At 39.1% G+C, this 72,089-nt stretch overlaps 6 protein-coding genes across 6 annotated transcripts; 2 read left to right on the top strand and 4 right to left on the bottom strand.

Moving 5' to 3' along the window:
- The first annotated feature begins 452 nt into the window (after window positions 1-452).
- On the top strand, window positions 453-1,388 carry LOC143391829 (olfactory receptor 9Q1-like). The gene has a single exon (XM_076844583.1). The coding sequence runs from the start codon at window positions 453-455 to the stop codon at window positions 1,386-1,388; it is 936 nt and encodes a 311-aa protein (XP_076700698.1).
- Window positions 1,389-11,747: 10,359 nt separating this feature from the next.
- On the top strand, window positions 11,748-12,692 carry LOC143391830 (olfactory receptor 9Q2). Its single transcript, XM_076844584.1, has one exon. The coding sequence runs from the start codon at window positions 11,748-11,750 to the stop codon at window positions 12,690-12,692; it is 945 nt and encodes a 314-aa protein (XP_076700699.1).
- A 7,644-nt stretch (window positions 12,693-20,336) lies between these two features.
- LOC143391831 (olfactory receptor 1S1-like) lies at window positions 20,337-21,338 on the bottom strand. The gene has a single exon (XM_076844586.2). The coding sequence runs from the start codon at window positions 21,336-21,338 to the stop codon at window positions 20,337-20,339; it is 1,002 nt and encodes a 333-aa protein (XP_076700701.2).
- A 9,391-nt stretch (window positions 21,339-30,729) lies between these two features.
- On the bottom strand, window positions 30,730-31,689 carry Or10q1 (olfactory receptor family 10 subfamily Q member 1). The gene has a single exon (XM_076842892.2). The coding sequence runs from the start codon at window positions 31,687-31,689 to the stop codon at window positions 30,730-30,732; it is 960 nt and encodes a 319-aa protein (XP_076699007.2).
- Window positions 31,690-51,254: 19,565 nt separating this feature from the next.
- Window positions 51,255-52,199, bottom strand: LOC143390516 (olfactory receptor 10W1-like). The gene has a single exon (XM_076842893.2). It carries the CDS (start codon window positions 52,197-52,199, stop codon window positions 51,255-51,257), a length of 945 nt encoding a protein of 314 aa, XP_076699008.2.
- A 17,162-nt stretch (window positions 52,200-69,361) lies between these two features.
- LOC143390517 (olfactory receptor 10W1-like) lies at window positions 69,362-70,306 on the bottom strand. The gene has a single exon (XM_076842894.2). It carries the CDS (start codon window positions 70,304-70,306, stop codon window positions 69,362-69,364), a length of 945 nt encoding a protein of 314 aa, XP_076699009.1.
- Between the last annotated feature and the right edge of the window lie 1,783 nt (window positions 70,307-72,089).

Genomic DNA, 72,089 nt, shown 5'->3' on the forward strand with positions numbered 1-72,089 from the left:
GAACAGTCAGTTCCATGGCTGTTGTTAATGCAGACAAAAGATGAAGAGGATTGGAAATAAAGGAAGACCTGCAGTCATGGAGGAAAAGGGTGGCCTCAGGGTAGGTGAGAGATGATCAGTCTGCTCCTGTTGGAGCCATAGGCAAATTTTGGCTCAGAGTGATTATCTGACTCCCAGAGCTCACACAGCTCTTTGGCAGTGGAAGTGGGAGAATATGCACCCCTATTCTGGAAATGTATACCTATATCTTTCTTTCTTGATATGCTCAGATGACTCTAGGCCACGGAACTTGCTTGAAGGCTGGAGTTCAGATAGGTCATTTCTGAAACCCCTCATAGCACCTGCCATGATCTGTCCACGGTGCATGTTTGGTAAAGTAGACATGCAGGGAAATCCTATTTGCAGCTTCCTAACTTGCTTTTCATGCTCATCCCCTCAGGCACCATTGGCTCATGGCAGAGACCAATCTCACCTTAGTGACCGAATTCCTCCTGATCGCATTCACCGAATATCCTGAACGGGCATTCCCTCTTTTCCTCTTGTTTTTGTGCATCTATCTCATCACTCTGTCGGGGAACCTGGGGATGATCATTCTCATCCGCATGGACCGCCGACTCCACACCCCGATGTATTTCCTTCTGCGTCACCTCTCTTTCATGGACATCTGTTACTCGTCTGTCACTGTTCCCCAGACAATGGCCGTGCTGTTGGAGCACGGGGCAGCCTTATCCCACACACGCTGTGCCGCTCAGTTCTTCCTCTTCACCTTCTTTGGTTCCATTGACTGCTACCTCCTGGCCATCATGGCCTACGACCGCTATGTGGCCGTGTGCCAACCGCTGCTCTATGTCACCATCATGACGCAGAAGGCCCAGCTGGGTTTTGTGTCCGGGGCTTACGTGGCTGGTCTCTTCAGTGCCTTGGTGCGGACCATCTCAGCCTTCACTCTCTCCTTCTGCGGGAACGGTGAGATCGACTTCATTTTCTGTGACCTCCCTCCTCTGTTGAAGCTGACCTGTGGGGACAGCTACACCCAGGAAGTGGTCATTATCGTGTTCGCCATTTTTGTCCTCCCCGCTTGCATGGTGGTCATCTTGGTGTCCTACCTGTTCATCATCGTGGCCATCATGAGGATCCCTTCAGCTGGAGGCCGGGCCAAGACCTTCTCTACCTGTGCCTCCCACCTCACTGCAGTGTCCCTCTTCTTTGGCACCCTCATCTTCATGTACCTGAGGGATAACTCTGGCCAGTCCTCGGAAAAAGACAGGGTGGTGTCTGTGTTCTACACGACCGTGATTCCCATGTTGAACCCCCTCATCTACAGCCTGAGGAACAAGGAAGTGAAGGAGGCACTCAGGAATATTCTCAGCAGGATCCGGCTGTCCTAACCTTGGAGAAGTCTTGGGGTCACCCGCTCTGTAGGGCCAGTTATAGCAGGTAAAATGGTCGAGTGAGGCCCTCACGGTGCAAAGCATAAAGAGAACCAGGACTTTCAGCGCCAGGAAGAGGAAGGACGAGAAGGAAAAGCTGGGCTGAGAAGAGAGTGGAACAAGAACTATGACTCCCAGGACAAGTGGCAACAGAATCTGAAATTAAGTCCAGGGTCATCCAGATATGGCACACCTCACTGGTCTGTGATTGTAGAATAAGATTATATTTACTTTGCAAAATTCTCTATGGGAGATTTCCACTGTATAGAGAAGTTAAAAATAATACACAGTAAGCTCCTAATACTTAGTACTTGGATTCTGTAATTGCTAATATTTGGCTCTATTTACTTCATCCCTTATGGATAATCCACCCATTAATTCATCTATCCATCAATTCATCCATCAACCAGCCTTGTTGTTTGAATAATTTCAAGGTGAGTTGCGGACATTGGCATTGTCCTTCATCCTTATGCACCTCAGAGTCAATGCCATCAATTAGGATTTGATATTTAGATTCTATTTATTTTTAATGACTGAGTTAAGGTAGTTTGGTGGCCCAGTTACTAAAGCTGACCCTGCTGAATGAATCCTTCAGATCCTGGTTGTGGTTCCCAGGAATGCTTCACACGAATCTCTAGATGACAGCCACCCGTGATAACCTGCCTGTCAGTTGCTCTCAGCACTGGAAACACACCCTATTATTTCTTCTATCCCACCTCTCCCAGCTCCCTGGTCATGTTGCAGACCTGAGAAGCCACTTGGTGAATTCCCACTGCCCATAATGGTATCACATGCATGGGCTCTGTGTTCTCAGAGCTTCGGTTCACAGGGAGGCAGAGCATTGCTGCATTCCCTGGAGGGGTGGTGGGGTGGCATCCCAGCCTGTCCTACTTTTGTGTATGCTGCACCACCTCAGGATGCACCCAAAGCCTCCTAAAGGGTATTGGTTCTTGATCTTCACTTCTCCAAACACAGGTACCTTGCCTCAGTCAGTTTCCAGTTGCACAGGAAACTGACTCAGTCTCATCTACTCATTTTTTGCTCATTTTCTTTGATTATTCATTTCCAAAACTCAAACTCCTTCTCTCCCTGCCACCTGGAATACCAAATAAACAAGATCTCGGTTGAACAAACGATGTGCAGAATTCTGGGAGGTGGAGGATGACAGTATCTAAGAAACAGATGATTCAAAACTCAGCTCCACAGAATAGTAATAGGATTTCAAAGTGGAAGAAGCAGATTTTATGAAAGGTGGAAGATTCAGAGTACACAGCCCCAGGGATACTCAATTTGATATCACATAGTAAAATAAAACACATAGAAATCCTCGAAGACATTATGTTTCTCTTTAGAGGAAAGGATATTTTAAGACAAATATTATAATTTTTATAAGAAACATTTTAAAATTTTAATAGAGTATTAATTTTAAAATTTTAATGAGTATTAATGCTTAGACTGCAAATGCATAGCTCCATCAAAGGGCATGATTAACATATAATTCAAGTGTCCGTGTGTTACAGTGGTAGACAACCTTAAGCAAGAAGTTGGAGATCTTGAGTTAGTCATAGGAATTTCCCTTCTTGTTATGGTTTTTACATGAAATGTCCCCAAGAAGCTTATGTGTGAGACAATGTAAGAAAACTTAGGGGTGAAATGATTCAGTTAGGAGAGCCTTAACCACATCAGTGTGATAATCCTGATAGGGATTAACCTGGTGGTGACTGCAGGCAGGTAGGGTGTGGCTGGAAGAGGTGGGTCACTGGGGATGTGCCCTTTGGTGTTTATATTTTGTCTGTGGTGAGGAGAGCTCTTTCTCCTCGTTGGTGGCGATGTCCTGAACTGCTTTCTTATACCAGTTCATCCACCATTATGTTCTGCCTCACCTTGGGCCCAGAGCAAATGAAACTGGCCGTCTGTGGACTGAGAACTCTGATGCTGTGAGCATCAAAACAAACATTTCCTCCTTTAATTGTTCTCGTCAGGTCTTTTGGTCACAGCAGTGTAAAAGTTGACCCAAATACTCTTGCTTTAAAAAGGCAATATTGAGTCTGGAAAAAAACAGTACACTGAAGAGTTATTTGCTCCCTTAGAATCTACCAGAAGGCAGGGGGGACATGATGAATGGAAAGGGAGTACCAAGAGAATGAGTTGTCAGGTCCAAGGATACACTTCACTGCTGCCTTCTGCTTAAATTATAAGCAGGCACTTAAAGACTTCTATTCAAGATCAAAGGGTTAAGTGAGAAGGTTGTAGGAACTTATGAAACTCCAAGTTGTAGGTAAGACTCCATTTACTTTTTTTTTTTTTTTTACTACGAAAAGTGCTTAGCAAAAGTTGAAAAATGCATTCTATTTATGTATGAAAGGGGACATGAGGCTCAGTTAGGAATAAATTAAGAGTAGTTGATAATAGGGAGGTCAGTGGGTCAGTATGGTGTTAGTATTTCTGTCCATCTTTCTGCACATTGGGCTGAACTTATTTAAACAATCTGTGATTGTTTTTATTCAGTTATTTTGATTCTAAAAGTTCTGCTTTAATAGAAAATGCATGATTTCTGGTAACTCATTAAAAACTTGCTTTTGAATTACAAATAGAATCATAACAGGATCCAGCAATGCCAGTTCTGGATATATATTTAATAGAATTGAAATCACCATCTCCAACATCTGTCCACCCCTGTCCCCATGTTCATTGCAGCCAAGAGGTAGAGGCAATCCAAATGTCCATTGATAGATGAATGGATAAAGAAAAGGTGATATATATGTACAAGGGATACTATTCAGCCCCATGAAAAAAGGAAATCCTACCATTTGTGACAACATGGATGAACATAGAGGACAATATGCTCAATGATTTAAGCAAGCCACAAAAAGACAAATACTGCAGAACTCCACATACATGAAGTATTGAACCTGGTCACACTCATAGAAGAAGAGAGTAGGATGGTGGTTACTAGGGTCAGGAGGAAAGGGGGAATTGTTTTATGGGTATAATTACAGTAAGACAAATAAGCAAGACAAATAAGTTCTAGAGATCTCTTGTACAACATAGTACCTACAGCTAATGATATGATAGTGTACCCTTTATACTATATTAAGAACAAAGAAGAAAAGTCTTATCTTAAATGTTCTTACACCAGAAATCAACCAATCAACCAACAAAAACAAAACAAAATACAACACAACAATAACAACAAACAACCCAGAATACAACAAAAAAAGAAAATCCAAAAAAGAACATGAGAAAAAATTTGCACCTTGATCGTAGTATTATGAGTATATTTATATGTCCAAACTCAGTAAAATGTTTACATCAAGTAAATGCAATGTTTTTGTGTACCTATTATAACTCGATAAAGTTTAAATTCTGCTTTTGGATATACATGCTTAGGGAAAACCAGGCCATTCAGATCAGGAAACACCATCTACTGGGAAGTTTTGAATGTGGCTATAATATCTAAAAGGAGACAAAAAAGATCTTCTGACGTGAAAGCATGGAAATCCAGCTCAATGAGGGGATGAGGGACATAGTGCTGCACCTGCACCCTGCCTGTCTCATGCCTGGCCCTCCTGTGGCTCCTCACATCACCTTCCTCAGGTTCCTGCCAAGGAGAGCTTCACTTTTAGGTTCAGATCCTTTGGAAGCTGTCAAAGAAGGGGTTTGTTGGTGTCAGGTAGAGTCTTAGAAGACCCTCCCACCATTTTTTACCCACACGAATGAGATGTTCTGAGGACCACAGTGGAAGAAAAAAAGCCACGGTCCTTCCAGGGAAGTGCAAATCAGCAGATTTTATTTTATTTTGGTGGCAGAAGATGTGAGCAATGTGACATGATTCCGAGGTTCCAAGAAAGGGCCTAGTTCCTTTTTTTTTGTTTTCAAATTCTGTGCTTGAAATTTGCCTGCTTGGCCTTTCCTGGAGAATGCAGGATATGGTGGAAAGAGGGCTGAGTGGTGACCGCTACCAACCAGCTGTGTGTCCTTCCACAAAGGAATCCCCTTATTCTGTATTTCATTTTCTCCGTCTGCAAAATAAGGCAGAAAGTTGAATAAGGGAATTCTAAGGATCCTTCTGAGGCCTGAGAGTTCACATATCTCTTGGGGGTTTCTATTTCACCAGCACTGGGGTTCAGACCTATATGAGAGGCAAACACTATCAATGAGCTACATCCCCAGCCCTCTGTGGGTTTTAACTTTGATGACATTTAAGTTACTTGAGAAGGGACCCTTTTGCCAGCCACAAAAGGACTGTCTCAGAACTCTTTCCAGGGATGGGTTTGGATGGAGAGAGAGCATTTGAGAACCAGGCAATTAAGCACAGGAATGGGGGCCAAGTCCAAGGAAGGGATGTCCAGAGACAAAATTTCTATGTTTTATTCACTCCAGAAGGTCAAGCAGAAAACTTAAAGAAACCCCCAAGCATCAGCGGTCTTTCCAATGCCTTGTTGATGGCAGATAGGATGTGAACGTGAACTTTTAAAGCACCCACCAGTGGCAGACCTTTCAGTTCTGCCACCTGTCACCTCTCTCAATCTCTGTGCAGCCACCAGCTCTGTGGGATTCCTAAAGCACAGGGCAGTGGCAATTGCTCTGATCCTTCCTGCCATTTTGTGGTGAAGACCTATTCTTTTATGTTCTCAGAGAAGCATCTTTCTAATATTGGAAATGCCCCTTCCTTAATTCTAACCAAGTGGTTCACAGGAGTACTTCCATCTCCCTGTAAATACCATCCTTCTAGTCTTCACTGGTTGGCCAACATTGGCCAATCCCTGTCTCCCATTTCTTGGCCTTCTGCCATCTGAAAGGATTTTTTTTTTGTTTTAATTTTGCCCTATAATAACTGATTTTCATCTTCTTTGTGGTATGTAAAGTATGGGAACAGCCAGAGGGATTTTCTCCCTCCATAATTTGTGGGAGAAGTAGGTTTAGGAAGAAAATAAAGCTGATATTCAAGAGAAAATTACAGACAAAAGAGAAATTGCTCAATTCAGGAGTTGCTGGTCTCAGTTGTACCCCAGGCTTAGCTGCATCCTGGCCCATCCTCTAAATGATGTTGAGAAATTTCTGGTGTACACTTGAAGAATTCAGGATATTCCGGTAAATTCTATGTGTTCAAGTTATACTAGGTTCTGGGCTTCTGTCATTTGAAACTAAGATCTCATTAAGAAACCCAAGGGCTGTAGGTCATTCTCCCTCATGGGTCTCATTCTCCATGCCCATAAAGTGGAGGGTTGGACTGGATTCCTGAGTTCCTTCTGACTCCACCCTTTTGTGAGGTTCAATGTGGAGACTCTGACAAAACTTTGAGAAACCTTATAATGAAACAATTGAAGAAACTCATCTTGGGACTATTTTCCTCTGGGAGCGTTTGGGGGCTAGGGGGCAGATATGCATAGAATTGCATCAAGATGAATTAACATGATTATCTGGTCATTTTTATTTGGGGCATCTTCTTTGTTTGTGAGCAATAAGGGCCCACTGGGTAAAGTGCTGGATTATCAGTCATGGATGACAATCAACTTAATTGAGCCAACCACTAACAATCTTCCTATTTGGTGGCCTGGAACAGTTTGCCTGTGAATCCTAAAGCCTGGGTCATTTGACCTCTAATATTCCTATTAGTTCTAATAGCTGTGAGAGACTATATCCTAAATCCTGCAGTTCTAGAATATATAAAGCTAAAGCAGGAATACCAATAATGAATTGAGAGAGAAGTTTTTGCGGCAGGATAAGTCCTTCCAAAGTCCTTCCAATGCAAATTTATTGTACAAGGTGTTCCTCAGTCTTAAATTGGCATGAGATCCACCCAAGTGTGGATGGGGCAAGATAGTGACCATGGATCAGAGAGTGAGAATTGAAGATATGTCCTTCTTATATCCTTCCTAGTATCCCCTCCAAGTCACAAGTCACAACTTCTGGGCTCTAGGGAACAGATATCCACTTGGAGCAGATCTTCTTTTTGGAAGAAGAGAGGGTTATTCTTTGCAACCAACTCAGATCAGGTCTTGGCCTTGTCTGATCTAGTATGTCTAGGAAGGTGAGACTACATGTGAATAGGTGGGTCTGAGTCCTTGCCATCAGCAGTGGTTGTGGTGATAGTCTGCAGAATAGAGCAGGGACCCAGGAAAGTACCCAAGAATTTCCTATCACTATCTACTCCCCTGTAGCTTCATGCCATCTCTAAGCCAAGACCCTTTCTTTCCAAAAGTCTAGAAGGAAAATACAGACATGCAAGAATCCCTCAACCATTTCCAATTGTGGAATTTAGAGACCATTTTGTGAGTGTTTGCAGTATGGCATAGGAGTTAAGAGTGCTCATTCTGAGCCGGACTGCAGGATTCAAACCTTTGGCTCTTTCTATGGGAATATTGGGTATCCACTTAAGCACTCATCTCCTATAAATGGGAGTAATAATAGTATGCAAGTCATGGGATCATTGTGTGGATTAAATGGGCTAGCGTATCAACCAATCCATCCATCCATCAATCATCTATTTTAGAAGAGTGAAGAGGCAGGCTATATAGATAGTAAGCAGTTAAAATAGTCTTTGCTATTATTATCTTGTGGGATTTTCCTTCAAAATTTGGTTCAGAGTTGTAGGTTTTAGGAAAAAATAATCTAAACTTCTTTTACTTTACTTTTATGGGTCCTAATACAATGTGTGAAAATGTGACGAAAACTCATTTTGGAGGTTCATTTTCTACAGCCCGCCACATGGTGGCTGAATCAGCTTAATAATCATTTTAGGTTGCTTTTATATTAAGCCATTTAAGTTCATTTCATTTAACAGACAAATGATAAGTGTATTTGTTTATGTGCATGATGTGATGTTTTGATCAAAATGAACATTGTGGAAAGACTCAATCAACCTAATTAAGAAGGTTGAAATCATTCAACTTAATTCAATGCTTCCTGAAAGCAGGGTTTCAGTGGCCTCTGCAGCCTGGGGAAGGGGTGGGTATGTCCAGTGTTGTTCAAGAAGTAGAACTGAGGGACTCAGCCATGGGACCCACCTCCTGATGGAAGAGGACACCTTTCTTAAAGGGCAAGGTGGTGTCACTTCTATAGCTCCTGGGGGATCTGTCTGGAAAGGTGTTCTTCCCCCAGATTCCCTCCCAATTCCTTTCCCAGGAGGAGCAATTGCTCTTGGGGGAACCAGTCTCACAGAGACTTTAAAGAGCCAGATCCTGAGATGAATCATTAGGAGACGTTGTTTCTTAGAATAATTGCTGCTTTGCTGCTTGGATTGGGACAGTTTCTGAGCTTCTTTAGAGTTTTACTAAAGAGCATCCATCCTTAGGAACTCTGGTTTTGTGGGATGCTAGTAAAAAAGAAGTTCTGTGACTAAATAATTTAGAGAAATCATGGTTTAGATACAGTTGATGAGGTTTCTTAATTATAGGACTTTACCTATCTTCAAATGTGCTGTAATTCAATATGACTCTCCATATAGGAATATAGCATAATGCAGTTTCCAAGCTCCAGATGTCCCAAGACACCTGGTGGTATGCAGGAGCCTTCTGATAGTAGTTCTAAACCTTGCTGCACTTTACAATCACCAGGGAATGGTGTCGGGCTCCTATACTCAGATACTCTGATTTAATTATTCAGGGGTACAACTGGGGCCTTGGGATTTTATTATTATTTTTAATTAAAAAGAATTTTTCTTGATACCAGAGATTGAACCCACAGGCACCTAACTACTGAGCCAGACCCCCAGCCCTTTTTATTTTTTATTTTGAGACAGGGTCTCACTAAGTTGCTGAGGGCCTCCCTAAATTGCTGAGGCTGGCTTTGAATTTCAATCCTCCTGCCTCAGACTCCTGAGCTGCTGGGATTACAGGAACTTGCCACTGCACCTGGCTGTGCCTTGGGATTTTAGAAACTCCCCAGGAGATTCTTATGTGCAGATAGCTTGAGAATTACTTCCCTGAAGTCGTCTTGTCTTGAGCAACTTCCGGATGGGCTTCGTTGACAGAGTGTTGGCCTGCTTTGAATTATTGTTTTGCCACCAAGAACCTTCCTGGTTATCTCTGTATCTAGGTTTTAAAATTTTTTCATAAGATGGAAAAACATCAAAACTCTCTCGGTTCTCCTACAAGGAAGAAAGACATCACTGGGACTTTGGAGCAATCAGGCTCTTCAAGAACATGTCTTTATTATTTTCATTTGGTTTATGACACAGGGTTCCTTTGCAGCCTGGGGAAGGGGTGGCAGAAGGTCAAGTGGGGCAAGAGCTCCCCAAAATGCTCTTCTAGGCACTGTCTCTAGATATAGTTTTTGAGGATTAATTCTATCAGGTCTCCTGGGGTCCCCATTAACAATGTAGCTTCCTGCTCCTCCATGAGAGATGTACTGTCCCCAAACCCATCGTGGGGGACACTGGTATTTACATGGTAGACAAATTCCCCGGGTAGCTCTTATGCCTACTGAGGTTTCAGAACCAGAGCCCTGGTGCAGAATGTGGTCATCATCAAGTGTGATCTGATTCTCTGAAGGAAGTCTGTTCACAGCTCACTCGCACCTGCCTCTGTCACATGCCATCTTGTGACGCCCCACTTGTACCATCCTCTGCTTCTGCCACATGTCAATGTTCAGTCACCAGTTCCAGCCGGTCCTGGTGATGGAGAGCAAAAATGCATGCTACTGAGACATTCCTGCTTTCCAATGACAAAGCAGGAAGAAGGCAAGACTAGAAATGAGCCCCATCAGACCCTGCTGAGGGATGGCAAGACACAGGAGGGGGCTTTGGGAGTTTGAAATGAAAGAGAAATCTTCAAAGGTATTAGAGCCCTTGTTAGGAAGTCACGAAATCACCTTCCCCTGGAGAGTCACCTCAGGAACCAATTAGAGGTACCATGCTGGGGCGGTGAATATAAGAAGCTCCACCAGCAGGGGTGAGGGCTGGAGAGGAAGCAGGGGGAGAAAGGCTGGTCTCTTAGCCCTGCTGACTTGGGATGGGTCTGCAAAACCTCCCAGGAAATGCTAGTGTCAGAGATGTATTGCTTTGTCAAGGGTGAGAGGAGAGATTCCAAGAAGTGAGACTAGGGGATAGAGGTACTAGAAATGACCGCATGTCAATCAGGTTGCTGTGACTGTGGACACAGGCTGCACCATTGCTTACTGACAGGGAACACAGGCAAGGTAATTAAGCCCAGAGAGGAAATGTGACTTGCCCAGGGCTTCACAATTGATGTGGATGAGCCAGAACCCAAGTGTCCTCTGGATTCCCAGGTTACAGGCAGAGGAAACAGCAAACAGAGGATGAAGACACCTGCAAAGTGGAATTTGGGTAAGGACAGTTCAAGCCCAGCTGATGGCCTGCAGGGCCAACCTCTTGTCTTTGTTATTATCCTTTTCAGGTGAGCTCAGCATTGGCCTGACTGCTGGTGCCAAGCTATTCCAACATGACCAAGGTGCTCCTGACAGCCTTGTGCTAGAACTCCATCAAGGACCCCCAAATCTATTAACCCAGACTCCTGTCCAATAGCAGTCCCACAACATCAGACTGCAAAAGCATTTCTGCTTCCTCCTGATTTCAAATTTGTATGCTGTTTATTATCAAGTTTTTTCCTTTATTAGAGTCTTTGAGAATAACTAAAAAATGCTTCTGGAGCTCTTTTAGGTGCCTAAAGGAGCTTATGTTTGCTGTTGTTTCCAGGGTTAATGCTAGTGTGTGTATATATTTATATAAAGCCTCAGTAAACCAGCCAGCTCTAATGAGGATAACAGCTGTTTGTTAAACATTCATGTTTGTAAACTGAGAATAGATTTATTCCTATAAGCAGAGCCCATTGCTGATTGCTAATGAATGTTTTTTTTTTTTTTTTTGGTTTGTGCTCTTTTGTTCATAGAATATTAATTTTCCTTAAAGTTTTCACTTAAAATTGCAAATAGCCAACATAGATCCGTAGAATGCTTTTCACTTTTCAATGTGCATTTACATCTGTTTTAATTTATGCATTAGCTCCTAAGCAGGGCAGATACTATGATCACCTTTTGGCAGAGGAAGAAATTGAGGTCGAGAGAGGTTAAGTGCCTTGGTAACATCAAACAGCTAATTGGAAAGCGAGTTGCAAATGCAAGATCTGACTTGTAACCTAGAGAATCACTTGCTTTCCATTCCCACTATAATAGAACCATTCATCACTTGTTATATCACCGCGAATTCTAAACTTGCTCATATCACCCCGAGCTGGCAAAGTGTGCTGAAGTCAAATGATGACATGTCAGACACTCAATTTAAGCTTTGTTACTTGAAATGACTTGAACTTCTCTGGAGGGGTCCCCTCCTCTGGCTCCTGGTGAAGCGTTAAGTGGATGGCTGAGGTGAATCACACTTTGGTGACTGAGTTCTTCCTCGTTGCCTTCTCTGAGCACCCCGAGTGGGGGCTTCCCCTCTACCTGGTATTTTTGAGTTTCTATCTCACCACTCTGCTGGGGAATGCTGGGATGATCCTCCTGATCCGCAAAGATCGCCGACTCCACACTCCCATGTACTTCTTCCTCAGCCACCTTGCTTTCGTGGACATCTGCTACTCCTCTGTCATCGTCCCTCAGATGCTGGTGGTGCTGTGGGAACACGGCCTGGCCATCTCCCAAGCTCGCTGTGCCGCTCAGTTCTTCCTCTTCACCTTCTTTGCTTCTATTGACTGCTACCTCCTGGCCATCATGGCCTATGACCGCTATGTGGCCGTGTGCCAACCGCTGCTCTACGTCACCATCATGACCGAGAAGGCCCGCGTGGGCTTGGTAGCTGGGGCTTATGTGGCCGGTTTTGCCAGTGGCTTCATTCGAACGGTGACAGCCTTCACTCTCTCCTTCTGCGGGAACAATGAGATTGACTTCATTTTCTGTGACCTCCCTCCTCTGCTAAAACTCACTTGTGGGGACAGCTCCACCCAGGAAGTGGTGATCATCGTGTTCGCCGTTTTCGTGATGCCCGCCTGCATCCTGGTCATCTTGGTGTCCTACCTGTTTATCATCGTGGCCGTCATGAGGATGCGCTCGGCTGGAGGCCGGGCCAAGACCTTCTCCACCTGCACCTCCCACCTCACTGCTGTCGCTCTCTTCTTTGGAACCCTCATCTTCATGTATCTGAGGGATAATTCAGGCCAGTCCTCGGAGGGCGACAGGGTGGTGTCTGTGCTCTACACGGTGGTGACTCCAATGCTGAACCCCCTCATCTATAGCCTGAGGAATAAGGAGGTAAAGGAGGCAGTTATGAAATTCTTGAGCAGATCACGGGTTTCCAGAAGGCCCTAGCCAGGCCCCTGTGAAATATGTCATTTCCCAGTTTCTCCATCCTTCCGGTCATTTCTCAAATGTCACCTTCTCAGAAAGGCTTTCCTGCACTATTCTAGTAAAAATCGCACCTAATTACACTCTGACTTATTATTCTATGTGATGTTTGTCATAATTGGACATACTAGATGTTTCATATGTTTGATATTGTCTAATACTCACAACTGGAAAGTAACTGACATGAGACAAACATGTTTTCATACCCAGGGCTTAGCAAAGAATGGAGCACGTAAAAAGCCCTCAATAAATATTTGTTGAATGAACGAAGCTTCAGTGTCTACCTTCAAATTCCATCTTCTTCAGTCCTTAGTTTCTTATCTGCCCTATGGGTTTACTTACTTAATAAGTCTTTTTTTTTTTTTTTTTTGAGCATCTTATGCACGAATGGGTAGGGACCATGTTTGTCTTTATTCACTAATATCTGCTGGCCCCAGTACATTCCCTGACACAGAAGTACATGATGAATTAGGAAAAAATATTTGGAAAAATCATGAAGCTGTCTACAAAGGAAACTTCTGTTTTATTCGAAGGGATTTTCCAAATCCCATTATTTCTTCTCCTTTTGTTTTCCTTCTTTCTCTGTGGCTTGAAATGATAATAATAAAGACTGTAATAATATTAATATATAGCAACTAACATTTATTCGATATTACCTTCCAGAAATAATAGGAGATTTGCTACAGGAATTACCTTATTTAATTTGTAAGATGTCCTTATAAGGCACCGTCTCTTATTATTCCTGCAGGTGGACGAAGCACTTAAGCTTAGAGAGGTTGAGCTGTTTTCCCAAGGTCAGCAAGCAAATGGTAGAGTGCCACTTCCACCCAGCCAGAGTCCAAGCTCTTAATTGCCATACCTCCTGTCTCTAGCTGTGATCTACTACCTGCTCTAAATCACTCAGCCCAGAATTTATTGTTATGGTACTTTTCTTTTTCCTTTTGTCTGGTGGAAAAAAGGTAAAAGTCCAATCTCTGGAAGTAGAAGGAAGTTGGCATCATTCATTTTATAGCCCAAGTGCTGGTGCTGTGTAATGTGACTGAGTGTGTGTGTGTGTGTGTGTGTGTGTGTGTATGTGTGCTCGCACGTGCACATATAGTTGGGCATGAGAAAGTGAGGTGCGTGGATTAAACAAATGGCAGCTTTCAAACTCTAAAAGGTAAAGATATAGGGGAAAAAAATTGTGCAGGTGGCCACAACATTGGAGTTCACCTGTCAGCTTTCGTGTCTTTGCATCAAACACCTAAAAACTGCTGAATGGGGTGAAAACTATCCAACGTTTGGCCTTTTTTCAAATATCAACTGCTATGTAAGTGTTCCCTCAACACACTGGCTTCCTGTGAGTGTTAGATGTGTTTATGTTGTAGAAAAGTCTTTGAATTTGGCATCATTGTATCCAGTTTATTACTTCTTAGCTGTATGGCTTCAGATTAGCTAGTGCCTTTTAACCTGCTTCTCATCTGTGGAATTTTACTTACAGAGCACTTACCCTGCGTGGGCTTTCCATGTATCATTTATTCTTAAAACCAACTGGATGCTTGTGGAATAGGAGTGTGCTGATTAAGCTCTATAACCATCCATATATGTTACTAAAATGATCGTCCAGGGTCCAGAACACAAAGAGCTGATCTGTGGGCCTTTTTATTTCAGAACTGTCTGGGATAGTCCCTCCTGGTCCCATGAGCTTTGGAGGTAGACACTTCTACAAGTGGAGAGTTCACGAACAATTTTTAAACTTAACTCTTAAGTTAATGCATCCTAAGCACATGCAAGGCACTATGCTAAAAGCTTTACATGAATCATTGATTTTAGTCCTAGCAACTGTAATGGAAAATAATTATTATTGACTCCACTTAGCAAAAGAAAAAAAAAAAAAAACCCCACTAAGACCAGAAAGGTAATGGGACTTAACTGACTGAACTGAAAGTATGTAGCAAGGAAGTGGCAGACGATGAAGGTTCTGCTCTGAGGCCTCTTACTCCAAAGTGCCTCCTCTTAACTGATATCTGCCTGCCCTGCCCTTTCTTTCTCCAAGGACCCACATTCTTGAGATTCTCTTCAGAGCTGTCCAGGTTTCAGTTGCACTCTTGTTCTCAATGTTCTGTCACTGCGGGCTGCAGTGGGGACATTTTTGAGACTGACATAAATGCAAAGTTCATGAGACTTACCTATGCACCTCCCATGAGACAATGTGGAAGGTCTAGGGGTATTTTCAGCTCCCTCAGAAAGAGCAGGATTGGTTCAGCTGAATTATGCCTACCAAAGCCTTCCCAGAAAGACCTGTTCTGTCAAAGCTTTTTCCAATAAACAGCTAATCAATATGGTTCCACCATGCAATCACCAACCTTGCCTTCAAATCTTCCTTTTTGGGCTTAAGGAATTGAGATTACTTTCCAAATATGATCATTGTTATTTCTTACTATTTAATACCATGTAAAAATGTGGAATTGAATATTTATGTATATATAATTCATTATTTTTGGTTCTATGGTCATCAACATAAGATATACTTGAAGGGTGTGTCTAAAATCCTTTCTGATTTGCTGACTTAAAAAATGGCTTTGTTGAGGTTTAACTGGCATGCAATAAATTGTATATTTAAACAATTTACTATTTGATATGTTTTAACAAATGAACATGCTCATGAAACTCTCACCATAATCAAGATAATAAATGTATGCATCATTCTTAAAAATTTTATTATGCCCTACTGTACTTCATCCCTTGTGGCCTTTCCTACTACTCTTTCTCCACATCCCAGAAAAACACTCATCTGCTTTTTGTCATTATACATGGATTTGAATTTCTTACAAAATCATATAAATTTGGTATAAAGGAATAATGTATAGTTTTTTTCAACTACCATGATTATTTCAAGGATCACTAACATTGTTGCATATGTTAACACTTTACTCCTTATTGCTCAAGTATTATTACATCATACAATATACCATGTTTGTTTATCTATGTATCTGTTTATGGACTTTTGGGTTGTTTCCGGTTTTTGGCTATTATAAATTGTCAATGGAAAACCTTTGACTGGAGATATACTTTCCTCTCTCTTAAGTATATACTAGGGGTAGAACGGTTGGGTCATAAAGTAGATGTGTGTATAACTTTCCAGGAATCTGCTGAAATTGTTTTCCAAAATAGTTGTATTACTTAACATTTACATCAGCAATGTTCGCAGTGCATAAGAATTCCACTTACTCCAAATTCTCATGGACACTTGGCATGACTAAACCTTTCTTAAAAATCATAGTAAGAAAAGATAACATAAAATCTACCCCTTAATCAATTTTAGAAAAAAAAAGGGGGGGGGAGGGGAACCAAAAAGTGGGGGAGGGGAATTCCATGAAAATAGAAGGGTGATCAGTGGAGCAGAGAAAGGGGATTGATAGGGGAGAAGGAGGGATGGAAAAAGCTCCCCCAGGGGATCAAGGACCCCACCAAAGAAGACAGTTGAGGCGAATTGCTGGGATAACTCAGGTCCCCAAAGCAGCACTCTCTGAAGTGGCTTCCAGGCACATTGCAAGCTGTCTCGTTCCTCTATGGTAGTGAGTGCACATTTTCCTTTCATCAACCGACTTTTGGATGGTGGCGTCATTGAATAAGAGGTTAAGTGTCATTTCATACCTGTTGGGCATTTGTGAATCTTTGGAGAAATGTCTGTTGCCCACTTAAAAACATTTGATGTAAATATTTAAGTGACAAATAAAGATGGTATGCATTTAAGGTGACAGTGGGATGACTTTCACTGAGTTCCCTTTGCATATCTGCCCCAAATCCGTTGTTCATGTATGTGGAGGCCTATTTCTGGACTCTATATTCCATTCCAATGATCTCTCTGTTTTTGTACCAATACCACATGTTGAATACTAATGTATCTCAATTTCAATTAGTGCTAGTCCTTAAACTTCACTATTCTCATGGCCATTTCAGGTATTCTATGCCCTTTGAACTTGCATATAATTTTTAAAACCAGTCTTTCAATCTTAAAAAAATAAGTTTATTGAAAATTTGATTGGAATTGCAATGTTGAATAGAAGTGGGGGGGCGATATAAATTCCTGTTCCTGATCTTAGAGGAAAACTTTCAATTCTTCACCATTCATTATGAGGATTTCTCATCAGATTAAGGGAGTTCTGTCTGATATCTAGTTTGTTGAGAGTTTTTTTTTTAATATCAGGAATGGATTTTTGGTTTTTTTTCATAGGATTTTATGCATCCATGAGATACCCTTTTGTTTTTTAAATTTTTGTTTGTTAATATGTTGAATACACTGTTTGCTTTTGGAATGTATAGTCATTCATGTATTTCTGGATAATCTATACTTGGTCAATAGTGTATTATTCTCTTTATTATGAGAGAAAAATATAAGACATTTTTGATCATTCTTGAGTAGTTAAAAGGGCCACAGATAATATTGCCTAAAGCTGTATTTAATTCCATTTATTTATTTTAAAAATTTCTGATTGACACATATTATTGCACACATTTGTACAGTGTGATATTTCCATGCTTGTATACAATATGTATATCAAATCAAGGTAATTAAAATTTCTGTTTCCTTATCACTACTTTGTGTTTTGAGACTGCAAGCTCCTCACTTCTGGTTATTCATAAAATATATAATAGGTTATTGTCAATTATAAAAGAGGTTTGTGTTCTGAGTTATTGACAGTCCTTTGTTAAAAGGAGAATAGAGCAAATGAAAGGAAGACATGTGAGATGTTTGTATCTCCTTACAAATCTGTTCTGCACAAGTCAGTGTCATTTTGATTTCATTGCTGAGGTTGAAAGATAGCTAGGGATGATAGCAAATTAGAAAGTATTTGTAACAGTGGATCTGAAACAGTTTTTCTCTTCTTGGAAAAATTCATTTGTCTTTCTGGGCATTATGTTATTCTGTTCTTAAAGATCAGAGTCTTCCAGGGCTTTGTCAGAATCTTTCTCTCTAGTCACAGGTGATTTCATTCAGCTGTATGTACCAAGCAGTCCTTCTATAAATACTTAATATAATATTCCTTGCCATGCCATGACCTACAAGACTCCACCTGGATGGGTTCCTAACCACCTGCATGGCTGTCTCTACTTCCTTCTCCTCCTCATTCTACCCTAGGGCTATCTTCTGCCTGTCCCTTGAGAAGCAACCCTGTCCCTATGTAGGTTATCTTTTAAATTCACTCTTCCCTTGTCTTGAAAGTGCCTCCAGATCTTCTCTTGGCTCACTCCTTTTTTAAATTCAGTTTTCTGCTCAAATGCCTAGTGGAGGTGTCCCCCAACTCCTAATCCTCCCTACCTAAAAGATGCTTTCTACCCTATTTCATTATCTTCCCCCAACCCTGCTTACTTCTTTCTGCCTTGTATTATAGTCACCATTTATTCATTTACAAGCTCACTGTCTCCTGAACTATGAGGTAAGAGTCAAGAAAGCAGAGACACTGCCCCTATTTCCTTCTGACTCCCACAGGTACTCAAAATTTTTGCTTAGTGAGTATTTGCAAGCTTTTTATACATATAGATTTTATAGATCACTCAATATCCAATATATAGATTTTTTTGGTCTTTATAGGCATCCATCTTACATTTGCATTACAGTTAGATGGCAGAGGTTTCTCTTAATTTATTGATCAAATCACAAATTGTCTATTCTCAGGCATGACTAGAGCAAGAATAATATAAAATTCATTTGACTGTGCTGGGCAAAAATCTTATGCTTCCTTAATGACATGAATTACTGGCCAAACATTGCCTTTGCTTAGCAAGTCTTAAAAATCATGTAAAATTATTTTTAATCTTTCTCTGGTTTGGTAGTGCTTGAGGTCATGCATGATGAGTCTTTTATTCTCTTAGTCCTGTGGTCAGACTCAGAGACTGGTAAATAGAAGGTTCTCAATAGATGTTTGTTGACGATGACAAATTGGGGTCTAAGGATTATGCAAGCATCTAGATACAAATCTAGACTTCTCCTCTGTGAAGATCTGTCAAGGTCCTCATCCGAGTTTGTGACTCTCTCTTCTTTCCCAGTTATCTTCTATGTTCTAATCCTAATTCTTATTCATGTTCTTGAGCAATTTCCCAATTTGCATATGAGTCTATTTCTGGCCAAATCAGCTTTCCTGTTCCTTACTTCCTGTCTTTCAGTCTCCTGTGGAACCTCAAATCCAAAGGCAAGAGACAGAATAGGTCATAGGGATAGAGACCAATTTAACCCAAATCTCTTGGGGTAGCCCTCTGTGTTTTCCAAATATGAGTTCCCGATTCCTTCACTTAGAGAGGCTGGGTCAGCATGTCCAGGGTGGGTTTGGGGATGAAAGTAGTAAAACATGGCTGTTAGCATTTCTTTTAACCTCAGAGAAGACTGAATGTTTGAACCTTGGTCAAAACCTTCTTGCAACTAATTTTTATAATTGATGAGTAATCTATATTTGCTGAGATGCAGTTGCACCAGCAAATGAGCATCAGTCACATGACTCTGAGGGTCTTTTGTGATTAACAGGGTATAATGCTTAAGGAGCTCTGGGCTTAATGTTTTCTAGAACTGTGGTGGCTCATATCACTCAGTGCTCTCTCTTGACCATTCATGGAACAACTGGGATATTTAAAAAGCATGCCTAGGAGTCAGGAGATCTCCACTGAACTGCTTTATGTGGCTGTGCTGATTCTTTTCTTAAAACTCAGTAAAATTGACTCAGGGGGAGTGAAAAAGCCTGAATCCACACTACTGCATCCGGGCCAAGGAAAAAAGGCATTGTAGGATCTAAAGATGTGAATTTTGGAAAAAATTTTCCCCAGTAACTCTGATGCACAAGCAGCCTAGACCAATCACCTTATTTTGTAGATAAGAAAATAGGCTCAAGAAGGTGAACTGGCATGCTTTAAGGTTAATAGCAACTTGGGGACAGAGTCAGGACCATCACTGATAACTTCTGTATATACACTTCCATGGTTTTCTATGGAAATAATTGAAGTCACCTGGAATCACATTTTTCAAAATGTATTCTGTGCAACACTAGTTCCACAAACCACTCTGAGATGAATTAGTTTCTGTATTATTGAATCAGTTCAGTTTTGAGAAGTGCTGCATACCACTTTACCCTTTAAATTAATATTAGCTGAAAACTCAGAGAAGTTGGCTAGTTCATAACATTTTGCCTCACTTAACTCCGAGTTGCCCCAAATTATTTGAAAGTGGGAATATTCCTTTTTACAACTATTAAACATCTCACTGAATAGAACTTTGGCAAACACACTTTGGGGAAAAACTACCTAGAGAACACATTAAATAAATGATTAATGATAACTGGCTTCAAAGCTGCAAAAACTAGACTCTAGGCATTACATGTACCAACTAGTGTCTAAGTTATTAAAATTTTACACCGGAGTTTGTAGATTGCAATCAAGATGTGTGTTGTTGTTGGGACAACAATATGTATGTGGGGGTGAAGGATCTTTTTTCAAGATCAGAACTATGTGGGAAACACCAACCCTTCAGAGTTTGGAATAGGAGGCAGCTATCTGGAAGTCCATCCAAAGTTGAACCATCCCATCTCTGTCACAAACTCTGGGCTCAATCATCCATCTGGCCATGAAGATCAAAGGAACTCAGATGCTCATGGTATCAAAGGAAGTAACCTTTTTTTTTTTTTTATTGATGAGCTTCCTCAGAGTTCCTTTCATATCCTTGTTCCTCAGGCTATAGATGAAGGGGTTCATCATGGGTGTCACCACAGTGAACAGGACTGCCCCAATCTTATCTGTGTCCTCAGGGTGAGTGGACGAAGGGAAAAAGTAAACCCCCACAATGGTCCCATAGAAGAGCAGTACCACAGTCAGGTGAGAGCTGCAGGTGGAGAAGGCTTTCCACTTCCCCTCTGCGGATGAGATTCTCAGGACAGCCTTGACGATGCAGGCATAGGAAAAGAAGATGAGGGCAAAGGGGAAGCTGATAACTGATAAGCCCACGATAAATAACACAAGCTCGTTGACCATGGTGTCTGTGCAGGACAGTTTGAGCAGAGGGGCCAAGTCACAGAAGAAGTGTGGGAGAGCGTTGCTGTCACAGAAGACCAGTCGAGTGAGCAGAAGGGTGTGCGTCAGGGCTACCATATTACTGAGGAACCAGGGGATGACAGTGAGCAAAACACAGAGCCTGGAATGCATGATGGTCGTGTAGGTCAGAGGGTGGCAGATAGCCACAAAGCGGTCATAGGCCATGACCCCCAGGAGGAAATTGTCAATGACGACAAACACGATGGAGAAGTACATCTGTGTGATGCAGCTCTCATAGGAGATGGATTGACTCTTGGTCTGAATATTCATCAGCATTTTGGGGACTGAGGTGGAAGTGGAGGAAATGTCGGCAAAGGATAGGTTGGCCAGGAACAGATACATGGGGGTGTGCAGGTATGAATCCAAGCCAACGGCCAGGATGATGAGTCCATTCCCAAGCACAATGATCAGGTACATACCCAGGAAAAGCACAAAGAGGAGATTCTGCTGCTCAGCTTTGTTGGAGAGCCCCAGGAGGATGAATTCAGATATGGTGGTATGGTTTCCTTGATGCATATTCCTGTGATCCTGAAGAATGAAACACAAAGTCTTCATACCCCCATAAGAAATAACAAAATGGTACCTGTCAGCCATTTCAGTGAGTGGGGCACCTCCTCTAAACTGAAGGTGAATGAAGTTCCTTCTAACTTAGTAGAAGGGCTATTTAATAAGGAACTATCTCAGCAGTGCAGAGACTTAGGGAATGCCTTAAGAAAAAGACAGCACATGATATATAACTCTCAATTAACAGTTTTAAACTCTAACAGAATTATGAATGTGATTTTTCCAGGTAGTTCTGAATATTGCTTAAATCTCCCAAACTGAGGACCACAATTGAAGTGCACCCCATGTTCCAAAGATGTGAGATATCCCTATAGGAATTAATTAAGAATGAACAAACTCATCCAAAGGCTGTCTCCACTGTTCACTTCATCCTTTCAATCTAAGGAGATAGCATTTTGAAAGGTTAAGAATTCAGGGAAGGAGAAGCAACCGAACATAAGAATCCTTATAGAGGCATACTATGCGTGACCGCTCCTTCCCACCAGTTAGGGGAGGACTCCGAAAGAACTGCTCTTGGGGAAAGAATGCAAGAAGGGATGACCAGAGCTCTATTTCACTGGCACCTTAGTTTAGGTGATCCATGAGAATTTAGAGGATTCATGTGAACTTTCAGACTTGTAGCTCTCCCTTCTAAAAGTGGAAGCTCACTGGATCAGCTTACTATAGCAGGGCAGAGTGAAAAATGGGGGTTAGTAGGAAAACCATGCACCCCCACTTATGGCCGGGCAGGAATCTGTGAAGTGAATGATACAGGAGGTCATTGGAACTCAAGCCACTCTGTTGGGATTCCAACCAAGAACCAGTGTGCTAGGTGGAGGTGGCTGTGGCAGGAAGACACCAGAGACAGCTCTCTTATGAAAGAGATGAGGGTGAAAAGTTATTGCCCTTCTCAGGGAACTGCATAATGAAGTAGTCTGAAAAGGACAGCTTGGAAGAACCCAAAAATGGTCTCATGAAGAAGCATGCCTGACACATGGGAGGCACCAACCGCTGGTGTGTTATGGCAATAGACTTGGACCATCCCACCCCACCCCCCCACTCTCATTTTTCCTTCCTGGCTCAATAAAGCTGAAAAAGAAAAGAAAGGAGGACCCAAACAACCACAATGACAATGACAATGGCAGCCATGTGATGGGGTTGTGGGGTTAAAGAACGTGGAAAGAACAGCTGCCTCTGGTTTGTAGATCTCCAAGCTGTACATCAGATGTGAGCTGCGGAGAGAGAACCCGGGCTTTGAAGTGGATATAAAATGAAAGGATTAAATTGGGCCAGGCTTGGCTGGGCTTGGCTTTTTAATACCTGGAATCAGGTCTTCAGTGCCAAAGTAAAAGTCCTTGTTAAACCATAAGTGACCCAGAAAACTGCCAGGACTCACGTGGTATCACCAAAGACTGGGAAGGGAGCGTGGATTAGTGACTTACTGGAAAGGATATCAGTGTGAGAACCAAAGGGAGGGTTGATTTCTGTCTTTCTACTCTCCTTATATAGTCACCCTCTCATTTTTCCTCTCTTTCTTCTCTTGTCTCCCAAGTCTCTTGTCTCTCAAAAGTTTTCTTTTTTTTTTTTTTCCCATGGAGTGGTCAGGAAACACTGAATCTCCACCTCTGGGATTTGGGAAAACTGAAGGTCAGTGGAGGATTGGAGCAGGAGCTTTGAGGTCTCTGCTTCTGAGAAGCCTGGCTTACAAATCAAACAGGGGAGGGGAGGTTCCATGACCAAACTGAATGAGAGAAGGGACCAGCAGGGATCTATGCCTAAGATCTGTGCCACTGGTCTTAGAGGGTCTTGTGGTTCCAGGTCTTGGGCTGGATTGGGCTTCACTAGAAAGGGGGCTTGTGTGTTTTCGAGTGTTGATCTCTGATCTCTCCTTCCTGTACCCCGTCTCCCAGTCCTTGAAGTGACCAGCTGGTTAAGAAAGACCAGTGCTAAATTTTAAAAAGATTCACCTCTGAATGTCGGTAAGATCTCAGGAAGTTACGGGAGTCTGGACTCAGAAGCTTTCTTGTAGCAGATGGGGCCTGGGGGCAGCCGTCATGCACTTCACACAGCTGCTGAGTTCTGGCTCTGAGCGTCAGCGTTAATGGAGTCGTGGCGTTGGGCTCACGGGGGACATTGAGCTCCTTCTGAGTCTTTTGGGATAACATCCCTGAAGTGTTTCCCCAGAGACAAATATTCACACCCTGCCCTTGATGAGGTAAATGGGGAATAGACAGGCAGCTCTGCTTTTCCTGTCTGTTTTTGTTCCTATGTGTGATAATTTGGCTGGATATTGCTCTTCAGAGCAAGCCAATTACTTACTTGTGTGAGTCTCATGTTCCTGGGGAGATGATAGCATCTCAAAAGTCCCTTCTCTGTTTTCTCTCTGATCCTGATGGAGGGGACACTTAGTAAACACGGGAGAACTGGTTTGCATTCTTTTGCTAGTGATTTTGACTCCAGAGAGATGCCATCCCCAGTGGGAGGGTGCAGACATGACCTCTAAGCCCTCCAGGGGTTGTCAACATTAGAAGGGGGTCTGAGACCCAGTAAGCAAAGAGAATGGATGTGTGCTAATAATATTGAAAAGAAACATCGAAATCATATTTAGTGGTTCAAAATACATTGGGAAATCTGAAAAAAACAGACCCCAAAATGGACAGGAATGAAAGAAGCTGCACAGCTGGAGATACAGCCCCAATGAATACTTCTCTTCTTCTAATATATACATTGCCTTATAACATGGTGCAGTTATTTCTCACTCAAACCAAGAGCACATATTCTCTTCTAAACAGCAAGCAAATCAACCTGTATTCATGACGTGGATTGAATAACATGTATTCATGACTGATATTTAAAATAACGAGGTAATGGGGAAGAAACTAAAGGCAAGTTATTCTTTCTTTCTATCTGTACATCAACTCTTCCCACATAAAATTCTTCTTCTCTTCTGGACTATCTATCTATCTATCTATCTATCTATCTATCTATCTATCTATCTACTATCTACATGTCTAGTCACAGGGAGGAAATGTGGGTGGAGTTAGTATCTTTTTGTTGGCAATTGGTCCATGAGGGATATTTATCAGTCACTTCTCTTACTGTTTTAAGATGGGCCTCCTAGAAAGCAGAGCCCAAGGCAAGAATTTAAGTTCTTGGTATTTTATTGGAAGGAAAAACCTCAGAGAGGTTAGGAGGAGGAATACAGTCATCTGAGGCTACGGTAAAGGCAATAAAATGTAACACAATGCATTACTCCAAGAATCATTGTTTACAACAGGCATGGAAGAGCCAGAGGAGGTTATTCCTCAGATACGTTCACTCAGGGTATATTTGTTATGGAAGGAGAAGTCACAGCCCGGAGCCGTCTACAGAGGGGAGATAGGAAGGCATCTTTATATGGTCTTTCCTTCTCATCTCCTGTCTTCCACTAGCTAAGGTCTACTCCATATCTTGAGCTTCCACCTTGCATTTTCTGGCCACTTGGTAGCCACACAAGAAGTTAGGAACCTTGCTCCACAATATCCATCTATCACTCCGAGTCTAGAGGAGAAGGGGAATTTTGTGCGGGAAGAGTTGATGCACAGGCTCAATGTCACTGGCTCAGAGAACTTGGGAAGAGGAAGCAGGCTTTGAGAGGTGGGTGGTGTTGTTAGAAAGAGGAGGGACATGTGGTGTGCAATGCAGTCCACCTCTCCTGCTGCCTGGATTGACTCATGCTGCCCCATCGACAGTACAGTGTGGTGACTCCATTTTCTTAGGAGAATGAAAATATTTGAATGGGGAAACAAAACTCTCAGCCAATACGGAGAAACGTTCCTTAATATTTTATTTTTTATTGCTCAGATACTACATTATAGGAGCCTTTGTAGACTTTTATCCTGGATTCTTTTCACAGCCTCACCCCCATGACATTAAATACTTTGGGGAAACAATTTTTTTTCAGATGGCATTGAGCTTTGGAGAGAAACACATTATGACAATATCTAAGATTTTTTTTTTCTCCCCTGTAGGACTAAATTTGGGCCATGTGGATGTGAACTTGTCCCTGTTGAGAAGGCATGCAGGAACACTGTCCACATGCATTCCAGAATCTTCACTTCCGTGGCTGTCAACAAGGCTCTGATGGATATATTCTGTCTTCCATCCCTCACGCTTCAGCTCACAGTTTGGTTGACCAGTGTTTGTCTTTGAGACTTGGACCTTTTTTTCCTGAAGGATCTCAATTCTTATGGTCCTGATCTTGCTGGGTTTTGGCTGTGATCATTGCTTATCACAGTTTATAATTTGGAATTACTCTGGTTCAAGATTTCAGGAATCAGAAGCCACAGTTGCCTAAATTGGACTTTGGGTGTGAGAGAGAAGTGCCACTCCTGCTGTAATCCATTGGCTCCTGAATCTGTGTTTAAGCTATGAAGGATGCCTTCCTGCTTATCTGAGGTTGGCTCGAAGAATATACACAATCCAGAAGGAACTACCCAACTCACAAGATATTGCTTCCTGCTTGGTACCTTAGATAGTTTAATTAGATTGCTCCATTGTTCTATCACATGGAATATGTGATAGGAGGATGAATTCTGTGGTCATGAGTTCATTGCTACACCATCTTTGGCCTAAAAAGAGTCCCTTGGTCCCAGGCAGTTTGTGTGAGATGTTCTTATAATGACAGTTTAGACATTCTGTGTATGCTTGGATTGTGCTGGCAGAATCCTGTAGACAGGAATGGCAAACCCACATCTAGCTGTGCTGGAATGTATATGTCAACTTAGCTAAGGTAGGGGAATGATTTCTCCATAGCCCTCTTCCTTGTGCTATTTTAGGAATAGAATTAGCCAAAGGAAGAACTTTTAAAAAATTTGTAAGGATGATGTTCAGCAGAAATCATTACTCTCAAGAGATCATATTTTAGAGCATCACATGGTGATAGACAAGAGATGAAGTTGCCCAGCAGGGCCAGGTTGTTGCTACTCTCCTGTGCTCTGTATTCAGCACATCTTCCTGGTCTTCCTGGGAGACAGCACCTATGGAGAGTGGGAAAGGGTTGGGGATGCAGAACATTCCAGGTGCAGGCAGAAAGAGGGTGCATTGTCTGCAAAGAATTTAACACAGCAACAAAAATAACAAAAAGACAGCCTACCTTTCATTATCACCTTGTGCCTGCAATGCTAACATTGTCAATGCTGAGCTTAACAGGGCAGAGCACACTCTTTGCTCCATGTTTTTAGGATCCTCCTTCTGCCCCTTTCTGTATGTCTCGGGGGATAACTTTCCACAAGAGTATACCTAGATGTACCTCATTTTTTATGATGACATAATGCACGATTTCTTTATTCTCATATTAAAGGGTTATCAGATTGCTTCTAACTTTTCCACTTACAAATAATGGAGAACCGAAATAGTTCTAGATATTTATTTAGGTTAGATACTTCAAAGTAACACAACCAGAGACTGGGGATGTAGGAGTAGAAGGGGAGTAGAGAAGTTATCAATGGGTCTTAAACTGCAGTCAGACAGGAATAAGAAACTCTGGGCTGCTATTGCACAGTAGGGTGGCTGTAGATAACAATTATGTACTGTATATCTCAAAAAGCTAGAAGGAAGAATCTTGAATGTTTTCACCATAAAGATATATGAAAAGATGGATATACTTAACTAAATATTACATAATGTATATACATTATCAAACTATTACATACTATTCCATTAGTATGTATATTCTACATTTTAACATATCAGTTAAAAAACAAAAATTAAAAAAAGTCATAAAAGGTCATGCACAAGTAAATATATTTTTTAAAGTAAAATTTAATAGATATTGCCAAACTTCTCTCCAAAAATATGGTATAGAATCTACATTTACAATAGTTGTGAGCCTCTGTTTCCCCACATCTTTATGCATATCAGATATAAGCTTGTTTAATCAGATTGGCTAAAATACTTACCCATAAATCTTTCTAACTTATTTCATTATGTGCAAGCTTGTGAGTACATATATTTTGTTTATGGCTCATTCATATTTTATTTTCTGTAGATTACTTGTTATCATTTCACTATTGTTTCCTATTAGTTTATGCTTTATATTAATTTATAAATGATTTTATATTATGAATGGAAATCCTTTGTTTTATATATATATATATAGACATGATACATCTATCTTCTCAGTCATGTTTATAATTCAGTTTTAAAACATAATATCTTTCTCATAATAATTCAATTTTTTTACAAGATCAGAGCTCTCAGTTTTCCCTGTTGTGGAAACTGCTTTCTATGGAATGAAGTTAACTTTCTAATGAAGTTAAAAAGCACTCTTAAAATTGTTGTAACTTTCTTATCATTATGAAAGGTATTTGTAATTTGTTTGATAGTTATAAATGTTAGGTTTATCGGCATATAACAAACACATTAGACTATAACGAGTAGCCAAACATGGAATACTCATCTTAGGCATTATTAGGTAGTATCTCAAACATAAAAATTCCAATACCCCAGAAAGATTCACAGATCATACATCAAAATGTTAATTCAAGGACTTATTTGCTTCCAAAACATGTTGTTTCTTAAAACACCACTCACAGGGTTTACACAAAGTAAACATACATATATATATATATGTATATATATATATAATATTATATATATATATACTGTATGTATATATATATATTTTGCTTTCAGAACTTGTTATTTCTTAGAACACCACTCATGGGGTTCACACAAAATCATATATACGTTAGGAGAAATGAGCTAGGCACAGAAAGACAAATAGCACAACGTCTCATATATGTGAAGGACAAAAAACATCAAATTCATAGACAGAGGCTGGGAAGTAGCTGGATTGAAGAAATATTGGCCAAAGGATGCAAAATTTCAGTTAGAAAGGAGGAATAAGTTCAAGAGATGTATATCAAGATGACTACAGTGAATAACAATATATTGTATATTTGGAAATTGCTAAGAAAATCAATTTTAAGTGTTCCTAAAAAAGGGTCTCTGAGGCAATGCATATGTTAAGTAGCTGATGTAATTGTTCCACAACTGTAGCTTCATCAAAACCATGTTGCTTATACCTCAAATGTGCAAAATTTATTAATTAAAAATAAATAAAAGAAAAATAAAAGGATTAAAGAAAAGAGGGGCTTTATTCTATTTATCTCAAATTTATGCAGAAAGGTAGCTGGGAGAGCCCGCTAATTCAAGTTGAAAGGATCAAGCAACCCCTAAGGGCCTTCTTTGCTATAGAGTATTATTTCATCCTCTTCTTTTTGAGTTCCAAGTTAATTTCCTGAATGATTTGTTACATTAAACGGAGAATGAAAAGAAGCATGAAAATACAGTCGCAAACTTCTCTTTTGATGGTATTTCAGACAATGACTGACACAATGTGTACAAATATAATTGATGCCTTATGTTCTGATCTGACTTGGCCTGGATAGGCTGATAAGCAGCCTGTCGACTAGGGAGTTTTATTCTTCTCCTGCAGCATTTACTTGGAAGCAAAAGCATTTCTAATATATTGTCAAATCTGTGGCTGTCCCCAGAATAAGTAACACTTTGTAGTTCTTCTCCTTATCCCCATGTGAAATCAGCTTAAAAATTAAATGCATCAAAAGCAGTTTTGAAGGAAAAAAGGAGCCCAAAGAAACAGTCCTAAACTAGGAAAAATACAAAAATGGCTTCAAGCTGTGATGATGGGAGGTTTGCATGCCAAATCAATCTATATGAACCTCCAATTTCTTTAAAAAAATTTTATTGGTCTGATTATAAGAACACAGGCTTGCTTTAGAAAATGTGGAAAATGCATCAAGAACTAAAGAAGCAAATTTTAAAAAAGCATCCTACAAGGCACAGATAATGACTATTAACTTTTTGGTGTATTTCTATTTAATATTACACACATGTATTTTTACAAAAGTGGGCTTCTAGTGCTGGGAATGTAGCTTAGAGATAGATCACTTACCCAGCAAGCACAAGCACAGTTCAATATCCAGTACTGCCAAAAATGAACAAAGAAAATTATGTTCCTACGGTAAATACAGGTTTGAATCTTAATTTTGTCACTTATACATGTAATGGATAAAACTTTCCCTGAATTATTAAGTATTATTCTAAATATAATTTTAAGTCTGCTTCATTTTTGTATAGAATATTATAAATTTTGTAGATCTTAATTTCTTTCCATTTTATAGATTTTAATTGCTCTTCATTTTATATTTATGTAAGCAGCAGCTTTGTATTTTCTATTTTGTTTGAATCTGAAATTTTACTGAGATGATGTTTTTAGAGTACAACCTTGCATGAAATCAAAGGATTAAAAACTTTTCAAGACCTTTGTGATACTTAATCATATGGCATTCAGAAAATTTATACCAATTTCTTAGGTCAGTTTTTAATACTTGCAAGAAGATACTCTCACTTTCTTCCAGGTCTGGTTCACTGGAATCAGCTTTTGGGGCTGGACCCTCCCATAGCTTTTTCGGAAGATATAATTCCTGGGAGGAGTTGTCCCCAGAGCCCTCTTCACCTTGTGGTTCCTCAGGGTGTGCATGAGAAAGTGGAGCAGGATGTCTGCTGTGAACACCAGAGAGGGATGTGGATTCTACTTGAGAGTTTATCTGGAACTGGGTCACAGGTACCTGAAGATCATGGTTCTACTCGAGAGTTCTGAAGTGGGAGGAACAGTAGCGCCATCTGCTGAGTAGATCTATGAGCAGCAGCGATTATGAAGGTGTGAAGGAGGCAGAGAGCCAAAGGCCTGCGTGAGAACCACCAGTAGGGGTCGCGCACGCAGGCCGTGCTGCCAATCATCAGCGCTTGTCCTTAATACCCTCCTAAGGCTGGGAATCTGAGGTGCTTAGTCAATGAAAACTAATTCTGTGGTTGATCTGTCCACATCCTAGCGTGGCAAAATGAAAGAAAATGAAGACAACCAGTTGGGATGTATGGAATGAATGAAATTCATACATTAGATACGATTTCCCATTACCTTTAACACAGTAAAACACATTTGAGTAAAATGTGTCTTTATGAATTTTTTCTTACTTAAGATACCTTTCACGGGATAAAATTAATATCATTATCTCCTCAGGAGGCTGCATCTACAGGTACCAACCTTTATTCACTGCAGGAGGGTTCCTGATACAGTAATTACTTGGGTGGCTGGGAATCTTTAAAGTAGGACTAAATAGACTTCAGGTCCTACATTGGAAGACATTCAGTCCAGAAATCCAATCTTATTTAAAGCACTGAAAAAAAAAATGAGTGTAGGTTTTGGAAATAAGGCACAACAACAACCACAACAAAAAGTCAAATACCGAGTTTGGGAAAGTGAATATTTTTAATTCAATTTGTCATTTAGAGTCGATTGACATACAACTGACAGATGCCCACCCCAACCCCTAGGCCTTCAGTCGGACTCAGGGGCTGCTTTACCGACGATGGCATTCCTCAGAGCACCTTTAACATCCTTGTTCCTAAGGGTATAAATCAAAGGGTTGAGTAAGGGGGTAACAAAGGTGTAGACCAGGGCGATCTGGCGGTCCTCGTCCTCCGAGGTGCTGGACCGCGGCCGCAGGTAGACCAGGCTGCAGCAGCCGTACTGCAGCAGGACCACCGTCAGGTGCGAGGAGCAGGTGGAGAAGGCGCGGCGCCGGCCCTCGGCTGAAGGGATGCGCAGGATGGCGGAGGCGATGAACACGTAGGAGACGCAGATGAGCAGGAAGGGGACGGTCAGCACCAGGATGCCCACGACGTAGAGCACGGCCTGGTGCACGCGGATGTCGGCACAGGCCAGGCGCAGCACCGGGGGCACGTCGCAGAGGAAGTGGTTGATCTCCCGGCGGCGCCCGCAGAAGGGCAGGGTGAAGGTCAGCGCGGTGAGCGGCAGGGAGAGGACGAGGGCCAGGCCCACGGAGCCCACCACCATCTGGACGCACAGCTTGTGGGTCACCATGAGGCTGTAGTGCAGCGGGTGGCAGATGGCCACGTACCGATCGTAGGCCATGACCGCCAGGAGGAAGCAGTCGGTGCTGCCCAGGGTGACGAAGAAGAACATCTGGGCCCCGCAGCCGGCCAAGGAGATGGGCTTCTGGGCCCCCCCAATGTTCGAGAGCATCAAGGGCACCACCACGGAGGTGTAGCAGATTTCCAGGGAGGACAGAGTGGAGAGGAAGAAATACATGGGGGTGCGGAGCGAGCTGTGTGTGCACACCACGCAGACGATGGCCGTGTTGCCGCAGAGGATCAGCAAGTAGAGGAGGAGGAAGAGGAGGAAGAGAAGGACCCGGAGCGCAGGGACAGCGGTGAACGCGCGGAACACGAACTCGGCGGGGCCGGACTGGTTGAGCCCAGGGTTCCAAGCCAACATGCCCCCGGCCAAAGGAACCCAGGGCAAGTGGCGAGCGCTGGTTGGTTGAGTGGCTTCACGGCCTGCACACCACAGGGATTTAAAATCCGAGTTTTGACTTGGAATTACCTACTTACTTATCTGGTTTCCAACCACGATGCTCGGGAATGAATTCATGACAGGGGTCTGGCATGTTTTTCCTTGGAAATTTTTATGAATGGGATAGACGCTCCTCTGTGGAAGATCCTGGTGAGGAGACGTGGAGATATTTCTGGTGAAATGTCTTAAAACAAAACAAAACAAAAGGTCCTGGTATTTTAAATCCAATTGACAGAGAGTTAATACTTTGCTTGCATTGCATTGAAGAGTTACATAGTTGTGGATATTTTTATAGTTAGATAAATGGGTGCTTCATATTTTGGTAAGCATTCTTATTGAAATAGAGACTGTACACAGAGGAGTTCCCAGATCCTACATATACAACTTTATTTATTTATTTTTTTTGCACAGTAAATATACCACTATAACCACTAGGAAGGTTAAGAAATAGGAACAATTCCAAGAATCTACAAGCAACCTTCCTTATCTCCTCACAAAAGTAATGACTGTTGCCTTTTATCACAGCTTAGTTTAACTATGTCTCAATTTACATGTGTAAGGATAAAGCAAGGACTTTATTGTAACTGGTTCAACACCTTGTCTTCAGAAGTTATTCTTGTTGTTCTGTGTAACAATATTCTTTTTTCCATTACTTAATGAAAGAACATACCCATTATAGTAGGTTATTCACGAGTTGTTCCTTTATACTCAGATGTTTGGCCTCCATATAATTCTAGGCAAACATCTTTTATTCCAATCCTTTCTGATACTTACTCATCTTTTATTCCAATTCTTTCTGATATATGCTCTTCATATACTTCCTCTTATTTAAAATTTTTCTGTAAATTTCCAACCAGGAACCTAATAAACTTTTGGTCTTGGACAAATTCGAATGACAAAGTACTGAACAGCCAAGTTAAAATTAAATTGCAGCTTTCTGAGATAAGAAAAAGACGGTAAGAAACCTAAAAATGCAATAGAAGGATTGAGTTATGTGTTAGGACAATCAGGAGGATAAGAAAGGGTTTTATAAGCATCTGGGAATGGGAAAAATGCCCATAAAATAAGCACTTTCAGATTGGACTACAACATTATTTTTAATAATAATAAAAAAAAAGATCTAAGAGACAACAGAGCGCTGTCTACAAGAGTTTAAAGAAAAACAAATTGTGAAAGAACAGGCTTTAGTGATTTATGTTCAAAAGCAGCAGAAAGACTTTTCCAGATTTACAAGGGCTTAGGAAACATATCCTAGCAAATACAATTAAAACAACCCCTCGAAAAGGCTCTGGGCTGCTGAGTGATTAATCAGAACATATAATTCAAGACTGGGAAAATTGTAATGTAAAATTTGAAAAAAAAATCACATAGTAAATAATATATTTAACATTAAGAGGTCAATGCAAACAAATAAAAAATTGCCAAGAATAATTATTTAAAATATACATAATATAATTTTTAAAAAGTAAATAAATTATGCATATTTAAAACTATAATTTCTATAATTAGGTAATTGATAGAGAGTGATAAGAGAAATAAAAGTATGCTAATGTCCTCAACCTATATAAAGAAGGATTCCAGAGGTACTTCATTTAGATGTGACTAACGAGAGAAGTATTTACCCAAACGAGTATTTCTGAATAATCATAAATAATGTAAAACTCAGCATACTCATTTTAAATAGTCAGATGATTCTTAAAAAGTAAATATAGCACAGAGCAAAAAGTTGAAAATGAAGGAAAATGTGAGCAAGCATATAAAGTAGCTTCAAATAAGCTGAGAAAAGTAAATATTTCAGCTATGAAAATAAGTTCAAATGGGGCTTATATCCTATTAAAGACAGACTGTCACATTCACACATGAAAAGGTCCATCCCAGTGTAAGCATGGTGATATAGAAAGACTAGCATTGCTTTTGTTTGTCTTTATGTCTTCTGATCTAACCAATGCAGTTGAACAGAAGAGGTACAGAGGATTTGACTACACAATAGGATTGATTGAAAAAAGCAGAATCAATAAGATATTTATTCTTTTGATTAGCCCCCAAATACAATGTAGTAGAGGGTTTTTCAACTCTTCACTTAACTGATATGACAAATCAACTCAGGCTCCTCATTCCCTCTGTATGATATAGGACATGTTTTCCACAATGTACCAAGCACCAGGGGCCTTAGCTCCCTCTGCAGCAGCTCTGAGGATTCCCACATCCACACATCGACTTGTACGTCCACCAGCCAGCTGCATTTTCCTCAAAACTGTTCATATCATGCATACTAATTTCTAAAGTCATAAAAATTTATTAAATGCTATAAAAATCAAATAATGAAAACTATCATTTGAATGTTTGAGAAATACTTAACTAGTATAAGCTGCTAAAAATGGCTATGGGATAAGATGTGAGACAGATCACTATAAAAAGTTAGGAGGGGAAAATGAGAAAAGTTTGTATAATTTTATATTCACATTGGACATGAGTCTAATTTTCAATTCCGTGTTCAAAAAGTTAAAACTGGAATTAGTACTTGATTGTTGTAAGAAAGGCTTTGACTTCATGTAACGTAAAACTAATAGTAAATTTCTTGACATTAGATCAAAAAGTTGATGAGCAAATGCCCATTTGAATGGTTTCAGTTAATTTACTTTTAGTTTTATGATTCCACTAAAAATAATTATCTTTAATTTTAAATTAAAATGCATACCTAGTAATGATGGGTGCTGCTGGGTCAGCAGGATAGAGATTTTTCTGTTGATGACTTAACCTTTTCTGTATTTACAAATTTTGTCATGAACATATAACAATTTTGCAGTTATGTAATGACTTAAAAATCTTCCTTCAACATTTTTTATTTCAACAAAATATTAGGAAGGAAGACCAGTGGGTGTCAATGGCTTAGGGTTTTTGTATTCAGTTAAATTTGGGTTTGAATCCAGTTTCCTCTCTTGTTAATATGATTTTCATATTGACCATGTTATTTGGCCCCTTAATGTATATAGGAGACTGGAATATGGAGCATTATAAGGAATTTATAAAGATTAAATGTTTCAGAAGTATAATGTTCCTGAGACATAACAGTGTCTAGTGGGATGTAACTGCTCCTCTGCCTCTTTTCTCAGGATGGTGTAATTTCCTTGGATACTTACCCTTTAATCCTTATCTTTTCTGGAGTAGGGAATGAGGCTTCTCTAGAGCTACATCCTCTTAGGTCTTCCAGTTGCTCTGCAGATCCTTGAATAATAAGAGAAATAGTAAAAGAAAAGGAAGAAGAATAAACAAAACAGAAGAGAGATTTCAGCCAAACAATTGTCATTATATTTCATCAAAACCAAGTAAGTTAGTCAGAACTTGACTCAAGAAAACATTTAAACTGATCCAGTCTTACTAAGACACGAGCATCAAATGAACAATGTTGCACTTGAAGAGAAACAGTCAAAATCTGGTGCAAAACATATCTAATCTGTGGTTCAAGCAAGATGTGGGTTTAGGAGCCTGAAGTTTGCCAGGAAAAGCTGTGACAAGGTGATAGCAAAGGAAAAGGACTTGTATTCAAGATAAGGCTGTCACATGAAAAACATACAAATTATATTTGAAAATAAATGTTTTCCTCGCTAGTGGTCATTTTCAAAGGGGTTTGGCCTACTCTAATGATTTCACCTCATTCAAACTATTCCTGGAACTCCTTTGGAAATTATTTTCTTTTTAAAAAAATATTTATTTTTTAGGTTTAAGTGGACACAATATCTTTATTTTACATTTATATGGTGCTGAGGATCGAACCCAGTGCCTCATGCATGCCAGGTGAGCACTCTACCACTGAGCCACAACCCAGCCCTGGAAATTATTTTCTTAAACAGATTAGTGGTGACACACATTCACATTGGGATGATACATTAGCCATTTTTTTTCTTAACAACAAAACATTGAGACACAGTGAGATGAAACACAGTGAAGGAACTGGGTTATTGTATTTGGTACTAAAGGATTTGCCCCAAACCAAAATAGGAGTTGGTGAAGCTAATATTACTGTGCAGAAGAAACATACAGCTAATGAAGTGTAGGAATAAATGTCATTTCTATTAGGTTCATCAGATGTACTTGATTATATTCTTTGTGAAACGTTACTTATTGTTGAAATTAACTGGAATCAATCTATTCTACCATTCAAATTCAACTCTTTTGAGCATCACATTCAAGTATTCTGTCCATTGGCATGAATGGATGATCTGATCATTTAAACATTTCATCTGGCTAATGGGCAAGAGGTTGATTGTCTCTAAAAGTTCTTAATAGAAATCTGCACCGAGACAACTGTTTATGTCATGTCTACAGGAACTTAGTATAAATAATTTTTTTTTCTATTCTGGACCTTCATCATCCTACCCACCCCCCCTGCTTTTTTCCCCCCAGATATAAGGCATTCAAAATTTCATTTCCTTATCACCGAACAGTCCATGCAAATCTATAGGCTTCTTTCATCATTATCAATGTTCTACTGTTCTCCTCAAAGTTATTCTCGAAGAACCTTCTAATCCTTCTGTCCTCACTGTGCACAGAGTACACTTGATTTCTGCTGTTCCTATGTAAGCTTATTTGGGAGTTGATGCTTAAAACACTCAACACCTGGCAATACCAGTTTGATTAACATTTTAGTCTGGGTTATATTTAAGCTCCACAAGGCCAAGAATATTTGTCTTGTTTACTCCCATATCCCCATCATAATTATTTTACTTACACTAAATGGAATTAATTTGTTCTTACATCTCGCATCCTTTAAACTTCCTTTTAAAATCAATGTTCAGTGGCTCCTTCTACAAATCAATTTTGCTGTAATTACTCAAGGCCCCCAAAGATTGGTACTTTTCTCTGTCCAATGGTTTTTTATATTCATTTGCTGCATGAAATAAAGGAGAACTTGGATTCAGCTTACCAAAGGACAGTAGGAAGCACAGCAATTAAACTATTGATGTGTTTTGTAACCAACAAATTTGACGATGCTGGGAGACTCCCCTATGTAGCAGTCTTTCCTCAGCGGCTGAGGTCCATTGTTGCAATGTGTAATATATGCATACTGCGAATACATAAACTCTGTACCTAAGAAACCCAGAACACTCTCGAAAATGTCAGGCTGTGATGGAGTGATAGAAAAGCAGGTCAAAATGGGCTTACTTATAGAATATATGTAAAATTGAGGCTCTACATCTGGGAACTATAAAGAAATGCAATACATCTAGTTCTGTCTTTTTATATCCTTCATGCAAAACTGACATCCCCAGAGATTAAGCCTTATTCAAAAGCACATGGAAGTTCTGAGGCCAGAATGCACATTCTGTTGGATTCATTACAGAGGGTGGGGTCCACATACATGCCTTCAATATGCCCCTCTTTTCATTTACATTTATAGGTATGCAATTTAGTTAAGAGAGTGTAAGAGCTGGGCAGATGATTCTGTTAGTGCAGCTGAAACAAATGTTCAAACTCAGTGTGATGTTATGCAACAAAGGCAGAATCCTTTGTTGGGCAATTTGAGAGCTATTCAAAACATTTCCAGTCCCAAATTACGTCTGTTAATGACTACTGTACCATGCCCAAGTTAATGACACCTTCAGGAGACATTTGGTCTCCCAACAAGAGTGTGAGTTCTGGATCTGCCATCTCCTAAAGGATCTCTAGGAATCTCAGGTTTGATTTAGAAAGAACACCATAGGTTACTGTGGAGAGTTACTGTACTATTATCATTAAGGTGCATTGTTAGGTGCACTGACCTGTGACAGGTATTTTATTATTCTCCTTATTGCAGTTTCTGCCCTAGTTCTACTGGACCACGTTGTTTCTTGCCCTGGTATCTGTTGCTCTGGAGTCTTTGCCTCATTCACTCTTTCCGCCTTGGACACCCTTCTCCTCTGAAGTTCCTCGCTATATCCTGCTCCTCTTTCTGAGCTCGGTCACATGTCATCTTTCCCTGACCTTCATATTTCCCCAACTCCAGTGGTAAACGCTCCTTCAACATACTTCCAGAAGACCTCCTCCTCATTGCAACTCCAAGGTCACTACTCTTATGAATAAATAATGAAGCAGGAAAACATTAGCATCTGTCATTAACTCAAGTCTTGTGCTCAGCTATGCTGACAGATTTAAAAGAATTAAAAGACTAGATTGCCAACTACAGTTTCATAGGAGGACACATGAATGGAAAAAATTTAAACAATTGAGGTACTAACCCTTAAACTGTTTTCTTTAAAATAGGGACTCTTTATCATGCCGCAGAAATGAAAGTTTTTGTGGTCAATTGGAAAAGATTCACATTTCTTAGAGATTCACCATGCTTAATAGCATGAGAGTATTTTGTGAGGCTCTGATACAAATCAATCAGTTTAATTTTATTTCAAAACTTTTTACCATGGAATGTATTACTTTCACACACAACCATTAAAAGTATGATTTAATAGATGGTTCTTTGAAAAATAAAAATAGTTTTATGCCATTCTCTTTAGGATGATCCTGTGGAAAGATTTTAGAAAGAAAAGGCAGAAAACCTGAATTTGATCCTGGCTTATCAGATATGTGACACTGGACAGTCCATCTGTTTATCAAAACTACCTTTTCTGGATCTGATAAAGTGAATGGTAAAACCTACTTCAATAACCTGTTGGTTGTCCATAATTAAATGTTAATATTTATGATTATTCTCAGTGTAAAGTGTTATAGAAATTTATTTATTTTCATTCTTAGAATGAAAATAAAAATCAAATCAATCAGATAAGCGAAGATTTTCAAAATGCTCCCGTGCCACTTTGAAATCTCCTTCATTCTGTTAGGCACCTAAGGAAATTCAATAAAGAACAAATTAACTTTTCTGGAACATGTTGAGTTCCTGCCATAGATGATGGAGGAGCTCACCCAGAGAGAACTTATCTGTCTTCTTCTCCCCGGGCAAAATGGAATGAAAGCCCACGCCTTCATGTTGGGCAGCATCTCCTGGAAATGAAAAGCGGAGAGTATGGGATACCTTCTTCACATCCAGATGACGAGGGGGCAGTGTCCTCTGTGGGCTGATGCTCAGGAGAGAAGACATTGAAAAATTTGTGATTGTGTTGCACTGGCTGACAAGGACATCCTTACAAAAAGTGATGCTGGGGAGCAATCCACATCTCAGTCCTGACAGAGAAGACTTGTGCGCCCCTTAACAATAAAAAAAATGGATTCTGATATATTTACTCAGAGTCCAGTCCTGTCTGATCTCATCAGGTTATTAACTGTCCTTTATAAAATCTCTTTAAAGTTAATGAGTCCCTAAAGAGGAGTGATTTCCCCAGTGGTTCCTCTTAAATTGAATTCAACTAGAGAAAATATTTGAAAAAAAAAATCCACAGTCTATGAACTAAGGCAAGGGTTAAGGGATGACCCTTCTGTGTGGTCAACAGAGATGATTCTTGCCTGGGGATTCCACACAGCCCTCCTCCTTCCTTTCCCACACCCACCAGGGACCTACCAATGATGTATTCCATGAAGAACACTCTGTGAAGAGGAGCTGCATGCAGACGTGTATTCAGTGAGAGCACGTGAGACACACGTTCCTCACTCACTTGACACCAGCCCAGGCAGCTGGAGGTCCAGAGGCCAGTCATGGCTCTGTGGTGCAGCAGCTGCAGGCCACAGACTGGTATGGAAGCTTTCCAAGGGCTTCCCCCTCTGTGAGAGGGGGTGTGGGGTTCCATGGACTCCTTGATTCCTTCTAGCTGTACAGTGCTACGAACTGTGTTTGTTTCTTTCTTTTCACCTCCCTCTACCCCTTATATGCTTAAAATAAGGTACTTTCTCCTCATTGTTGCCCTTAATGTTTAGCCATGTTCAGCTTCCCAGTCTCATGTTCATTACTGCCAATACATCTTTACTCAATGTGTAACAAATATTTATTGAATTCCTACTATAAACCAGGTTCTATTCTCAATGTTTGGATTATAGCAGAGCCAGAAGCAAGTGCAGATTCCTGAAGATGAAAGTACCCTTGTGTTCAATTGTGGAGGAGGAGAAGAAAGATGATAGTGTGGCGACAGATCATGCTGATGATGCTCCATCTATGTATGATGTCTCAAACTGCACTCTACTGTCATGTATAGCTAACTAGAACAATTAAAAAGTTTTAAAAAGGTTATTATGATGGTATGATGTGGTGACATGATGGTAGTCATGGCAACTAATGATGATAATGTTGATGATGCTTATGATGGTGGTGATGATGGTGGTGGCCATAGCTAACACCTAATTGATAGCTTACATGGTTTGAATCATTTTTATCCTTTCCAAGTTTTGAAGAGGATACCATGATTATCCCCAACTTACAAATAAGAAAACTAATGCACGAAGAAGTTAGAGAATTGTCTAAGGTAACCAAACTAGTAAGAAATATAGTCCAGTATCAAACCCAGGTAATTGGTACCCGAGTCCATGCACTTAGTCATCCACACTGTTCTGTATTGCTCTTCACAGGACAGCAAGGAAGTGTGTCACTTCAAGCACTAAGTGAAGGGTAGAGCACAGAAGGTGGTATGCAGGAGAGGATGTTAGAAGTTACCTGAAGTCAAGGTCATGGTGGGAATTATAGGACATAATAAGGACTTGGATTTCCTTCTTAGCAAGATGCAAAGCCACTGAAGAGATTAGAGCAGAGTAGCAGTATTATCAGACTTGGATTTTTAATAAATGGTTCTCTGTGCAAAGAATATTAGTTTGGAGAAGAGGGGATTCAGGGTTCTTTTAGGCATCTAGCATAGCAATCTAGATAAATAATTATATTTTGTGTATATTTTAAAGGTAAAGCCAGTAGAATTTTATATGGACTGCATGTGGAGTGGAAGTCCAAGAGAGGTGCCAATGTGTGTTTTTAGAGGTGCAAATCCCTTGCATTAAGTGTTTATTTGAATATTTAATGAGTTCTACTGGTCTCTTAAATTATCTTGTATGTACAGAGTCCTATATCTCTGGCTATATTCTAAGTAACTCCTCAATTTTAGTTTTAATTTACTGATTCTTATTTCAAGTTTTTTAGTCAAATGTTTATGCCATCTATTAAGAATTTTAAAAATGCAATTGATTAATTTTTATATCCAGTTTTTTTATTTGTCCTTTTCCATATTGGTCTATTTCTAACTCATAATTACAATTATTATTTCACAGACTCCTGTTCTTGTTGTATAGTTGTTATTTGATCCTCTATTCTGTTTTTACAAATTTATTATAATTTGTAATCTTATTTTTGCCTGCTTAAACTTATTTTCACATTATCACCATTTCTTTGCTTTGGTTTGTTGTGAAATATTGAGACTCTTGTGGCAATGGGTTTCTATGAATATTTTGTGACTTTTGTCTGGTTGCTCATATAATTCAGGAGGGTTTTTGTTTGTTTTGTTTTTGAGCTATCATCTTACTTGAGTTGTTTTACTCTTGCTCTAACTCATATTCCTGAGGTCCACAGTTTAGAACATAATTTATAGTAAGGAATGATGTTTACTCTGGGAATATTTGGTTTACAGGTCCCAAGCAACTTTGTGGCTTGGCTTAGTTACTGTTTATGTGAATACCATGCCTTTTAAGGGAATATATATTGTTAATGGGTCCAAATATTCTTTAATCTGAACACCATCTAGATCTTAATTTAGTGCACATAGACTCATTTCTATACTCCATAAATGTCTTTGGTTATTTCCAATTTTGAATGCCAACAATTTTTCCTATTTCTGTACATACACACCCTCCTCCCATCAAGGATACAGTTTATCTGCTCTTCACTCATCTTGAACGTGGAATGGCATTGTGACTTGCCTGAACCAATGAGATAAGCAGAAGTGAAGGCCTAGGATTTATTAACATAGGCCTTAGAGGTTTATAGCTTCCAGTTTCAATCTCCAGATCCATGTGGCATATAAAGAAGTTTGTGCTGGATTATTGAATGACAAAATTTAAAAAAATGGAGCAAAAAAGGAGAGACAATGTCCAAGACTGGTAAGTGAAGTCATTTTGGACATTTCAGCCCTGGCCAAATTCCCATCTGAATGCAACTGTGCATCTTTGAAAACAGAAGGCCCAGTCAGCTGAGTCCAGCCCAATCAGAGAGCCACAAGAAAGTATAATACTTATAGTTTTAAACCACTAAATTTGGGAATAGTTTGGGTTTTTTTGGCAACAATCACTTCATAGATGAGTCACTTAAGGTCACTGGCATGGACATCCCAACTTGCCAGCGCTGTCTCAGCTTCTGTCTCCACTAACAGACATGAGATTTCATTGCTTCCTGTCTGTGGACAATATATATTCTTAATATAGTTTAAAATACTTTTAGCTATTATACTTTATTTAATGTACATATTTCATAAATCATTTCCATGTGTTTTGGGGGTAACCTAAAGCATAGTTCCTTTAATGTTATTCTATTCATTTCTACTAAAATGTTTCAACCTGAAATACTATTCGCCTACCTTAAATCATATTAAATGGATTACATTTTTGGCAAGTCTCACAGAAAGGAGTTCTCTCAGTTAAACTTACCTTTTTATGTTACACTTAAAATACTCAAGACTTAACATGGTGTAGGAACTAAAATCTATTTGAAGAACTCAGCAGAAAATTCCAAGGGAACATATTTACACAAGCCAAGAAAAGGCCTGGAAGAAACTTTGATAACCCAACCTGCACGGCATCTTCTTTCCAAGTTTCTTCATTTCTTTTTCTTCTTCATACCATAATAGCAGCAATGATGATGATGCTGTATGTTCATAGGGTTTAATGTAAGAGAGACATTATTTAATCTTTTTTTTTATTTTCATATTATTTCTGTGTAAATTTATTTTACTTTGTGATCTGAGAGATTTTTTTTTATTGTTGGTTGTTCAAAACATTACATAGTTCTTGATATATCATATTTCACACTTTGATTCAAGTGGGTTATGAACTCCCATTTTTACTCCGTATACAAATTGCAGAATCACATCAGTTACACTTCCATTGATTTATATATTGCCATACTAGGGTCTGTTGTATTCTGCTGCCTTTCCTATCCATTACTACCCCCCTCCCCTCCCCTCCCCTCCCCTCTTCTCTCTCTACCCACTCTACTGCAGTTCATATCTCCCCCTTGTATTATTTTTCCCTTTCCCCTCGCTACCTCTTGTATGTAATTTTGTATAACCCTGAGGGTCTCCTTCCATTTCCATGCAATTTCCCTTCTCCCTCCCTTTCCCTCCCACCTCTCGTCCCTGTTTAATGTTAGTCTTCTTCTCATGCTCTTCGTCCCTACTCTGTTCTTAGTTACTCTCCTTATATCAAAGAAGACATTTGGCATTGGTTTTTTAGGGATTGGCTGGCTTCACTTAGCATAATCTGCTCTAATGCCATCCATTTCCCTCCAAATTCTATGATTTTGTCATTTCTTAATGCAGAGTAATACTCCATTGTGTATAAATGCCACATTTTTTTTATCCATTCGTCTATTGAAGGGCATCTAGGTTGGTTCCACAGTCTTGCTATTGTGAATTGTGCTGCTATGAACATCGATGTAGCAGTGTCCCTGTAGCATGCTCTATTTAGGTCTTTAGGGAATAGACCGAGAAGGGGAATAGCTGGGTCAAATGGTGGTTCCATTCCCAACTTTCCAAGAAATCTCCATACTGCTTTCCAGATTGGCTGCACCAATTTGCAGTCCCACCAACAATGAACAAGTGTACCCTTTTCCCCACATCCTCGCCAGCACTTGTTGTTGTTTGACTTCATAATGGCTGCCAATCTTACTGGAGTGAGATGGTATCTTAGGGTGGTTTTGATTTGCATTTCTCTGACTGCTAGGGATGGTGAGCATTTTTTCATGTACTTGTTGATTGATTGTATGTCCTCCTCTGAGAAGTGTCTGTTCATGTCTTTGGCCCATTTGTTGATTGGGTTATTTGTTATCTTGTTGTCTAATTTTTTGAGTTCTTTGTATACTCTGGATATTAGGGCTCTATCTGAAGTGTGAGGAGTAAAGATTTGTTCCCAGGATGTAGGCTCCCTATTTACCTCTCTTGTTGTTTCTTTTGCTGAGAAAAAACTTTTTAGTTTGAGTAAGTCCCATTTGTTGATTCTAGTTATTAACTGTTGTGCTATGGGTGTCCTATTGAGGAATTTGGAGCCCGACCCAACAGTATGTAGATCGTAGCCGACTTTTTCTTCTATCAGACGCCGTGTCTCTGATTTGATATCAAGCTCCTTGATCCATTTTGAGTTAACTTTAGTGCATGGTGAGAGAAAGGGATTCAGTTTCATTTTGTTGCATATGGATTTCCAGTTTTCCCAGCACCATTTGTTGAAGATGCTATCCTTCCTCCATTGCATGCTTTTAGCCCCTTTATCAAATATAAGATAGTTGTAGTTTTGTGGGTTGGTTTCTGTGTCCTCTATTCTGTACCATTGGTCCACCCGCCTGTTTTGGTACCAGTACCATGCTGTTTTTGTTACTATTGCTCTGTAGTATAGTTTGAAGTCTGGTATCGCTATACCGCCTGATTCACCCTTCCTGCTTAGCATTGTTTTTGCTATTCTGGGTCTTTTATTTTTCCATATGAATTTCATGATTGCTTTCTCTATTTCTATAAGAAATGCCATTGGGATTTTGATTGGTATTGCATTAAACCTATAGAGAACTTTTGATAATATCGTCATTTTGATGATGTTAGTTCTGCCTATCCATGAACAGGGTATATTTTTCCATCTTCTAAGATCTTCTTCTATTTCTCTCTTTAGGGTTCTGTAGTTTTCATTGTATAAGTCTTTCACCTCTTTTGTTAGGTTGATTCCTAAGTATTTTATTTTTTGGGGGGATATTGTGAATGGAGTGGTTGTCCTCATTTCCATTTCAGAGGATTTGTCGCTGATATACAGGAATGCCTTTGATTTATACGTGTTGATTTTATATCCTGCTACTTTGCTGAATTCATTTATTAGCTCTAATAGTTTCTTTGTAGACCCTTTTGGGTCTGCTAGGTATAGAATCATGTCATCTGCAAATAGTGATAATTTAAGTTCTTCTTTTCCTATTTTTATGCCTTTAATTTCTTTCGTCTGTCTAATTGCTCTGGCCAGTGATTCGAGATCTATGTTGAACAGAAGTGGTGAGAGAGGGCATCCCTGTCTTGTTCCAGATTTTAGAGGGAATGCCTTCAATTTTTCTCCATTCAGAATGATGCTAGCCTGAGGTTTAGCATAGATTGCTTTTACAATGTTGAGGTAAGTTCCTGTTATCCCTAGTTTTTCTAGCGTTTTGAACATAAAGGGATGCTGTACTTTATCGAATGCTTTTTCTGCATCTATCGAGATGATCATATGGTTCTTATTTTTAAGTCTGTTGATGTGGTGAATAACATTAATTGATTTCCGTATATTGAACCAGCCTTGCATCCCAGGGATGAATCCTACTTGATCATGGTGCACAATTTTTTTGATATGTTTTTGAATCCGATTTGCCAAAATTTTATTGAGGATTTTTGCATCTAGGTTCATTAGAGATATTGGTCTGTAGTTTTCTTTCTTTGAAGTGTCTTTGTCTGGTTTAGGAATCAGGGTGATGTTGGCCTCGTAGAATGAATTTGGAAGTTCTCCCTCTTTTTCTATTTCCTGAAATAGCTTGAAAAGTATTGGTGTTAGTTCCTCTTTAAAGGTTTTGTAAAACTCTGCTGTATACCCATCCGGTCCTGGGCTTTACTTAGTTGGTAGTCTTTTAATGGTTTCTTCTATTTCCTCAATTGATATTGGTCTGTTTAGGTTGTCTATATCCTCCTGCCTTAATCTGGGCAGATCATATGACTTAAGAAATTTATCGATGCCTTCACCATCTTCTATTTTATTGGAGTATAAGGATTCAAAATAGTTTCTGATTATCTTCTGTATTTCTGAAGTGTCTGTTGTGATATTGCCTTTTTCATCCCGTATGCTAGTAATTTGATTTCTCTCTCTTCTTCTCTTCGTTAGCATGGCTAAGGGTCTGTGGATTTTATTTATTTTTTCAAAGAACCAACTTTTAGTTTTGTCAATCTTTTCAATTGTTTCTTTTGTTTCGATTTCATTAATTTCAGCTCTGATTTTAATAATTTCTTGCCTTCTACTTCTTTTGCTGTTGTTTTGCTCTTCTTTTTCTAGGATTTTGAGATGGAGTATGAGATCATTTATTTGTTGGTTTTTTCTTTTTTTAAGGAATGAACTCCAAGCAATGAATTTTCCTCTTAGAACTGCTTTTAATGTGTCCCATAGATTCCGATATGTTGTGTCTGTGCTTTCATTTATCTCTAAGAATTTTTTAATTTCCTCCTTGATGTCTTCTATAACCCATTGATCATTTAGTAACCAATTGTTCATTCTCCAAGTGATGCATGTTTTTTCCTTCCTTCTTTTATCGTTTATTTTCAATTTCATTCCATTATGATCAGATAAGATGCATGGTATTATCTCCACTCCTTTATATTGTCTAAGAGTTGCCCTGTGACATAATATATGATCTATTTTTGAGAAGGATCCATGTGCTGCTGAGAAAAAAGTGTAACTGCTTGATGTTGGGTGGTATATTCTATATATATCAATTAAGTCTAGGTTATTAATTGTGTTATTGAGTTCTATAGTTTCCTTATTCAACTTTTGTTTGGAAGATCTGTCTAGTGGTGAGAGAGGTGTGTTGAAGTCTCCCATGATTATTGTATGTTGGTCTATTAGATTCTTAAACTTAAGAAGAGTTTGTTTGATGAACATAGCTGCACCATTGTTTGGGGCATATATATTTATGATAGTTATGTCTTGTTGGTGTATGGTTCCCTTGAGCAGTATGTAGTGTCCCTCTTTATCCCTTTTGATTAACTTTGGCTTGAAATCTATTTTATTTGATATGAGTATGGACACTCCTGCTTGTTTCCAAAGTCCATATGAGTGATATGATTTTTCCCAACCTTTCACCTTCAGTCTATGTATGTCTTTTCCTATCAAATGCGTCTCCTGTAGGCAGCATATTGTTGGGTCTTGTTTTGTGATCCATTCTACTAGCCTGTGTCTCTTTATTGGTGAGTTTAAGCCATTAACATTTAGGGTTATTATTGAGATATGGGTTGTTCTTCCAGCCATAATTGTTTATTTATGTTACTAAACATGGTTTGTTTTCCTTTTTGATTATTTTTCCCCCCTTTACTGTCCTACCTCCCACTGTTGGTTTTCATTGTTATTTTCCATTTCCTCTTCCTGTAATGTTTTGCCGAGGATGTTTTGAAGACATGGTTTTCTAGCTGCAAATTCTTTTAACTTTTGTTTATCGTGGAAGGTTTTAATTTCATCTTCCATCCTGAAGCTTAATTTCGCTGGATACATGATTCTTGGTTGGCATTATTTAATCTTTAATTGACCTAATCAGACAGGTGTAGTGTCATCTCCATTTGATTTCCAATAAAACTGAAACAGAGAGTATATGTGAATTTTTTTCCTTTTTCTTTTTTGATACTGGGGATTTAACTTAGGGACACTTTACTACAGAGCCCCATCCCCTGTTGCCTGGACCCTCCCATTTTAAAGTTTTATTTTGAGACAAGGTCTCATTAAGTTGCTTGACTGTCTCACTAGGTTTTTGAGGCTAGACTGGAACTTGCAATCCACCTATGTCAGCCTCTGGAGTTGCTGGGATTACAGATATCACGATTGCACCTGGTGTGAGTTTCTTTTGTCACACAGATACAGTGAAGGAGACTCATTAAGCTAAGTGAAATAAGCCCAACTCAGAAAGCAAAGAATCCTGTTTTCTCTTATGTGGAAACTAGAGAGATAGGGGGAAAAAAGTGTGTGTGTGTGTGTGTGTGTGTGTGTGTTTCTTGTGAAAACCTAAAAGAGACCAGTAGTTTGGAGGAAGAGGAGCAGGAGAAGGGAGGGGAGAAGGAATGGAAAGGAAAGGAGAGGTACTGGGGAATGAAATTGACCAAATTATATCGTTCTATTGTGTGCATGTATGAATATGTAACTATGATCCCCAATATTATTGTAAAATTATACTATGCCAATAAAAAATGTACTTGAATGGGAAACTAGAATATAGTAAGATAAAAGGGCATGAAAGTCACTTTTATTTCTTCTAGAAAATCTAGCTTGCTTGGAGAGTATCCTGAGAGACAGAGTATAAACCAAGCCCAGAGATGCACAAAGTAGGGCCATAACATGTGACTCCCTGACATGAACCTGGGATGCCAAAGAGCCACATTATGAGGTACAGCAGGGTCCCCAAGTAACATGCTTACTTAGGATGCCATCTTTCAAATTCTGGGAATAACAGTTGAGCCAAAGGACATTCTCAGCCTGTTAAGATTGTGAGAGATGCTGAAATTAGGAGACACACTGTCAGGAAAATGTGTGCTGGAGAGAAAGCTGAGGATGTGGCTGGACAAACTTAAAAAAAATGATATTTATTTATTTATTTATTTATTTTGACTATATATATATTTAGTTAGACATGTCAGGATATGTACAGTAGAATCCATCTTGACATAATTATAAAAATATGGACTATGTCCTGTTCTAATTCAGACCCCCACACCTCCCCTCCCCTAACCCCCTACTCCTTTCCCTCTACTCTACTGATTGCTGCCAGTAAATGAACAATCTTTTTTGATAAAAGTGTTTTGGAAGGATCAACAGATCAGATTTTTCATTCTCACAGAGGGTCCTTGAAGACGTTAGGTGCATTAACTCATGGATCCCCCAAACCACCTCAGAAGACACTAAGAATAGAAATTGTCCAGGAAATCTATATGGAGGATCTCCTGGAATAGTAAATAATATGAGCAGAAAATATGACAGCTTGTATTGAAAGGGAGAGAGAAAAAAAAAAAGAAATGAAATGGAGTTGCCAGACTCCCCAAATTCTGCAAATTAGGAAGAGGCTGAAAAAACTATTCAGATGAAAACCTACTACCCTCCATGGAAAAGGAAAGATGAGCCCGGAGACAGAGCCAGGGACCTAAAGAGTGACTTCTTGGACTTTCAAGGAAATCTTGGGTCTAGAAGGCAGAACTTCAGGTCCAGGTGGTGAAGAGAAGATCCACACTGGATTATTCTTGGGTCTTGAAAATGAATGCAGCTTATCCTGTTTGATGATCAAAATTGCCTCAGAGCATTTTTTTAAAAACTTTTTTTTTTAACATCCATCCTTTTTTTTTTTTTTTGTGGAGTAGGAAGGTCTGTAACCATTATCTCACGCATGCTCCAACATCATATTACCTTCTTTTATAGTTTGCAAGTCTGCAGATGGAGAAGACTTTTGTTCCAGGAAAATTCATATTACTAGTGTCACCTAGGCCTTAATTTATATGGCTTAGATGATGAGATTAGGGACACTTGACTGATGATATTTAGATGAGATTTTGGACCCTGATTGATGCTCTAAAGGTATGAATTTTTTAAGATTTTGGAATAAAGTGAATGTATTTAATTTGGGATGTGTAATTAAATACCTTGAACCTTCTCCCTAATTAGTTTCATAGTAATATGGTTGGAAAGCAAAGATGAACAAAAAGTATTTTATAGTCACAAAGGTAAAACAAGAATATCAGTGATTTTTCAACAGAAACAATGGGAACCAGAAGATGATGGGATGATATTTTTTAAAAGATTAAAGAAAAAGGCATTTCTAGAATTTTAAATAAAGTAAAAATAAGCTTATAGTTAAATCTAAAAAATGTAGAAAACTACTCAAACATGTTAAAAACTATTAACTGCTTACAACAAAATAATAATATAAATAAGATATGGTTTGATAACAGCACAAATATGGAAGGGCAGAAAAATGGTATTATAATTTTGAGAGTTTCCTTCATATTTACTGTATTAGTATTATAATAACTCACGGTAGGTTGTGAAAATAATATGACACAATATAATACAATAGATAGAGCTAGAAAGATAATAGCAGACATAACAATCCTTTAAAAATTCAAAGTATTGGAAAGGAGGAATCAAAAGAGCCAAGAGCAGAAGTGATGGATGAGGAGCACATGGGAATATGGCATATACCCATTCCCATCGTACATCATAAAAAGGAAAAGGATGAACTATATGTTTTTTTTTCTTTTTCTTTTTTATTGGTGCATTGTGATTATACAAAATTGTGGGATCCACTGTGACATATTAGTAGATGTACATAACGTAATTTTGGTAAATTTTGTTTCTCAGATCATAGCCAGCAAGAAAAAAGAGTACTTCTTAATGACAAAATGGTTAATTCATCAGCGAGATATATCAATGCTGAGCAAGTTTATATAGAATAACAGAGCTTCAAAACACAGGAAAGAAAAATGACCAAAACCAAAGGGAGAGACTGATACATGCAAAATCATAGTTATGGATTTTAACCCAGTTTTGCCAGTAACTAATAACATAAATAGACAGAAATACATGATAGTATTGAAAATTAAGACCATATTATTAGCTGGCATAACATTATTGACGTCCCTCAAGAATGCATGTTACACACTTTTTATACACACCCCACCCACACACACATACATACATACACACACATATATGTATATATATTTCTGGCAGACAGTAAGCACTTAATGTTAATTATGTCTAACAACTATTATTTGAAAATAAATGTAAGGCTGAATCGTATTCCTTTATACACTAATGTTTAATCACTTCTTTATCATGAAAATGAACTGTTGACATATTTTCATTCTTACATAGAATACCGTAATAAGCAATTTTGTTCTCCTTGTTCTCTGTTGATCCCTAACTACGAAGGTCTTTCTGTGCCCTTCCTGTGCCCCAATAAGCTGATACCTGTGGCCAGAGTCACCCATGTTCCTTCCCAGGAGTCCAGGGAAAGAGAGAGAAGGTTTTGAGCAGAAAGAGGTTGTGGTATTTCTCTCTCTGCTCTCTCCATTCCTGGCCATAGTTCTGTCCATAGTGGCTTTTTCCCCCCTAAAGTCACAGTTCTTCCTGGTGGTTTCCCCCACATGCATGCATCTCCCCCACATGCATCCCCCACATGCATCAGTGTCTGATAGCACTGAGACTTAAGTTTGCATTTTGGGTCTAGGAGTGATAATGACTTCCTGCTATTGCTGGTGTGGAAGTCCCTGTTGGTTTCCTTACCCACAACTGCTAGAGACAATTCCATTCTTGGATTTCTTAAAAAAGTTAAAACCCATGGAATGAGCTGTCTCTTTCTGGCTGCACCCTCTGATGCTTGTTAGTTTGCATGATGTAATGTTCATTTGCTTTATTTCTTTACTGGAAGAGCAATTATTGAGTCAAATGGTAGAAATATTTTAAAGGTCTTTGGCACTTAGTTTTATGTTATATAAACAGTTTTTATATAATTTATGTGAATTTTAAAAAATTTCCTTGAAAATCAGCTGAGAGAAATCCAGTCATATAGGCATATTGACTCACTAGAACCAAACCCTGGTCTGATAGGCCGTGCCCCCCCCCACCCCCCCATCCTAGACTCTCAGGGAGCCACAGTTCCTGGTAAGCACTTTCCCAATGGCCCCTTTCATCTCGCTGTTCCTCAGTGTGTAGATGAGGGGGTTGAGCATTGGGGTGCCCAGTGTGTAGACGAGTGAGATGAACTGATCTTGCCGGGGGTGGTAGCTGGAGCGGGGGCGCAGGTACATGAAGGCACAGCAGCCATACTGCAGCAGCACCACAGCCAGGTGGGAGGAGCAGGTGGAGAAGGCCCTGTGGCGGCCAGCTGCAGAGTGCATCTGGAGCACAGTGGCCGCTATGAAGGCGTAGGAGGTGGCGATGAGGAAGAAAGGCACGGCAATGGCCAGTGTGGCTGCCACCAGCACTGACAGCTCATGGAAGTGGCTGTTGGTACACACCAGTTGCATGACGGGTGGCACATCACAAAAGAAGTGCTGAATACCCCGAGCCTGGCAGAATGGCAGAGAGAAGATGAAGGCCACCAGTTGTAAGGACAGGAACAAGCCGGTGACCACAGATGCCACCACCAGGCGGACACAAACAGTCAGAGTCATGATGAGAGGGTACTGCAAGGGGTGACAAATGGCGACGTATCTGTCATAGGCCATGGCAGCCAAGACGAAGCAGTCTGCACTGCCAAGTGCAATGAAGAAGGCCATCTGAGTGGCGCAGCCCAGGAGGGTGATGGTCTTCCCTGACTGCAGGGTGTTGGCCAGGATGTGGGGCACCACCACAGCAGTGTAGCACATTTCTACCCCTGAGAGGCTGCCCAGGAAATAGTACATGGGCACACGGAGGCGGGCTTCAGCCTGGATGGACACCACAATGAGGACATTCCCGGTGATGATAAGTGCATAAGCCATGCTGACCCCCAGGAAGGACAGCACTCGCAGCTCTGGGCAGGAGGGGTAGGCCAGGAACACAAACTGCATCATCACCGAGTGGTTCCCCCAGGTCATTGAGCTACAGCTTGCTCTCTGAGGTCACAGGACAGAAGGAAGGGTCAGACAGGTGATGTATCATCACCCTGGTGATGTGTTTGCACTCTGAGCCGTGAAGGTAATTTCCAAGGCTGGACGTAGAAACAAGAAGGATCAGGACTAGTTCTTGGTTTTCGCCCACTCTTATGAAATCCTTCCATAGAAGTATCTGCACTTCAATTTCTAACTGCCCATAGCTGGGTCCAATTATGTGAGAGAATATGAAGAAAAGTGGACGGGAGCAGAACTAAATAACTATTGTTTCAACTGCCAAATTTTAATATTTGTTATTCAATGTGTTTTTGAAAAAAAAATCTCTAACCTGAATTACTAGTTGCAATAGAAATCATTCATATAAACCGAAGTCAGTGTCACAAGCATGGGGACTAGTGTCAGAAATATCTAAAACATCTGGAATCTGACTAGATCTCTGTTCTCCAAGCTAAAGATAGGTGTCTCTTTCATTCATCTCCTTTCCTTTTCCAAATTCAATAATACATTATATTATTTCTTATTTCACTTACATATTACACATTTTGCCACAGTTGTGTAAGGGGACCATGTCAGTGCAAAGAAATCTCTGAAATTAGATGATTTGTTTTGAATAATTACATCTCCAGGATCCATGATGCAAGGCCATAGATAATTCCTCTGAATTTGGGAATTTTTAAATTTTAAATTAAAAAATGAATTTAATATTTATACTTATTTTAAAGCATTGTGAATTTGAACAAGATGATAACATCAGTTGTGTATCACAATGCCTCATCCATAGTAATAACAATGTAATAAAAGATAGCCATCATTCCCTATTATATAGTTGACTCCATGACAGTATCAACGGCCATGCATGGTGGTTCATACTTGAAAACCAGCAGCTTGGGAGGCTGAGGCAGGAAGACTGCAAGTTCAAAGCCAGCCTTAGCAACATAGTGAGACCCAGTTTCTAAATGAAATATAAAAAATGACTGTGGATGTGACTCAGTAGTGAAACACTCTTGGGTTCAATCCCAGGTACCAAAATAGCAACAACAAACAAACAAAACCACCTTCCGTGTCCTGGCTTCCTTCCATCAGTGTTGGAAGACACAATTCTTTGACAGCTCCTTCCTGTATCAACTGAATCCTCCTCCTGGCAATTTCTACATATTTGATGTGTTCTAAACACTGTGGCCATTTCTGCATTGAACCCTGCATGGACTACAGAGCTCTTGACCTGCAGCCCTGCGCTGTCTTTCTAATTTGCTTTTACTATTTCCTATGGCATGGTGTTGATTTATGTCATAATTAAAGCTCTGGAAAAGGTCTCATTTTAAATATCTTCCTTAAATTGTGCCACGTGGGACAGATCACATTTAAACAGTTTGAAGATGAAATAGTGGAGCCCATGATTCCAAGAGCATGAAAGGTATATCAACACTTCATCAACTTGTAATTCCATGTTGTTTGTGAGCATGATGTGCAGGACAGAAGTGAGAGAAGGGCACTCAGCATCATGCCCAGAGATCTCCGTGGATCTCAGTGCATCTAGGAGATCTCCATTTACACACTGTGGTTTTCCTTCTTCCCTCTCTGGGTAGCCCAGCCCCAGTGGGCAAGACTGTAATGAGAGGGATGGTCTCTGTCTCCGATTTCCTGTTGGAAATCCAGACAGTGTAGGCTGAAACAGCACAGCAATTATCTAGTTGGTTTTATGTGAAAAAGGGAAATAGTGGATTTGGCATTAAATAAGCCCAAGCTGCACGCTCAGCCTACTATTAATAGCATAATCCCCTGGGCAGATCATCTCAAGTTAATTTCTGTTTCCTCATGTTTAAAAGATGTGAATAATAACACTTACCTAATGGTGCTGTGGTGATATTAAAGGAGATAAAGTATTTAGAACACTTGGTTTGATGTATGAAGCCTATTAAGTTGCATAATACACGTTTTCTTGTCTCCCTTCCTTATGTCTGTTACAGGTTTGATATTAATCATATCTGCTTCATTAATATTCTCTGCTTCCTGGTGGAGGATTATGTGAAGTACTGTATGAGTCCAGGGCCTTTATAAACATTTTAGTTTTACCCAAATTTACATTATCCATCCATATTTATATCATTAAACTCCACAACATTTCTTGAAAATCAGCTATCAACATTTTAGTCAGAATATTTGGGCTTCCCAGTGAATTTCAGGTTTCAAAATCTAGGAGACAGAAAAAGACTTTCTTTTACCTTCAAGGTGAGAAGAGAGAGGAATCTGCTGAACCAGGTTTCTCAGTTATGCTCATAGAAGACAGGCCCTAGCATGCTATCTTTGTGCTCTGGTGGATCAAGAAGGAAGGAAAATTATCCTGGAGAGACTCCCCAGTGGAAATGAGTTCATGTACACTCCCAAGTAAAAGGCAGAAGGAGTAAATTGCTGTGTCATCTAGGATCTTGTCTCATGAATTCCATCTCCCAGAAGAAGGTGGTAGAGAGGTTATGAACCTCCTCCCCTGTTACCAGATAATGAGTCCAACCCAGAACTGTCTGTTCACTTGGGACCTTCTGATGTATAAAATTTCTGGACTATGGTTATCTAAATAATGACCAGTATCACAACCTGTAGGAACATTCTCTGTGCCTGAAATAATTTCCTGAGACATATGACATGTATAGACTATGATGAATTGTGCCTCTTGTTTCAGAGAGATCACTCCCACCCAATCATCATAGCTCCGTTTACCCCATCTCAAACTATTAGTGTTCTGGGAAATGGAGACTACATTTATATATTGCCTACCATCCCTGGGGCTCAGCATAGTGCCATGTGATGAATGGTGCCTCAGTCAATATACCAAATATTTTACCTTTTCCAGGGTATCTTCTGTTAAGTTTCCATAGAGCAGAGAAACTCCCAAAGGTCTTAGCAACTGGATTCATTGCTTTGAAAAAGTGATGATTGGTCAATAGTATTTAAATGTTTATGTGACTGTGTACACACACACACACACACACAATGTTCTATTTATTGAAGGGAATTCCTATTAGAGTGATTAATATAGTTTATTTTTTTTGGTGTGTGTGTGTGTGTGTGTGTGTGTGTGTGTGTGTGTGTGTGTGTTGGTAGGACAATCAGATTCCAATAATTGGCAGGGCTGAAAAGACTGATATGTTCAAAGACTTCTGCAGCATATATTAGTGCCAAAAAAGGAGGAAAGAGAGGGTGGAAGAGGTTGGAAGTAAACCATAATTTTGGTACATGTCAAGCATTAGAGTTATTACAAGAGTTAAGTCTTTTAAAAAATTTTAATGTGTTTTCATTAGTGCATCATAATTATAACTAATGGTGGTGCTCACCATGACATACTTGTATAAACATATCACAGTTTGCTCTATTTCTTTTTTTTTTCTTTGAAAGATTTATTACAATAAGTCTGCTCCATTTATTTTCCCAGTTTCTTTTCTTCTTTCTCCCTCTACCTGATGTCCTTCCACTTCTTGACTGGCCTCCCTTCTGTTTATCTTTGTGTTGGTGCATTATAATTATTCCTAAAAGTTGGATTCATTGTGATGCAAGTAAATAGCATGGTTGGATGATTTCATTCCCAAGTATCTTACACGTTCTTCTTCTCCTGCCTCCCTATTCATCTTCTATTTACTTCCATTTCTTCTTCTTCCTTCTATTTTCATGAGATCTTCACATTTTTTCCTCTAGCTTCTGCATATAAGAGAAAACATTCTATCTCTGACTTTCTGACTCTTATTTCACTTAGCACAATGTTCCTCGCTTTAATACATTTACTTACAACAGTGACAAAATTTTATTATGACATCATAGTTTTATTTTTATATAAAACTCCATTGTGTGTATATACCACACTTTCTTTATCCACTCATCTGTTGAAGGGCACCCAGGCTGGTTACATAATTTTTCTATTATGAATCACAGTGCTGTAAACATTGGCATGCACGTATCATTATAGTATGCTGATTTTAGTTCTTTTGAATAAATACCAGGCAACATGTCATAAGGTGATTCCATTCCTCGTCTATTGAGGAATACTAATTTGCGTAGTGTCTGTACTAATTTGCATTCCCAGAAACAATGTGTAAGTATACCTTTCTCCCCAAATCATAACACTTATTCTTGATGGTAGCCATTTTAACTGGAGTGAGATGAAATCTGTAGTTTTGATTTGAATTTCTCTGATTACTAAGAATGTTGAACATTTATTCATATATTTCTTGACTATTTGCATTTCTTTTTTTGAGAAATATCTGTTTAGTTCACTTTCTTTTTTGTTGATTGGGTTAATTTTTAAAAATTTCTGGTATTTTTTTTTGTTCCTTGTATATTCTGAATGTTAATCCTCTGTCAGAAGACTAGCTAGCAAACATTTTTTCTCCCATTCTGTGGGTTCTCTCTTCTTGCTCTTAATTATTTCCTTCAATGTATGGAAGCATTTTAATTTAATGCCATCCTATATAATAATCCTTGACTTTATTTTATTTTTATTAGGAGTCTTATTGAGGAAGTCAGTGCTCACACTTGTATGTTAAAGTGTTGACCCTTTGTTTTCTCTTGGCAGTTGCATAGTTTCCAATCTAATTCCTGAATATTTGATCCAATTTGAGTAGACTTTTGTGCATTGTTATAGATTGGAATCTAGTGTCATTCTTTTTATAGAAGAATATTCTGTTTTCCCAGCACTATTTTTTTAAAAAGCTACCTTTTTTCAACATATGTCTTTGACAACCTTGACAAGGATGAGATGACTATTTTTGTGGGTGTTTGTCTCTGTGCTTTCTATTCTATTTCATTATCCTTTATGCCAATTTTATGCCAATAACATGCTGTTTTTATTACTATAGCTCTGTAGTATAATTTGAGGTTGGGTATTGTGTGTGATATTCCAGCCGTATTCCTGTTGCTCAGAATTGCTTTGGCTAAAGGACCTGAACAGACACTTCTCAGAAGAGGATATACAATCAATCAACAAATATATGAAAAAATGTTCATAATTTCTAGCAATTATAGAAATGCAAATCAAAACCACTCTAAGATATCATCTCACTCCAATCAGAATGGCAGCCATTATGAATACAAACAACAATAAGTGTTGGCGAGGATGTGGGGAAAAAGGTACACTCATACATTGCTGGTGGGACTGCAAATTGGTGCATCCAATATGGAAAGCAGTATGGAGATTCTTTTGAAATCTGGGAATAGAACCACCATTTGATCCAACTATCCCTCTCCTCAATCTATACCCAAAGGACTTAAAATCAGCATTACAGGAACACAGCCACATCAATGTTTATAACAGCACAATTCACAATAGCTAAACTGTGGAACCAACCTAGATGCCATTCAGTAGATGAATGGATAAAAAAATGCGGCATATATACATAATGAAATATTACTCAGCAATAAAAGAGAATAAAATTATGGCATTTTGTAGGCAAATGGATGGCACTGGAGAAGATAATGCTAAGTGAAGTTAGCCAATACCAAAAAAACAAATGCCGAATGTTTTCTCTGATATAAGAAGGTTGATTCATAGTGGGGGAGGGAGGAATAGACAAACTCCAGATAGGGCAGAGGGGTGGGAGGGAAGGGAAGGGTTCGAGGGTTAGCAAGGATGGTGGAATGTGATGGGCATCATTATCTAAAGTACATGTATGAAGACATGAATTGGTGTGATATACTTTGTATACAACCAGAGATAAGAAAAATTGTGCTCTATATGTATAGTAAGAATTGTAATGCATTCTGCTGTCATTTATTTTTTTAAAAAATCAATTAAAAAACCCTTGAAAGGAAAAAAAATTAAAAAAGGAATTACTTTAGCTATTATGGGTCTTTTATTTTTCCATATGAATTTTAGGACTTTTTTTTTATAATTTTGTGAAAAATTTCATTGACATTTTGATTGGATATTGCATTGAATCTTTAGATTGTTTTTGATGAAATCATCATTTTAATAATATTAATTCCACTTATTCAAAAAGATGGGAGATGTCTTCCCATCTTTTAATGTCTTCTTCAATTTCTTAATATTCTATAATTTTCATTGTTCAGGTGTTTCTCTTTCTTGGTTAGATTCATTCCTAGGTATTATATTTTGGTGGACTGTGGTGAATAACATTGTTGCTCTTATTTCTTTTTCATCATGTTCATTATTGCTATGTAGAAAAGCTATTATATCTGTGTGCTGTTCTTGTTTCCTGCTACTTTGCTGAATTTTTAAATCATTTATAAAAGTCTTCTCATGGAGATTTTTGGGTCTAGTGAGTCTAGAACCATATTATCTGCAAACAGAGATCAGTCAACTTCTTTCTGTATATTCTTATCATTGTAATGTCCTTCTCTTGCCTAATATCTCTGGCTAGTTTCAAGTACTATATTGAATAGAAGTAGTGAGAGTGCACATACTCATCCTGTGCCTGATTTTAGAGGAAATACTTTGTTTTTCTCCATTCAATGTTATTTTGGCTTTGTGTTTGCCACATACAGCCTTTGCTTTTTTTGAGTTAAATTCCTTCTATCTCTCTTTTCTTTAGTGTGTTAAACATGAATGTCTGCCAAATTTTGTGGATAGTATTTTCTGCACATAATATCATATGGTTTTGTCCTTTGTTCTGTTCATGGAATGAATTACACTTTTTTGATTTGTGTATGTTGAACCAATCTTGCATTCCTTGGTCATGGTGTACAACCTTCTTTGTGTTTGAAGGCAGATTGCTACTTTTTTTACTAAGAATTTTAGCTTATGTGTTTATCAGATATATTGGTCTTTTGTTTTCTTTCCTTGATGCATCCTTACCTTGTTTTGATGTCAGAATAATATTGTTTTCATAAAATAAATTTGGAAGTGTTTCTTCCTTTCTATTTCATGGAAAAATTTAAGGAAAATTGGCATTAGTTCTTTTTTTAAAAGGTCTGTTGGAATTCAGATGAGAATCTATTTGGTGCTGGGCTCTTCCTTTTTGGAAACCTTTTTATTACCCCTTCAACCTTATTGCTTGTTATTGGTTTGCTTAGGTTTCCTATGTTGTTTTGCTCAGTGTTTCACTGCTGCGACTAAAATACCAAAGCAGCACAATTACATGAAAAAAAAAAAACAAACGTTTATTTGGAGGCTCATGGTTTCAGAATCTCAGTCCGTAGAAGGCTGGCTTCATTCCCTAGGGCCCTGGGTGAGGTAGAAAATCATGGTGGAAGAGTGTGGCAGAGGGAAGCAGCTCACATGATGATCAGTAACAGAGAGAGATATCTCCACTTGCCAAATACAAATATATACTCTAAATCACATCCCCAGTTCCCCAACTCCTCCAGCCACACCCCATTTGCCTTCAATTACTACTCAGGCCTATCAGGTGGTTAATTCACTGATTGGGTTAAGGCTTTTACAACCCAATCTCCTCTAACCCTTCTTGCATTGTCTTACTCATGAGCTTTTGGGGGATACCTCACATCCAAACCACAGCATATGTCCTCTTGGTTCAATTTTGATAGGTCATATATGTAGAAATTTGCCAATATCTTCTAGATATCCCAATTTTTTGAAATGTAGTTTTCAAAATTGTCACAAAATGGCATCTGGATTTTAGAAATGTCTGTGATGATATCTCCTTTTTCATCTCTAATTTTGTTGGTTGGGGCCTTCTCTGCTTTTCTTTTGGTTAGTTTGGTTAAAGGTTTATCAATATTTTTATCTTTTCAAAGAACCAGCTCACTATCACAATTGATTCTTTTTATTCTCTATTTCTCTATTAATTTTGGTTCTAATCTTTGTTTTTTCTGTATTCTATTGTTTTTAGAACTAATTTGTTCCTGACACATTTATTGGTCAAATTTGTGTTATTTGAATTTAATTGTTAATATCGCTTCTATTTTTTCTTATTGTTGATTTTTAAGTTTATTTCATTATGATCTGATATGGTGCATGGAATTGTATCGGATATTTTGTATTTGCTCAGAATTATGTTATGTCCTAAAAATGCAGTCTGTTTTGTAGAAGTTTCCTAAACCTCAGAGAAAGAATGAATTTATTTGGTGATTGATGAAATCTGTAAATTTCTGTTAGTTTTCTTTTTGATTAATCATATTTTGTATGTCTGAAGAATCTTGAATTTATGTCTCTATAACATACCTATTGGTGAGAGAGAGAGTTGAAATCTTACAGTATTATTAATTGAGCGCTATTGTAATCTTTCTGTAGAGTAAAATTCACTATATGTAAGTAGGTACACTGACATTTAGGGTGTACATACTTACAATTGTTATATTTTCTTGTTGTATTGTTCCCTTTATCAAATGTTTAATTCAGTCCTAATCTCCTTCACTAAGCTATGCGTCCAATTACATTTATCCAACCACTAGCTCTGGAGTATTTTTAAAAATTATTCTGCATGTAATATTTCTTCAAGTATTTTCTTTATTACTGGCTTAGAAATCACAAATTCTTTTAGTTTATTCTTATCTAGGAAAGTTTTTCTTTTTAAATTTTAAAAGACAGCTTTGCTGAATATATAGCAATCTTGGCTACTAATTATTTTCATTCAGGGTTTGTTTAATATTATTTTATGCTCTCCTGGCTTTTAGAGTCTATGGTTATAAATTAGACCTAATTCTTATTGACATATCTCTAAATGTGACCATTCATTTTTCCACTTGAGGATTTAAAAATTCTGTCTTCTGTATTTTAGACATTTTATTTATAATATGTTGTGGATTGAATCTTTTTTGTTCTTGTCCATTTGGGGTTGTGAATGCATTCTTTACTTGGATTTCCATCTCATACTCATGGTTTGGAAAATTCTCTATTATTTTTACTAAAAAGGATATGTCTTCCTATCTTAGGCGATATCTCAGTACCCTTTTTGATATTAAAGGTCCTCAAATTTGTTCTCTTAATGTCCCATATTTTCTGAATATTCTGGTCATTGTTTCTTATTGTCTTTTCTTTATTGATGACTATATTTTCAAGGTTATACATCTTATTTTTGTGGCCTGAAAATCTCCTATGTTGTCTAATCGATTGGCAATGTTTTCAACTGAATTTTAAATTTGATTTTTTTGAGTAATTTATTTCCAGAATCTGTATTTTTTCAGAATATCTATAGTTTTTGAAACGCTGTTTCATGTTTTATATTTTATTTTTTAGTTCATTTCTTAGACACTCTTTCAATTAATTGATCATAACTATCAACTTTTAAAATTCTTTGTCAGGATTCCCCCTCTGTAGTGTCTATACGGTCACTTGTTGAAGTTTTGTGAACTGTTGGGGGAGTATCATTTCCTTGCTTTCTCCTATTGCCTTTATTTATGTGCAGCTGCTGGGATGATTAACTTCTATTGTTATACAAGTAACTTTTGTTGACTAAGTGCCAAGGCTGGGCAAATACCTAAGTGTCAATGATCCTGCTCAATGTGAACCTGCTGCAATGTCCAGACAACAGCACTGCTTTAAAAGGAGATACGAATCCCTTATAACTGTGACCACTTCAAGATAGTGTCCTAGTGTAATAAGCCTTTAAAACTCTTATTTAAAATGTTCTCCAGAAGTCCCTTAATTCAACAAGAAAAAGAGAAATCTTCTTCCATAGGTTGACAAATTAGGTATGAAGAAAGTAAGACTACTATATAGTGCTTGAAAAGGGGAAAGATAAAAAAAGATAGAAAAGAAAAGAAAAAAAAAGAACTGGAAAAAAGAATGAAAGAAAACAAAAGAAAAAGTAAAAATAAAATGGTATAATAGAGAGAGCAGCAAGTAATGCAAAAAGAAAAAGAGAAACAAAGGAGAAAAAATAAACATGAACAAAGAGAAAAAAATGACAGAATAATTTCAACTCATGCTTGAATACATTAAAAACAGATCACATTGGATTGAGGAAGACAATATCAAATAAAACAGGGGAAACCTATTAGTTCAGTCAAAAATTAATATCTGTGAGATCCAAATTGTGGATAGATTGAATTCTTTGGGTTGGAGAGATTTCTTTTGGGACTCCATGATTTGAGTTTCATCAGGATTTGGGAGCTTTAGTAAATGCCAACAGATCTGCAAATTTTTCTCTAAGTTTTTCTGTGTTTGGATATAGTGGATCTCACCTCTAATATAATTCTAGTAGTTCTCCTTTTTTCTTTGGTGTTTCTGGGTACCTACTAATTTCCTGGCAGGCCAGAGGAGAAAACCCCTATTTCTCCTTGCCTTAGCAACCAGATTTTTCTCCCTGGTTGGGGATCCACTCTTGTGTGCTCTTCTGAAGAAACGCTTTCTGCATCCACAGATGTCAAATTTGATGTGGTCTCACCTGCATGGATTTTGGGGTGTATGAGGTATGGTGCTCTAAGGCAGAGGTGGCGTGGTTCATCTGTGGTGGTTCTGAATGGCCCATTGGGGTTTAGGACTGTTGTCCCTGGTGGGAGGCAGGAGTTGGTGGATCTGTCTGGGCACACTGGTCTGTGACTAAAATCTGTGGGGTGGGGCTCTATAGGTCCCCTCTGTGTAGAACATTTTTCTGCCAATGTGGGAGAGACTCTGCAAGCTGCTGGGTTTCAGGATGGTTTCTGGCTGCCCTTGGGGAAAACCATTCACGAGCCTGCATGTAAAATATTTTGTGGTTACCAGTAGATAGATGTTGGACCTGTGTCTGCAGATCCTCCAAGAGATGTGAGGCACTGCTGGGGCATGGGAGAGTCTGTCTCCTATTGCTGTGATTCCTGCTGCTTCTGCTACAGTTGCTGGTACTCATTGTCAGCAGGACTGCAGGCCCTTGTCTATGGGTGCTCAGTGCCTGATGGCATCTGTGAGCCACTTCTGTTGTGCTTGGGGCACTGGGCATAGGGATTTCCCTGGCTGCTGTGAATCATTGAGCTCTTGAGCTTCCAGTCACTGCTGGGGATTTCTGTCAGTGGCCCATGTATGGATACTTGGTGGTTGTCAGTGGTTGTGAGGTCTTTGTGTGTTAGCTTTCTAAGGGCCCTCAGGGTGCTGTTATGGCCTCTTCTCCTGCTCTTGCATATCATGGGGGTCTTCCAACCTTTAGCGGGGGTTATCAGCTGACCCACCTCTATCTGTAGGCCACTGTGGATCTCTTGATGCCCCTGGGACACAGGTGCCTCTGCTACATTGCTGGTTCCTAGGACTTCTATTAGTTACTGAACTCTCTTGGTCAGCCTATGTTCATGAGAGATTAGTGAAAGTGATCAACTGTAAGTTGCTCTGTTTGATGCAGGTCACTGAGCATGGGAGATTTGCTGGATGTTCTGTTCCAGTAACCAGTTTCTGAGTGCCTCCAAGTCTCAGACTGTCCACTATCATGTTTTAGAGTATATCCTCTGACGCGCTCCTCTCTGGTCTCTCACTGTTTCTGTTCTGTGCTGGGAGGAGCTTAGACTCAGTGCCATCTTTTCCTCTCATAAATACTTGCAGTTTCAAACCACTAAATTTTGGAAAAGTTTGATTTTGGGTAACAATTTACTAATATATGTGTCACTTTAGGTCACTGCCATATATGTTCCAATTTGCCAGGAAGTCTCAGTCTTTGCTAACAGATACGAGTGTTTCCTGCTTCATGTGTATGAACAACTTAATATAGTTTAAAATACTTTTAGCCATAACTATGTTTCTTTAAAGAAAATATTTTGTAAATCATTTCAATGTGGCTTTGAAGTAACATGAGACATAGTTCTTTTAATATAATTCTATTCATTCTTACTAAAATATTTTAGTATGAAATACTATTCTCCTACCTCAAGGCATTTACATTTTGGCAAATATCAGAGGAAAGGTATTCTCCCAGTTAAGTTTACCTTTTCATTGTTGCACCTAAAATACTCAATATGATAAACAACTAAAATTTATTTGAAGAACTCAGCAGAAATTTCTAAGGGAACAGATTTACAGAAGCCAAGAAATGTTTGGAACAAACTTTTATAACCTCACCTCCATAGAAGACACTCTCCAATTGTCTTCTTTTCTTTCCCTTCTCATGTAGTAAATTGTAATAATAGTAGCAATAATATTAGCATTTCATGTTTGCAGGGTTTAATAGGAGACATGTATTATCTAACCTTTAGTTGGCTCTATCAAACATGTGTATTGTCATCTCCATTTGATCACCAATCAAATTGAATCACAAAGAGTTTATGTGAATTTCTTTTGTCACACAGATATAGGGAGGCAGAGGCAGGATATGAACCCAGGAAAGCTGACTCCAAGTGCCCATGCTATCCTAAAAAGCTTTTTTATTGCTTATCTGTAAACTTCATGACAACCACTTATTTAATGATACGACCAAAAATGGATTGTTGCTTTTAGAATGCCATTGATAAATGGATGTATATAACTAAGAAGCTAAGTACCATTTAAAATGCCGGGTGACAAAACTCAACTCAAAGTGGATCAAGGACTTAGGCATTAGAACAGAGACCCTGTACTTACTAGAAGAAAAAATAGGCCCAAATCTACATCATGTCGGCTTAGGAACTGACTTCCTTAACAAGACTCCTAAAGCACCAAGAAGTAAAATCAAGAATCAATAAATGGGATGGAACCAAACTGAAAAACTTCTTCACAGCAAAGGAAACAATAAAAAATGTGAAGAGACAGTCTACAGAATGGGAGAGAATGTTTGCCACCTGCACCTCAGATAGAGCATTAATCTCTAGGATATACAAAGAACTCAAAAAACTTACACAAACACACACACACACACACACACACACACACACACTTACACACACACACACGAAACCCAAATAACCCAATTAATAAATGTGCTAAGAAACTGAACAGACACTTCACAGAAGAAACGTGACCAGTCAATAAATATATGAAAAAATGTTCAACATCTCTAGCAGTTAGAGAAATTCAAATCAAAACCACTCTAAGATTTCCTCTCACTCCAGTCAGAATGACAATTACCAAGAATACAAGCAATATTAAGTGTTTGTGAGGATGTAGGGAAAAAGGTACACTCATACATTGCTGGTGAGACTGCAAATTGGTGCAACCATTATGAAAAGCAGTATGGAGATTCTTCAAAAAATTTGGAATGGAACCACAATTTGACCCAAGTATTCCACTTCTCCATTTATACTCAAAGGACTTAAAATCAGAATACTACATTGACACAGCCACATCAATGTTTATAGTAGCTCAATTCACAATGGATAAACTATAGAACCAACCTAGGTGCCCTTCAACAGATGAAAGATAAAGAAAATGTGGTACATATACACAGTAGAATATTACTCAGTTGTAAAGGAAAACAAAATTATGGCATTTGCTAATAAATGGTGGCTATCATGCTAAGTGAAATAAGCCAATCCCCAAAATCCAAAGGCCAAATATTTTCTCTAAATGCACATGGTAATTCATCATAAGTCGGGGTTATGAAAGAATAGAAATACTTTGGATTAGATAAAGGGGATAAGTAGAAAGGGGGTGGAATGGGAATAGGAAAGATTTTTGAATGAACTGGGCATTACTATCCTATATGCATAAATGATTACAAGACCAATGTAATTCTACATAATGAACAACCAGAAGAATGAGAAATTATACTCCATATATGTATAATATATCAGAATACACTCTCCTATCATGCATAATTAATTAGAACAAATAAAAAATCCAAAAATAAAAATATAAATAAAATGCTGGGTGACAGAGAATATTTGAAAGGTTAAAAATCATATTCTTAAAAGCCCTGAAAAGCTGACAAGATCTCCAACTGTTAGTAGGATATAATTGAATGAAAACCGTTAATAGAGTATAACTTATAAAAAGCATGGGAGTCACTTTTATCACTCCCAGAGAATAAAGCTTGGTTGGAGAATGTTCTGAAATAAAGAGAGTATAAACCAAGCCCAAAGCTGCACAAATTAGGGGCTAACATGTGACTCCCTAATATTAGCCTGGTATGCCAAGGGGTCACATTATGAGGTAAAGTAGAGTCACCAACTAACCAGCTTTACCCAGGACATCATGGTTCAAGTTCTTTTGAGCCAAAGGAATTAGGAGATTCCTAGTCTGTTTGGATTGCAAGAGATGTTAAAATTAGGAGACACACTGTCAGGAAAGTATGCTCTGGAGAGAAAGTCAAGGATGTGGCTGGAAAATCTTTTACTTCAGTGTTTTGGAAGGATCAACAGATCAGAATTTTCAATCTCACAGAAGATTCTTGAAGGCATTAGCTACATTAAATCATGGATTCCCACAACCACCTCAGCAAATTCCAAGAACAGAGATGGGATAGTCCAGGAAATCTATGTGGAGGACGCCCCTCCCAATAATGGAGTAAACATCTGTAACATACATGGAAACACTTACGAGTAAGTAATGTGAGCAGAAAACCTGATAGCTTGTATTGAAAGGGAGAGAGAAAAAAAGAAATTAAGGAAAGCTATTAGACTCCCTAAATTCTACAAAGAAGAAAGGCTGATAAAATTACTCAGAGGAAAAAATACCACCCTCCATGGAAAAGGAAAGATGAACTTAGAGAGAGAGATCCAGGGACCTAGAGAGTGATTTCTTGGACTACTGAGAAAATCTTGGGTCCAGAAGGCAGAGCTTCATGTCCAGGTGGTGGAGATAGGACCCACACAGGATTATTCACAGATCTTGAAACTTGAAATGATCTATGCTGTTTGATATCTTTGGGTATCAAAGATCCTTTGGAGCATTTTTAAAAATTCTAAATTCCTTGGAATAGGAATATCTGTAACCATTTTCCTATGTCTGTCCCAGCATCACATTACCTTATTTTATAGTTTCCAAGTCTACAGATGGAGAAAAATTTTGTCCTAGGATAATTCATATTCAGAGTCTCACCTAGACCCCAATTTACATAGTTTAGATGATGAGATTAGGGACACTTAACTGATGATACTTAGATGAGATTTGGGACTCTCATTGATGCTCTAATGGAATGAATTTTTCAAGATATTGGGGTAAAGGTGAACACATTTAACATTTGAAATATGTAATTAAATACAACAAACCCCCCCTTTATTAGGTGCATTATATAATATGGCTAGAAACCAGAGAGAAGTGTAAAGTGTTACATTCACATAGGGGGAAAAAAGTGATTTCTCATCAGAAACAATGGGAACCAGAAGATGATGGAATGTCATCTTTGAAAAGAGTGAAAGAAAAGGGAATTTTTTTGTACCTTTACCTAGTAAACTTTCCTTACAATCAAAGTTTTAAAATATAGGTTACTTAAATTTTTTTTTTAAGAATGATTAACCATTAAAAACAATGATAATCTATGATGGAATTTATTTAAAAATAGTACGATAACAGCACAAACACGGAAGGACAGAAAATGGCATCATACTTTTGAAAGTTTCCATCATATTTATTGAATTGGCATCCTAAGAATTCATGGTAGGTTGTGATAAGCATCAGTCACAAAATATAATTAGGAAGATATAACTAGAAAGTTGACAGAAGAGATAACAATAGTTTAAAAATTGGAAAAGAGGATGGAAAGGAGAAATCAAAGGGCAAAGAGGGATCAATAAGCAACACATAGAAATATATACAAGTATATCCACCCCAGAAACACTGAATTAAAATGAGGGACGATATATATTATTGGTGTGTTATAATTATGCATAATAGTGGGACTCATTGTGACATATGAGCACATGTTTATAACATAATTTCATCAGTTTTATTCCCCAGGACCTCCCTTTTCCTTCCCTTCTTCTCTGCCCCTAGTCTGGTCTCTCCAACTATTTTAGTGATGCACCTTGAAAATATATTTTCTGTCTAGCTTCTACATCTGAGAGAGAGGGAACACATAGCCCTTAATTTTTTGAGAATGCTCTTTACAAGAGGTATCTTATGTATGAGGAAACGGGTAGTAATCAAAGAAAAACAATAAACTTCATGTAAATACTATTCATAGAAAAGATAATATGAGTACTAACATCATGAAAAGTAGAATTCTGGACTTGCAATAAAAAATAACACTCCTCAATGACAAAATGGTTAAAAAATCGGCATGATATAGCAATGTTGAATATGTTTTTTATCTAATAACGGAGCTTCAACATACAGGAAAGAAAAAAATAGGCAAAACCAAGGGGGGCTTTGACAAATGCAGAATCATAGATGTGGATTTTAGCCCTGTTTTGTCAGTCATTAATAACACAATGAGACAGAAACATGCAAAGACATTGAATATTAAAGCCTTACCACTAGCTAACAACCTTATCGACTCTTCCCAAGCTTGTGTGTTATATATGATCTATATTTCTGGAACATGGTAAGAACTTTAATTATTCCTAATAACTAGTATTTAAAAACATAGATATAAGGCTAAGCCCATATTTATTCTTGCAGAAATTGTTTAATCAATTCTTTATTATGAAGAGATTGAATTGTTAACTTATTTCATTTTTGCATTGATTACTATAAGAAGCAATTTTGTTCTCCTTGTTCTCTGTTGGTCTCTAACTCTGTAGGGCTTCCTATGCCTTTTTCTGTGCCCCAAGAGCCTGATTCCTGTACACAGAGTCACCCATATCTTTGACTGTCTTGCTTCAGATGGGTTTGGGCCAATGGAAGACCAGGGCAAGAGAATATTTTGAGCAGAAAGAGGTTGTGGTATTTCTCTCTCTGCTCTCTCCATTCCTGGCCATACTTCTGTCCATAGTGGATTTTTTTTTACCCCAAAAGTCACAGTTCTTCCTGGTGGTTCCCTCCATTCATCCAGCTCTCCCTGGTGTCTGATAACACTGAGACTTAAGTTTGCCTTTTGGGTCTAGGAGTGATAATGACTTCCTGCTATTGTTGGTGTGGAAGTCCCTGTTGGTTTCCTTACCCACAACTGCTGGAGACAATTCCTTCTTACATTTCTTAAAAAGGCTAAAACCTATGGAATGAACCTTCTCTTTCTAGCTGCACCCTCTCATTGCCACTTTGCATAACTTAACGTTAATTCCCTTGATATACTTTTCTCCTAGAAGAGTATTTACTGAGTCAAATGGTAGAAATATTTTAAGGGTCCTTGGCACACATAAACAGCATTTATATAATTCATACTTTTAAAAAAATTTCCTTGAACATCAGCTGAGATAAATCCAGCCATATAGGGATATTGATGCACTGGAACCGAACCCTGGTCTGATAGGCTGTGCCCTCCCCTGTCCTAGACTCTCAGGGAGCCACAGTTCCTGGTAAGCACTTTCCCAATGGCCCCTTTCATCTCGCTGTTCCTCAGTGTGTAGATGAGGGGGTTGAGCATTGGGGTGCCCAGTGTGTAGACGAGTGAGATGAACTGATCTTGCCGGGGGTGGTAGCTGGAGCGGGGGCGCAGGTACATGAAGGCACAGCAGCCATACTGCAGCAGCACCAGAGCCAGGTGGGAGGAGCAGGTGGAGAAGGCCCTGTGGCGGCCAGCTGCAGAGTGCATCTGGAGCACAGTGGCCGCTATGAAGGCGTAGGAAGTGGCGATGAGGAAGAAAGGCACGGCAATGGCCAGTGTGGCTGCCACCAGCACTGACAGCTCATGGAAGTGGCTGTTGGTACACACCAGTTGCATGACGGGTGGCACATCACAAAAGAAGTGCTGAATACCCCGAGCCTGGCAGAATGGCAGAGAGAAGATGAAGGCCACCAGTTGTAAGGACAGGAACAAGCCGGTGACCACAGATGCCACCACCAGGCGGACACAAACAGTCAGAGTCATGATGAGAGGGTACTGCAAGGGGTGACAAATGGCGACGTATCTGTCATAGGCCATGGCAGCCAAGACGAAGCAGTCTGCACTGCCAAGTGCAATGAAGAAGGCCATCTGAGTGGCGCAGCCCAGGAGGGTGATGGTCTTCCCTGACTGCAGGGTGTTGGCCAGGATGTGGGGCACCACCACAGCAGTGTAGCACATTTCTACCCCTGAGAGGCTGCCCAGGAAATAGTACATGGGCACACGGAGGCGGGCTTCAGCCTGGATGGACACCACAATGAGGACATTCCCGGTGATGATAAGTGCATAGGCCATGCTGACCCCCAGGAAGGACAGGACTCGCAGCTCTGGGCAGGAGGGGTAGGCCAGGAACACAAACTGCATCATCACCGAGTGGTTCCCCCAGGTCATTGAGCTACAGCTTGCTCTCTGAGGTCACAGGACAGAAGGGAGGGTCAGACAGGTGATGTATCATCACCCTGGTGATGTGTTTCCACTCTGAGCTGTGAAGGTAATTTCCAAGGCTGGACGTAGAAACAAGAAGGATCAGGACTAGTTCTTGGTTTTCGCCCACTCTTATGAAATCCTTCCATAGAAGTATCTGCACTTCAATTTCTAACTGCCCATAGCTGGGTGAGAGACTACAAAGAAAAGTGGCAGTGGAATTGGGTGGAATTCAGGAACTATATTTAGAAGGAGTAAAATGAAAGTTAAATTCTCTCAGTAAATTCACAAGAAAGCATCATGAAATTGTTGGGGCTTGGAGACTTGGAGGTGAGGGAGGAAGCCATTCATTCTTTGATATATTTGTATATAGTATTCATTCATTGATATATTTTTATGTCTCCTGATGTATTAAGTCAGAGATATGTGGATTTATAAGTTGATGATGTGATGAAAAATGAAGAAAGAAAAACAAAATGCTCATGGAGAAGCAATGGTCTGAATTACATAGCTAGAAATAAGGCATAGAAAACAAAGCCCTCTCTGCCCTTGGTTCCTCTAGGCCTTTCCAATCTGGTTAGGTGGTGGACGTGAAGGAGACAGGGTGTTGTAGCAAAGCTTTGTCCTGGTTTGTGCAAGTCTGAAAAAAAAAATGCATGACCAGAAGGTGTTGGAGCTCCAAGAATCCTTTCTGTGAGTTAGGATATGAATATGGAAAATCAATCCACTTCCTTTCTCTGTGTTAATTTCCCTCATAAGGAACCAATGTGAAATTTGGGAGGAGCCATCCAACTTTCATGAAAAGCTTTTAAAGAACAAGACATAACTCACAGAGGAAATCCATTCCACTTCTTTCCCCCCTTACGCCAACTCATATTTGATAATGTGGAAAAGAGAGGAAATGTTACCTTGTTAAAACTTGCCAAATTTTAATATTTCCTACTGTGTAATGTGATCTTTGAAGAAAATCTTTACCACGAATCACTTCTTGCAGTAAAAGTCATTCATATAAACCCACCTCAGTGTCACAAATATTCAGAGCATTTAGAACCTAAATAGCTCTCTGCTGTTCTCCAACTAACAATGGCTGTCTCTCTTTCATTCATTTTCTTTTCCTTTTCTGAACTCATTAATAATTTGGATTATTTCTAAAGTCATTTAGCATATTACAAATTTCACTATCGCATGTTGTATGGGGGCACTGTAGCACTGTGAAGTGACCTCTGAAATTAAATGCTTTGTTTTGAATAATTCCAACTCCAGAACCCTTTTTATTTGAAAAGTAGAAAGAATAATTATAAGCAATTATACTTATTTCAAAGAGTTGTGAATTTAAACAAAATAGTAATTCAGGTGTCTATCACAACGCCTCTTCCATAGTAATAGCAAGCTAATAAAAATAGCCATCATTATTATTTGCAAAATCTGGGGGCAACCATCCTGCCTGATTTACACTTTTATTGCTAGCCTGATGTATAAATTTGATAATATTGTATAATTACACATTGAAGGGATAAATATGTTGTGAAAAGTATGACTCATTTTCTACTTCCTCTTTTTAAATTATGTCATAATGAAGTTCGTAATTTGTTCAGGACGTTTTGTGGAAAATCAAAGATATCTAACATAAGGACTGGACTGGGGTAAAATCCTATCGCTTAAGAACAAGCATTTCAATGCCTTAAACTGGTAGACATCTGAAGGGTGGCCTATCCCCCTGTGAAGATGTAGGGTCTTAGGGTCATGGGAT

The sequence above is a fragment of the Callospermophilus lateralis genome, chromosome 2 (genome assembly GCF_048772815.1).
Source record: "Callospermophilus lateralis isolate mCalLat2 chromosome 2, mCalLat2.hap1, whole genome shotgun sequence".
In the NCBI taxonomy this organism is placed as follows: Eukaryota; Metazoa; Chordata; class Mammalia; order Rodentia; family Sciuridae; genus Callospermophilus; species Callospermophilus lateralis.

Coding starts and splice junctions, on each gene's coding strand:
- Or10q1 (XM_076842892.2), bottom strand. CDS start 31,689: ATGTTGGCTTGGAACCCTGGGCTCAACCAGTCCGGCCCCGCCGAGTTC.
- LOC143391829 (XM_076844583.1), top strand. CDS start 453: ATGGCAGAGACCAATCTCACCTTAGTGACCGAATTCCTCCTGATCGCA.
- LOC143390517 (XM_076842894.2), bottom strand. CDS start 70,306: ATGACCTGGGGGAACCACTCGGTGATGATGCAGTTTGTGTTCCTGGCC.
- LOC143390516 (XM_076842893.2), bottom strand. CDS start 52,199: ATGACCTGGGGGAACCACTCGGTGATGATGCAGTTTGTGTTCCTGGCC.
- LOC143391830 (XM_076844584.1), top strand. CDS start 11,748: ATGGCTGAGGTGAATCACACTTTGGTGACTGAGTTCTTCCTCGTTGCC.
- LOC143391831 (XM_076844586.2), bottom strand. CDS start 21,338: ATGAAGACTTTGTGTTTCATTCTTCAGGATCACAGGAATATGCATCAA.